Source organism: Hyaena hyaena, unplaced genomic scaffold (assembly GCF_003009895.1).
Source record: "Hyaena hyaena isolate Hyena2069 unplaced genomic scaffold, ASM300989v1 scaffold_766, whole genome shotgun sequence".
NCBI classification, from domain to species: Eukaryota; Metazoa; Chordata; class Mammalia; order Carnivora; family Hyaenidae; genus Hyaena; species Hyaena hyaena.
This window is the reverse complement of record NW_024081398.1, coordinates 20,061-91,894: the sequence shown is the minus strand read 5'-3', so window position 1 is coordinate 91,894 and position 71,834 is coordinate 20,061. Positions and strand designations below refer to the sequence as shown.

Below are 71,834 nucleotides of genomic sequence, written 5' to 3'. Positions count from 1 at the left end.
TGTCAGTTGGCTATTTCTGTGTTTTCTTTACTTGAGCATTTTTCTACCATCTTTTATTCATTTCCTAACTGGAATGCATCTGCCTTTCCAATTTTTGGATTGGATCACTTGTCTTCTTATTGAATTGTATGAGTTCATTATATTTTCCATATACTTTTTTTGGGGGGTCATGTAGGTGTTATCAAAATAATTTCACCATATTGTGGTTTACTTTTAATTTTTTAACAGTGTCTTTCGAAGAACAGAGTTTTCTTTAGCTTTGGTAAAGTCTAATCTATTGATTTCAAGTATTATAGTTCATATGTTTTGACTCTTATTTAAGAAATGTTTCCAAAACTCAATTTCACTTAAGATTTTTTCCAGTGTGATTTTTTTTAGAAGTTTTATAATATCAGCTCTTCTAGGCAGGGTATGATTCATTCCAGTTAAATTTTTATATGGTAAGAGAAGATGGCATGATTCTTTTTCTACCCAAATGCATCATTGTTGGAAAGATTAGTGAATTGAATTCCTGGCAGCCTTGTAGATTAGTTGCCTATACAAATGTAGATCCATTTGTGGACACTCTAGTTTGATCTATTTGCCTACATTTATATACTAATACCAAACTGTCTTTATAGAGATAGCTTTGGAATCAGTGCAATGCCCTCTGGATTCTGCCCCCCAGTTTCCTCAGGGACACCATCCATGGGAAGGGCTACACCTCTGAACTGGCTGGGGAATCTCCCTTGGTGTCAGTGCAGAAGCCATCCATGGGAAGTGCCTCACTGTGGAAATTTCTGGGATAATTGCTGGTGGGGACAGTGCAGCTGAAATGGTAGGAGGGAATACCACTGGGTGTCCCTTGCACTGCAGGCCTCCAGACTAAAGAAAGCACAGCAGAGCCAGGGACAGGGTCCCCATCTAGTACTGCTGTCCCCTCAGCATCTTCTACTGACAAAAGTTACTGTCGCATCGGCTGGCAAGGGAGAAGTGTTGCAGTCTCATGATGAAAGGAATTAGAGTAAGTATTAGAGCTGAAAAACAATTCCATCCATAATTTCTACAGTCTACTAGAGTTAATGTTGTGGCTACACCTGAAATGTAGAAGCTTTGGAATTACTTGGATCCATTTATCCCCACCCCATCCTTTATGCTAAAGTCTATTACATCTGTGTGCATTAAAAACTCATAGGAAAATGTAGTAATTGTTGTTTTATTCATAAGCATTCTAAAGAAATTAGGAAGAAAAAATTATTTTTTATGTTTACTCAAATATTTATAATTGCAATATTGATTTCTTTTTGATGATAGATTTTTTAATATCTATATTTGTTCATATTATCCTGAAAGGAAACAAGAAAGTTTTGGAGAGTGGACAGATCATTACTGTCTATATAACTGCAATAACTGATGAGTTTCCTGTTGACCTAATCCTCCTGGGTTGTGTGATGAGAGTCAAATGGTGATGTACACACGTGGAGGTCTGTACTGCATACGAACAACCCTGGTACTTCCTGGTACAGGAAACTGGGAGCTTATTTGGAGTGGAACAATTCTTACCCTCCCCACCTAACAGAGGGAGAGGAACATTTGCTCTCTGGTTATTCGCAGTCCTTTGGAAGATGAACACCAAGGTCAAGGTCCAAGGTCCTTTGTTTCCTCCACCTTTGAATGGAAACACATACTTCTGAGAAGGTCAATTTGTTGCTAATTATTTAGCATACTTTAGATTTCAAACCTTGTCCCTCAAGCTAGGTGCCAGGTTGATTTACTCAGAAAACCCTAGTTACGAGGGGAAATGAACATGTGTACTTCTGACACCTCACTACTTGAGTTTCTGTCCTGTATGATTTCCCTTTAGCTTGAAGACCTTCCTTCAGTATTTAAGCTAGTCTAAGTCTTTTGGGACAAATTCTCTTAGTTTCCTATTATGTAAGCTTGTCTTGATTTTACTTTCTTTCTTTCTTTTTTTTTTAATGTTTTATTTATTTCTAGGAGAGAGAGAGAGAGAGAGAGCGTGAGCAGGGGAGGGTCAGAGAGAGAGGGAGTCACAGACTGAAACAGGCTCCAGGCTCTGAGCTGGCAGTCAGCACAGAGCCCGACGCGGGGCTCGAACCCACGAACCGAGAGTACATGACCTAAGCGAAAGTCGGACGCTCAACCGACTAAGCCACCCAGGCGCGCCTTCTTGATTTTACTTTCAATCCTAGAATATTTTCTGTGGAAATACAATCCGGAACTGGTAGTTTTATCAATTTTTTTTCTCTTACCACTTTTACATTTCTGCTCCACTGTTTTCTGTCCCTGATTTCATTTTTTTTGGGGAGGTGGCTTTTAAGACATACTGTAAAATTTTTTTTTTCAGTTTGGCTCTGATGCACCAAGGTATAGGTTTCTTCGTATTTACCCTGCTTGAGATTTGTTGGGATTCTTCTTTTATTTAAAAATTTTTAATGCTTATTTATTTTTGAGAGAGACAGAGCGTGAATGGGGGAGGGGCAGAGAATGAGGGAGATGCAGAATCCAAAGTAAGCTCCATGCTCTGAGTTGTCAGCACAGAGCCTGACGCTGGGCTTGAACTCACAAACCATGTGATCATGACCTCAGCTGAAGTCAGATGCTCAACTGACTGAGCCACCCAGGCACCCCTAGATTTGTTTGGATTCTTGAGTCTGTAAATTTATGTCTTGAAGAATATCTGTGAAATTTCTGGCCATTTTTTTTTCAAATAATTTTTCTGCCTTATTCTCTAGCTCATTCCTTCTAGAGCACCAATTACATATGAGTCACACTGATCTGTGTGGTTCCCTGTATGCTTGGGGTTCTGTGTGTCTGTTTTCATTGTATTTCTGTCTCGTTCACACTGAGTCATTTTTTTTTCTTTTTCTTTTGAGAGAGAGAGTATGAGAAGGGGAGGGGCAGAGAGAGAAAATGAGACAGAGAATGCTAAGCAGGCTCCTTGATGTCAGTGAAGAGCCTGACATGGGCTTGAACTCAAGAACTGTGAGATCATGACCTGAGTCAAAGTTGGACTCTTGACCAACTGGGCCACCCAGGTACCCCCATCAAGTCATATTTTAAATCCAAAAATTACTTACAGGACCAGGAAAATATGGCCATTCTCAAGAAAGAAGACAGTCAATATAGACCTACTGAGATGTAATTCAGTGTTGAAATTTTAGGCCAAGATTTTAAACCAGCTCTGATAATTATGTCCAATAATGTATGTAAAATGTTCTTGTAATGAATGGGTCAGCATCCAACAAGTTTCCGAGGAGAAACAGAAACTATGAAAAAAGACTCCCATCCCCCCAAAATGGTAGAACTGAGAATACATTATGTAAAAAAAGAAAAAAAGACTTCAATGCATGAAATTAACATCTGAATGGAGGTAACAGAGGAAGGAAGCAGTGAACATAATTATAGAATGGTAGAAATAACTCTGGGATGGGATGCTTGCATTCTCATTCGGTTAAGTGTCTGACTCTTGATTTCAGCTCAGGTCATGATCTCACGTTTCTTGAGTTCAAATCCTGCATCATGCTCTGTGCTGACAGCTCAGAGCCTGGAGCCTGCTTCAGTTTCTGTGTCTCTCTCTCTCTGCCCCCACCTGGCTCATGCTCTGTCTCTCCTTCTTTCAAAAATGAATAAACATTAAAAAAATTTTTTTTTAAGAGTGACTTATAATTATTATGTTGTAGAGACTTCTGTTAAAATAGTTTGACAATTTGTTGGTGTTTTTAGTTTCAGCAGGCAAATAACTTGGTAGACTAAAACTCAAAATTTGTTCTCTTGGGTGGTGGTTCAAGTCTCCATTTAATTCTTTTAGACTTTGGGCTGCTTCGAGTCTTTCTCACACAGATGGGCTTCAGGGATGAGCTAGACATTTGGACAGAACATATACATGGAATGAAGCGCTCTCTCTCTCTGGTTCTTCCATTTCCAGGATTCTATTCTCACCTCCCAGCATTATGGTTAATCCCAAACTCTATCCCTTGGTTCTTTGTGCTAGGAAGCCTATTGCTTTCCTTTTCGAGTTTTAATTTTTTCATAAACAATGCTGACTGTGACCTTCATTAAAACCGAAAACTTTATCAAGGAGAAGCTTATCATGCTTCCTTCTTCCAGGTGTTGACTACATTCTGAATCTGCCTGCTGCTACCCTATTTTTGGTGCCTTCTGGTAGTTGCCTTTTGTGCTTTTTCCAGATTTTGTAGTAATTATCTTCAGGAGGGTTGATCTAATAGGGACTTACTCAGCTAGACCAGAAGCTGAATTCCTACTTGCCTTTACTTTTAAGAAAGTTTTAACCTCATAATATAAATAAAAATTTTTATGCAATAATTTTCCCCCTAATTACTACTTAATCACTGATGCAGTTGGAAAGTAATGCAGGAAGCAGGACATTACACAAGTATTTTTAGAAAAAAATTAATTAAAAAACTATAAATTATTAGAAAGTTTGAAAGGGTCAAGAGTCTGTCACTTGAATCATTGATTCAAGGACACAGGACAAAAGCTGAAATCTGTAGCCAAGGAGATGTTGATGCTGTCACTATTTTCCTGCTTTCTCTGAATATACCACTTGGGAGCAGAAACTGAATCTAATTCCTACAGTATACTCAGATTCTTACAATTTTGCTTCTCTGTACAAGCAGTATAAAATTGACCTCAGTTTTGCCTCCCATTTTCAGTACAATGAGGAAAACCCAAGGTGGGGGCTGAAGTTGAAATAGTGAAAAAAGGAGAGCTAGGGAAATAGACTGAGTCTGATGATTTCATGGTCTGCTGCCATGGTCTGTGACTCACACTTTGCCTGAGCTAATCTCTTGATGTGCTGATGTATGTTCAGATATGGGCTGATGGATTCCTCTTCGTTTTTATGTACTGAATCCAAGTTAAATTGGATTTTTCCCCCACTTTTTTCAGTACAATAAAACATAATTTACCTAGGAATCATTTTAAGAGTTTCAGTTGAGAGACAAACCCTACCCCCTCCATCCCTCAGCATAGGGCTGGTTAAAAAGGTCTGTGAAGCCAATCACACAGTGCCCCACCTTCTCTTCTATCTAGGAGGAATATTGGTTAAATTCCTTATATAGATGTATAGACCAAATCTCTCAGCCTTTTGAATTGCATCACTAAGAATGGAGGTTTAAGACATTTATCTCCATTTTTATCCTATTATTTGGACAAAGCCAGCTCATGGAGTGAGAAATCTAGCACAAAGAGGCACCTCAGTGGCTCAGTCAGTTAAGCATCTGACTCTTCATTTCAACTTAGGTCAGGATCTCACGGTTTGTGACTTCGAGCCCTGTATCAGGCTCTGAACTGCTTGGGATTCTTTCTCTCCTTCTCTCTATGCCCCTCCCCAGCTCTCTCTGTCCCTACCCAGCTCTCTCTCTCTCTCAAAAAATAATAATAAACATTAAAAAATTAAAAGAAAAATAAATATAGCACAAGGAGTAAAGCCAGGTCAAGTGAAAGAGAGAAAGGGAAAATGATTTATTCAATCAACTTTCCTTCACTCAACAAATACTTATCGAATGCCTATTATATATCAGGCAATGTTCTAGATATGTGGCTTAAACATTTAGAACAGAGGGAAAGACTTCCATGGGGTTGGAAAATAGAGATATAATCATAGACATTATATTGTTTATTAAATAGACAATAATCATAAAGTGTGAGACGTGCTAAAGAAAAGTAAATTATGGGTAAGGACATTTCTCAGAGGTTGATCTCTGAGTCAAGACTCAGCATAACCTGTAATGCAAGTTCTTGAATTGGGCCATAGCTGATCAGATTTGTCATGAACCTACCCATTATTTGCGCTAACAGATTCCCTTTCCTTCTGCTGAATCATATTGTAATTCTTTCTCTTGAAAACCAAATGTACTAACATAACACAGTCTTCTTTTTATAATGTAATTTGAAATATTTTTCTTTTTTCTTTCCATTTTTATTTCTATGATTTGTGTGCAGAGTGTGTTTTGTGTATTCTCTGGATTCTCTAGAGAAACAGAATCAGTAGAATATCCATATATCTTATAGAGACAGATCATCTAGGTGCATCAAATAGATGGACACATAGACATTTATTATAAGGATTTGGCTGAAGCCATTATGGAGGCTGAGAATTCCCATGATCTTCAGTTGGCAGATTGGAAAACCAAGGGAATAATGGTATCATTCCAGTACAACTCTGAACACCTGAGAGCCAGGAAAGCCAGTGGTGTAAATTCCAGTCCATGTGCAGATGCTAAGCCTGGAGACTGTCATGGCTCTATGGTAGTCAGGCTCCGAGAAAGAAACCTCTTCTACTCAGCCTTTTTGTTCAATTCAGACCTTCACTTGACTAGATGAGGCCCACCCACATAGGGGAGTGCAATCTGCTTCTCAGGATGCTGATTCAAATGTGAATCTCATCCAAAAAAAACTCACAGACACACCCAGAATAATATTCAACTAAATATCTGGGTACCACATGGCCCAGTCAAATTTCCATAGAAAAAAATAACCATCATATTTTGTTAGTTTTATATCACATAGTAATTTTATTTTATTTTATTTTTTTTTTACAAATAGTTTATTGTCAAATTAGTTTCCACATAACACCCAGTGCTCATCCCCACAAGTGCCCTCCTCCATGCCCATCCCCCCCTCCCCCCCACATCCATCAGTCCTCAGTTTTTGTCAGCATTCAAGAGTCTCTCATGGTTTGCCTCTCTCCCTTTCCCCCACCATTTCCGCCCTTCTTCTCCCAGTTGGTCCTCTGTTAAGTTCCTCCTAGTCCTCCTATACGTGCACACATATGATATTTGTCCTTCTCTGCCTGACTTATTTCGCTCAGCATAACACCCTCAAGGTCCATCCATGTCGCTACACATGGCCAGATTTCATTGTTTCTCATTGCCATGTAGTATTCCATGGTATAGATAAACCACATCTTCTTGATCCATTCATCTGTTGATGAACACTTAGGCTCTTTCCATGTTTTAGCTATTGTGGAGAGTGCTGCTATGAACATTGGGGTACATGTGCTCCTATGCCTCAGCATTTCACATAGTAATTTTAAAGTTTAACAGCTTCAGGGCCTGGGTGGCTTAGTCAGTTAGGTGTCCCACTTCGGCTCAGGTCATGATCTCACTATTTATGTGTTTAAGCCCTGCATGGGGCTCTGTACTGATGGCTCAGAGCCTGGAACCTGCTTCGGATTCTGTGCCTCTTCTTTCTCTTCCCCTCCCCAACTCATGCTTGCCTTCTCTCTCTCTCATAAATAAATATTTAAAAAATTAAAATTAAAAAAACTTTAACAGCTTCTTCTAACTGCTGCTTTCATTATATAAAACACAAATTCTTTCTTAGTTCAAAACTTCATAACGTTATGACTTAGAAATTTTTATTTTATAGACAGCATATAGATGGAGGGTGTTATGCTGAGTGAAATAAGTCAGGCAGAGAAGGACAAATATCATATGTTTGCATGTATAGGAAGATTAGGAGGACCTTAACTGAGGAACAAGGGGGAGAAAAAGGGGGGAAATGGTGGGGGAAAGGGAGAGAGGCAAACCATGAGAGACTCTTGAATGCTGACAAAAAACTGAGGACTGATGGATGTGGGGGGGAGGAGGGATGGGCATGGAGGAGGGCACTTGTGGGGATGAGCACTGGGTGTTATGTGGAAACTAATTTGACAATAAACTATTTGTAAAAAAAAAAAAAAGAAATTTTTATTTTAACTTTTCTTCTTCGAGATCCCGTGTTTTGAAAAGATTTTAGTTGTACCTTGGTTAGATACTATCTTCTTTTTCTTCCCTTAGTATCTTTTCCCTTCACTTTAATACAATGCAATATTGCAATTTCTTCTTCTCTTCCTCTCTCTTTGGAACAGAAAGGGAAACAATAGAAATGAATATTATTGAGAGCTTCCATCGCACAGAATCCTAAAGATGTAAATATAAAATATAAAAATCCTAAATATAAATATAAAAATTACAATTGCTTTCTGGTCTACCGCCATACCACCCTGAACGCGCCCGATCTCGTCTGATCTCGGAAGAATTGCTTTCTGATGGCAGTTGCTGGAAAATATAACTGAGACCTCTGCTTCCTAGATTCACATTGTTCATACTTGGGGTTTGTGCCTCATAGCAATGCTTCCATGGCCAAGAGAGCCGCCATGATGGTAGTGTGCACCTATGCCTCGGGAGTGAAGTCAGTGGGGGCAGGACACAGCATTTATATACAAAACTGTCCTCAAGACAGAGTGTTTCCATTTGAATTTAGTTTATAATGTGCAATTAGAGCCTGTCCGGGGCTATTGCTTTGATCGCATGCATGGATCACACTGAAGTATTTGAGACGGAATATGTTTCCTCTAAGTTTACTGAAAACCTGAGTTTAAACTCTAATAAAAAAATGGCTATTTAACCTTCTGAAAAGTACCTTCCAGTGCCCGAGGGAGGGACTAAATCCATAACTGTGTGCAAAAGTGATCCTAGAAATGTGACTAAGTGTTTTTCAGATTTCTTCCTGCTCGGGAAACCTTAGAGGTCTTTGAACAGGTGTTGTGCGGCAGCTTGGCCCGCGCCCTGTGCAGAGGTGTCTGTTCAGGAAGATGCACGGGGCGCCCCAGATGTCCCAGAAACCCCGGGATTCAGCAGCTCTTCGGAGGGACTCACGTGCACAGCTGACAATCACTAGGAGCAGCACGAGCTGTTGTCCGATCTCAGCTGGTAGCCTCTGAAAGCGATGTCACTGGAAAGACAAGGAGTCTGAGTCAGGAATGAGCTCATTCAGGAATTTCTGCTGTTGTGCAGGCTGGGAACTGCCAGTAGGAACCTCTCTTCCCAGAGCCGCTCCGGAGCCTGCGGCAGCAGCAACAGCGCCCGCGGGGGCGGACTCCGTGCCAAGTGCTCTCAGACTTCCCCGTGTGAATCACTCATGACTCACGAGGGAAGGGACAGAGGGTGGATGTTATCTCACTGAAGAGGCGGAATGATGATTCCCGGGGAACTTGCAGTGCTGGAAACTGTGTTGACCGAGTCCAGCAATAGAGGAGGGTGACTTTGATCCCCCTTTCCAGTGCCGGAGAGGGGAGCGCGCACACAGATGCAGACCGGGCACCTCGTCGGTTTTTCTCCAGCCCCAGCCATTCTCCTCTGTCTTGGGCCAGGCTATCAGAGAATTGCAGGGAAGATGGGGAGCCTGGGTGGCTCAGTCGGTTAAGCATTGACTCTTGATTTCGGGTCATTCAGCTCAGGCCATGATCTCACCGTGTGTGAGTTCGAGCCCCACGTTGGGCTCTGTGCTGAGAGTGTGGAGCTTGCTTGGATTCTCTGTCTCTCTCTCTCTCAAAATAAAGAAATAAAATTTTTTTTTTTAAAAAAAGAGAAAATTACAGGGAAGAATGAGGATCACTGGAGTCGCCAAGCCCTGGAAGGTATTACACACAAGTGTTGATCCTAATCCCTACCTGTGGGGGTGACACTGATTGGAGATCTTGTCATCTCCAAGGAGCTAGGGAAACTTGCAGTGTCACATCTGTGACCTGCATGTAAACACTCCACCCCTCCCCTCGGCCCCCAAATCTACTCCTGGAGGTCTCGGTGTTCTGCCGGCTAAGACACAGTGCTTCTCTTCTCTCACGCTATGCTCCCACACCCTCTCCTTGGTACAGAAATGTAATCTGTGGGGTTAAGGTGAACCTGGACTAACAGGGAGAACTTTGTTTCTTCTTTTGCAGTGACAGAACAAGACTTGATTTGTGACGGGGATGTGCAGGGAAAGGGCTTCTCCCTCACACAAAAGACCCTGGAAGAGACAGCCCTGGACCCCCTCCCACAGTACGGGTTTGTACATGTACGTCTCTGTCCTTAATCCGCAATGGCTTTCAGCTCCTAACGAGCCACCAGGCAACCTGGGACCAATTGCCAACTAATTGCCAATGTCAGTATTTTTTCCTGTTCTCTTTTTATCCAATTGGACCGGTGAGATTTGAGATCCACGGTGTTTCCTGCACCCTCTTTCCTCATTGTAAGGATTGGAACTGTGCCAGAAATAAAATTGTAAGGATGGCTCCCTCGAGTTTTGGAAAGTATGAATATAAACCAGCATGTTGGGACCAGAGCTAATAAGAGACTGAAGAAAAGTTCTTCAATGATGCTTTAGGGGATACTTCTCAGAATTCTCAACAGAGGAGGTAAGAATACACAGTTTGGGACATTGAGAGGTCAGTAGTAGAAAGGAATAGAATTAAGCCATTTCAGGATAGAAATGATTGTAGTGACATTAATTTAAGTCTCCTTTGATTAGAAGATTTATGAGTGTCCCTGGATTCTAATAGCTGTGTGCTAAGGGAGTTGAGTTATTTTATGTGAGGGATTATGTGAAGATAGTGCTCAGGTCCACTGATAGACAAGTACCAGTCACCAATGATAGTTTTAGAAAAGTTCTAATTATCCCATGAGGTCCAATCTGTCTGTCTCATTAATGATGGTTACAAAGAACATGTAAGGGGAGTAAGGCACACATGTGTATGGTAGCCTGGGAAAATGGGGGACAGTATAGGGCTTTGGGGAGATAAAATAGGGCTTTGGCAACTGAGCTGTGGTAGGCACACGGATGGCTTCAAACCAATGCCATAAAACATGCTTCCCAGAGCTCGTGAAACTGACTCCTTCTCTATCCACCATCCCTGGAAGACTGGTTCTTCTGGGAAATCTTCCCTGGACAGTTGAAAAAGAAAAGGCAACTACTTATGACTCCCCGTCAAGAGTGAGCAAGCGGTCGACATTCAGTTCATTCAGCTTCCATTCCCGAATGTCTCATGAAACTATTCTCCAGTGACAGTGGCAGGCCAGGAAAGTCTAGTAGGTGACAAAGGAGTAAAAGAAGCGAGTGTCTGACTGAGATGTCTTTCCTTACAGACCTTCTGCTGTCCTTAGACCTCACTACCGGAACATTGTGTGGACAGAGCATCTAAACCTCAGAGATGGGAACTGAGGAGGTAAATGAATTACGTTCCTCAGGGAAGATCCTGGCCGTGATCTTTCATTAGCCATCAAGTGATGCATAAAGGGTTTTGAAGAGGAGAATCATAGATAGAAGAACAAAACTGGGGGCGCCTGGGGGGCTCAGTCGGTTGAGCGTCCGACTTCAGCTCAGGTCGTGATCTCACGGTTCATGGGTTTGAATCCGCAATGGGCTCTGTGCTGACAGCCCAGAGCCTGGACCCTGCTTCAGATTCTGTGTCTCTCTCTTTCTCTGCCCCTCCCCTGCTCATGCTCTGTATTTGTCTCTCAAAAATAAATAAACATTAAAAAAAAGAAGAAGAACAAAACTGACACTTGTACTTCTAGCTCTCTGATGAAAGCAAGGGAAGCCAACATGAAAGCACTCAAAGCTGGCCTGGGTGAAGGCAGGGTCGCCCAGGGGTGTGGGATCAGCAGTCAGCTGGAACTGAGCTACATTAGCTAAAGAATTTCATTTTGTAGTCTGCTCCTTGTTTTTCTTGTTTTCAATTATTTGGTCATTCTGGATACGTGTTTATTACTTTATTAAATTTAAACTTTCTTTTAGTTGAGTGGAGGGGAAAGGAGCTGTCCATCCTTTAGTGAGGAGAAATCACAGGGGCTGAACGCTTTGAAAGCAAGTGTGCCCAACGCAGAGCGGAGCTCTGGTGGAAATCTAGGGAAAATGTGCAGAAATATAATGGCTCAGATCGAGGAAAGGTCTGATGGGTCGGATGGATTTCTGTTTGAAGTTTAAAATTACTTACAGGAGGGGTGCCTGGGTGGCTCAGTGGGTTAAGCATCTGACTTTGGCTCAGGCCATGATCTCATGGTTCGCGGGTTCGAGCCCCGTGGAGGGCTCTGTGCTGACAGCTAGCTCAGAGCCTGGAACCTGCTTCAGATTCTATGCCTACCTCTCTCTCTGATCCTTCCCTGCTCACATTGTCTCTATCTCTCTCTCAAAAATAAATAAGACATTAAAAAAATTAAAAAAAAAAAAAAAGGGGGCGCCTGGGTGGCTTAGTCGGTTAGGCGTCCGACTTTCGCTTAGGTCATGATCTCGCGGTTCGTGGGTTCGAGCCCCGCGTCGGGCTCTGTGCTGACTGCCAGCTCAGAGCCTGGAGCCTGTTTCAGAGTCTGTGACTCCCTCTCTCTCTGACCCTCCCCTGCTCACACTGTCTCTCTCTCTCTCTCTCTCTCCTAGAAATAAATAAAAATATTAAAAAAATAAATAAAAAAAAATAAAATTACTTACAGGAGAACTCTAAGTCAGTTTGCTCTTCCTGGCAAAGTGGTAAGCAGGTGGTAAGACCAATATCCTGCCTGACCATAAGAACCTGGTGTTGTTTTAGAGCTATTTCAGTGCACAAAGCCTTTTTCCAACACCCCTCTCTCCAGTGGGTCAAACAGGTTGTGGGATTGGGTCCATATATAAACTAATGTCAACATATTATTATCATCACTAAAAATATGCACAAATAGGAGTCGGGTTTGAACGCTGGCTCAGTAGTTTTTTTAAAATAAAATAGGGTTAAAAAAATAAAAACAGGTGGAGAAACACTTAAAGGGCATCCGAAAGGAAACTTAAGAAGAGCTAGCAACCACTTCTGAAGATGAAACAGCATATGTAACAGAAGCTGACATTTACTAACAGTTTACAATGGATGTGTGCTGTGCAAAATGCTTTCACTTCCTTAAGAAGCCTGGGAGAGAGGCACTGTTAGCATCTTTGTTACAGATGGGAAGACTGAGGCACAGATTGAAACGACAGTGTTGGGATTGTCACACAAGAACTCTTCAGACGCTCCTATTTGAAATAGGCAGTGTGAAAAATGACCTGGACTTAAGCACCATAAGAGATACTGAAATGTCACTGGAAACAGATGTAATCCTGAGTTTTTTGAAACAGTTCTGTAAATTGACATGATCGATAGGGCACTTCTTGCCTGCATTTGCCTTCCTCCTCCTATTAGTGGTTACTCTTTCATAGTGGAATGAACTACCTGCATCCTTCAGGGTAAACAATCTGCTTTTTCATTCCTGTTCTCTGTAGGTCAACCTCAGGGACCAAGTCAGCCAAGCTAATTTCTCCTCTGTCACCGAGTTCTTGCTGCTGGGGTTCTCCAACCTTGGGGAAATCCAGCTCATCCTCTTTGCTATATTTCTGTGCCTGTATCTGATCATTCTCAGCGGGAACATCACTATCATCACTGTCATACGCCTGGATCGCAGCCTCCACGTACCTATGTACTTCTTCCTGGGGATTCTTTCCATCTCTGAGATTTGCTACACTCTTGTCATCCTGCCCAAGATGCTCATAAATCTGTTGTCTCTGCTCAGAACAATCTCCTTTGTCAACTGTGCTGTTCAGATGTTTTTCTTCCTTGGTTTTGCTGTCACTAATTGCATGCTGCTTGGGGTCATGGGGTATGACCGCTATGCAGCCATCTGTCATCCACTCCGGTACCCTATCCTCATGAGCTGGCAGGTGTGTGGACAACTGGCAGCCACTTGCGCTGTGATCGGCTTTTTGTTCTCACTGACAGGCTCCCTCTTAGTCTTTGAGCTCCCTTTCTGTGGCCCCAATAAGATCAACCACTATTTCTGTGACATCTTGCCGGTTATCCAACTTGCGTGTACAGAAACCTACATCAATGAGCTGGTCATCTTCATTGGTGGAGTTGTAGCACTCATGACGCCCCTGACTTTCATCTGCATCTCTTATGGATTCATTGTCCACACCATCTTGAAGATCCCATCGGCCGACGGCAAGCGGAAAGCCTTCTCCACCTGTGCCTCCCACCTCACTGTGGTCATTGTCCACTATGGCTGTGCCTCCTCCATCTACCTGCGGCCCTCAGCCAAGTTCTCATCCAGCAAAGACAGGCTTGTGACAGTGACTTACACAGTTGTGACTCCACTGTTGAACCCCATGGTGTATAGCCTCAGGAACAAGGCCATCCAGATGGCCATTTGGAAAGTGATTAACAGAAGAGGATTTTATCCTAAAGCTCTGTGATGACATGATTTGTGTCTGCGCAACCATCTGAGGACACAGCTCTAATTATAGAGCTGATGGCACTGTCCTGTTCTGTTTACATAGAATGATATAACCTCACAGTACAAGCTTTCCCAGGATATTATTTTAATAGGCATTGTGGAGTGCAGCCGTAAATTTGCGCAGATTGTTAATCAGATACAAGTCTCAAACACTTTTATTTTGATAGTTTTATTTATTTATTTTGGGAGACAGAGTGTGAGTGGGAGAGGGGCAAAAAGAGAGGGAGAGAGAGAACCCCAAACTACATGGGGCTGGACCCCATGAACTGTGCAATCATGCATGAACCTGAGCCAGAATCGAGAGTTGAACACTCAACTGACTGAGGCACCCAGGCGCCCCTCAAATACTTCTAAAGTTGCACAAGTAAGTATTTTGATGTTTTAGAATATTTGAGACTGATTTTATTCTATTCCAGGAAAGACAGGTAACTTGGGTTAGAAAGTTCAACCATCACAGCTTCTCAATGATTCAGGAAAACCTCAGTAGGACCCTTCACAAAAATCATGGGTAATATAGAATACATGTAACTGAAAACTATTACTACAGTCATGAGCTGCCTATGTTGGAAAGCATCCAAGGCTGTCGTTTCTACTGCCCTGTCACTACGGGGTCCCACCTGTAGTGCCCTGGTCCCTGACTGACCTAGTTATAATCTCTGGAGATGCATATCTTGTATCTAATCTCTCACTTACACAGCAGCAACTCAAATATTTGAAGAAGATAGCACGTGTTTCCTTTGCAACACCTTTAACTCAGCCGGTGACTCCTTTGACCTTTACAGTAAATCACAGTTGACAGACCCCTCACAATCCCGGTCATTGTTCTCTGCGTTATTCTCAAAATATTTCCCATTTTGTTAATAGCACTCTTCAAATGGGTCACCAGGAAATGGGTGCAACACTCTAGGTTGGACAGGATAGTCATCTGCCTTGTTCTGGAAGTCAATTTTATACTACAGAGTATTTTAATCTACAGAGGAGACTTTACCCCCCTCTCATTTCTTGGTAATTTCTGTCTCATGTGTGCTCTTTCCAGATTCCTATGTCCTTTAGATTAAAGGGTTTTATGTTGTATTATCCACAGTCCTATCCTTGTGAAGCCTATTTTTGTCAGTTTGGTTTAGTTGTATTATTCAAGGCAATCTCATATTTGTTATTCTCCCCCCCCCCCAAATCTCTGCCTTTAGTCCAGAATATCTGGCTCTTTTCATTCTTTATAACATTAAGCCTACTGGTTATCTCTCTTATAACTCCATGCCATTCCTTCTTATAGATTTGAAGGCTAAACAGTATATGTACTGTGTAGAAACACAATTAACAGTGACTGCATGGATTCTGATACTGATTTATGCCCAATGTATCTATTGTTAGGTACCAATGCCAGCCAAGTGTTCGTTGTGGTGGCTCACGTGCTCACATGTTTCCCATCTTCGTCTTGGGAATCATAGGATACAAGCTCTTCTCCGACATCTGTGAGTTTTAAAGAGGAACCTCTCTTCCTTCCCTTTCTCAAAGTGCACTCTGGGAAAGAATGTCAGATTGGCGGCCCGCAGACAACATGATTTGTGACTCAGTACAAGTCCCCTGTGCTGCAACAGGGCTTGGGCAATCTTCTAAATGTCAGACGGCAGAAGCAGAAGCCTGAGGGAAGTTGGACATGACTTTCTGAAGTGGGATCAGGAACTCTTTTGAGGTTCTTGAAAAGTCCCCTCTATGGTCATAGAGGTAGGTGGCCACAGCTTCGTTCCCAGTCCGGTCTCTCTCACGTCCCCACCACGTCCCTCTTACAAGCCCTTGTTGTGGCAATGATGCCCCATAAAACTTATGCTATTTATGAACTTCTCTTAGAGCTCGTGGTGTACACTTTTTTTAAATTTCTTTTTAAATGTTTTATTTATTTCTGAGAGAGAGAGAGAGAGAGAGCGTGAGCAGGGGAGGGTCGGAGAGAGAGGGAGACACAGAATCCGAAGTGGCTCCAGGCCCTGAGCTAGCTGTCAGCACAGAGCCCAATGCAGGGCTTGAACCCACGAACCATGAGATCATGACCTGAGCTGAAGTCGGACGCTTAACTGACTGAGCCACACAGAAGCCCTGTGATGTACGCTTTATTGTCAAGAGTTCCTTTTTTTCTCCATTTTCACAAAACCCCACTAGGATATTTTTAATATAGCATATGTAGTTTTTTAGATTAAGACGGCAGAAAAGGTGCAGAGGGTAATCTTTCCCAAATCCAGAGATGACGCCAAAAATGGTCCCTTCCCTACAAGACTCTTCGTGCTCCTCAGACCATTTTTCCTCGTTCTACAGTCAGAACTTCAAGCAATCTTACCTGATTATTCCCCTCAGAGTTTCATTATAGCCAGTTGTCCCCTTTAGATGTCAGTTTATATAATAAAAGAGGAGAGGAATTGCTATTTAACTAACTTCTCCATCATTACCTTTGCAGTTAAATGTTGCTGGAGAAAATTGTGTAATAAATCAGATTATTATAATAAACTGATAATCAATATCTTCTAATGAATGCCCAACACTACTTGGTAAAATTTTCGTGTTTTTTTAATGAAAAAAAAAATCAACCTATTCTCTGCAGAAGCCATTGTACATATGCTCACTTCTAATTAAAACATCAGTGAACTGCTCCCTCCACAGCCCTCTCTCTCAGTCCTGCCAGACAGTGCTGCCCCAGGACATTGTATCATACTTTAGGAAAACACACCAGGTGGTGGATTGAAACTCCCTGTTCCTCTCATCACTGACATTGCACATGTACTTGCCCCACAATCATTCCAAGATCGCTTTTCATTCCTGTTACAGCTCAAGGCGCCCCCTTCAGTGTTTTCAAATATACTTCCTTTTCATCTTCCCTGTGTTCTCTTTACTCCCTATTTGGTTCTCCCTGAATCCCTCTCCATGTAACCAGGGCTTCCCCCACCCCGTACCTTGGGTAAAAGGGATTGAGGAACTCATATTATGTGAATAGACTCAAAATAAGGGTGTGCCTAAGTTTCTTCAGGTTGGATGCTTTCAGTACAGTTCTGCCAAAGCGCATACACCCTCCCAAGCGCAAATATAAAGAGAACTGGCGGAGATCAAAGGAAATCAGAACCCGATCCCACAAAAGACCTGTACACGTCCCCTCAATCTGTGAAGTTTTAGGCAGGAAAGGCAGCCTTAGGAAAGATCTTGGAAAATGAGGGAAGGAATCAACTGACTGACAACAATGGAATAAATTAACAAACCAGCTTTCAGACTCCATCCATGATTTACTTTTTTTTAAACTTTATTTATTTAGTGTGTGTGTGTGTGTGTGTGTGTATGAGAGAGAGAGAGAGAGAGAGAGAACGAGCAGGGGAGGGGCAGAGAGAGAGGGAGACTCCCAAGCAGGCTCCACACCTTCAGCACAGAGCCTGGCATGGATGGGGTGCAATCCCATGAATTGCCAGATCACCACCTGAGCTGAAATCAAGAGTCAGATGCTTACCCAGGCCCCCCCATGATGTACTCTTTCTTCAACTATTTACTGGGCACCTGCTATGTGGGGAAACATATAGAGGTGAGAGAAACAACATTACTGCTTTCAAAAGATTAAATCTACACTTACTCCCCCAAACTCCTCACATAGATAAGGGTAGCTCCCCTTCCCACACATTTTTAAATTAAAATATCATATGTATCTATACTAAAATCCTCATATCACATATATATGATGTCGAGTAACTTAATGAATATCAATAAAGGAAATAACTCTTGCTCCAACCAAGTTGAATTAATAGAAAATAGACTTGGACCCCACCTTAAAAACTAAATACTGGAAAAAATGCACAAAACAGCAGTTTTCAGATTTTGGAGAATAGGCAGTGTGATGTCCATTGAGAAAAGAGGAGTAAACAATTTATGAGGTGAAAGCAATGTCTAGAGTGTAAAACACAGAACCTGGACCCCAATAACAGACCCCAAAGGGAAGCCTAATTTAGTTGTTAAAAATGCTGAACATGAGAGTGGGGGATAGGAAGGAGGCCAGAGGAGCAAAGCACGATCTCTGACCAACCTCCACTGGGAGTGCCTGTTATTCTAACATCTGGGCTTGGGGATTATGCAGTTGGAGATAAATAATTCCACAGAACCCTCACGGTAGACATTACTCCGCAATCCTGGCGAAGTGAGACAAAAATTCTGGAAATTGGACCGTGATGGAACACACAGAAAGTCTGTCAGCTCAGACTCTTCATCCAGGGGAAAGGATCTTCAGAAAAAAGGTGAAGAAAGTCATGTTCAGACTGTCAAAGTTGTGAGCATTTATCATTAGTGCACCTGCACCATAAGTAAATATTAAAGATATAGCTTCAGGTGTATAAAAAAAAAAATGTTACCAGATAAAAATTTGGATCCTCATGAGGTTCAGATAGAAAAATAAAATGCTAAATATATGGGTAAAGTTTATTTTCCTTTCCTTTTTAGTCTCCTTGAAAGACGGTTACTTAAAGAAAAAAAAAAAGAATATCAGTGAACTTTAGGTCTTAGAATAAGAGAAGTAAAATATATGGTGATATATGGTGATGTAGTACAAAGAATGGATTATGAGGCTTTTCAGTATACAAGAAATTATATAATATTATTTGAATAATGACAGTGATAAGTTAGAGATGTATACTGTGTGCCTATTAACAATAAGACAGCCTTTACCTACATGTGTATATTGCATTTTTAATTCATTAAGATGCAGTACAATTAAAATTTTAGTTTTCCTGCCTTAGTGGTCACATTGTAATATTTCCTAACCTCATGTTCGTCTACGACTACACCACCCTGAACGCTCCCCAACTTGTCTGATCTTGGAAGCTAAGCAGGGTCAGGCCTGGTGAGTCCTTGGATGGGAGACCAACCTCATGTTCTGTGTCCACTGTATTGGGCAGCACAGATACAACATTTCCATTATCACAGAAAGTTGCCCTAAAGCAAACACTTGAAAGCCAAAGTGAGACAGAATGGAACTTGTAGAAAGTACTCAACTAATTTAAAAAGGTGGCAAAAATGGGATAAGAATTTAAGACCAGAGATTGTCCAGCTGGATAAAAGATCTCTATTTATATACAGTCTATAAAGTATCTACTTTAATTATGAGCCACAGGTAAGTTGAAGGTAAAAAGACAGGAAAAATATATACCATGACACCCACATGAAATAAAAGCTACAGTGACTTTATGACTATTAGCTGCAGTAAATTTTAGAAGAAGGAATGTTCCTTGAGATAAAGGGTGACATTTCAGAATAGTAAAGTGGTCAGAAAATAAAAACATAAAAATCCCAAATGTATACAATTACAAAAATTAAAAATTTATTAAGTAAAACGCTGATAAAAAACAATGAGAAATAGAATCCACTGCGATAGTTGAGGTGTTCAATATTTTAGTCTGAGGAAATGGAAGATCAAGAATACCTAAAATTAAGATATAGAAGGATAACGATATGCCATATCTATATTTATAAAATGTGTAATATCACACAACATAACATAATATATTATATAAAGAGAAAACAAAAATGTAGAAGATTTTAGCAACACTATTAACCAGTATGATAGTTAGATATATGATATATAATATGATATATATTGAACATCCCAGCCCCAAACAGACTACATATTCTTTTCAAGTGTGCAAGGTAGACGACATCCATGACCATAAACAAGTCTCAGAATATTTTGTAAGATTTAATTAACGTGCAAGGATGTTCATTGATTAAAACTAAGTTACACAAGAAAACAAGAATGAAGAGACATCTAGAACATACCAGATAATTAATACTTAAAATAACACACTTCTAAGTAGCTGATAGGCCAAAGGAGGGAAAAATAAAAGGGAGATCAGAGTTAGCTTAAACTGAATAAAATGAAAATATGACATCAAAAATTATTTTGGGAATATAGCTAGATCAGTGTTTAAGGGAACATTTATAGCATTAACTGCTTATATTACAAAAGAGATTCAAATCAGTAGGCTAAACTTTTGTCTTAAGAAACAAGAGAAAAACACATAATAAATAAAATGTAAGCAGAGGAAAGGATATTATGTATTTTCCTCACACAATAAAAGAGTAAGGAGAAAACCAACAGAAAACCAATAAAATCAAGCAATTTTATTGATTTTTTAAAAATAAAATTGATAAGGGGCGCCTGGGTGGCTTAGTCGGTTAGGCGTCCGACTTTCGCTTAGGTCATGATCTCGCGGTTCGTGGGTTCGAGCCCCGCGTCGGGCTCTGTGCTGACTGCCAGCTCAGAGCCTGGAGCCTGTTTCAGTCTGTGACTCCCTCTCTCTCTGACCCTCCCCTGCTCACGCTGTCTCTCTCTCTCTCCTAGAAATAAAAAATAAAAAAATAAAAAAAATTGATAAATCTCTAGGAAGATTGATCAGGATAAAAGAAAGAAGATACAAGTTATCAATAGTAAACAACAAAAAAAATGCTATCTTATATATGCTGTAGACATTTCAGGGAATATCATGAACAACTTTATGCTAATACATTTGACAAATCAAATGGCATATTACCTGAAAGACATACTTTCAAAGCTCACTCAAGAATAAATCAATAAAAAAACATAAACCAATAACCTGATTATCCCTATAGCTATTAAAGACATAGGTTTTAGGGTTAAAAACTTCTTACAAATAAATTTCCCACTCCAAATTCATTCACTGGTGAATTTTGTCAAATATTCTAGGGGAAAGTGATATCAATTTTATACACTCTTATGGACTGGATGTTTCTGGTCCCTCAAACTCATATTGAAGCCTCACCCTCTGAGGTGGTTGTATCTGGAGACTGGACCTTTATACAGGTCATCAAGGCTGAAGGTGGTTGTGTTCTCTTTCTTTCTCTCTGTCTCTCTCTCTCAATCTCCTCACCCGGTGAGACTGTGCTCCTCTGCAAGGCAAGAAGAGTCCTCACCAGGAACTGAATTGGCTGGGACCTTGATCAGAGATTTCTAGCCTCCAAAACTATTTAAAAATATGACTTTTCAAAAGACCCTCCTCCAAATGGGAGAATGTATTAGCAAATCATATATCTGACAATTAATTGCATTGAAGTATACAAAGCACTCTGAAAGATTAATAATAACAAGACAAAAAACTTAGTTTAAAAATTGGGGGAAATGTTTGATTAGAACTTTCACAAAGAAGTTTAAAAAATTATTTTTAATGTTTATTTATTTTTGAGAGAGAGAGAGAGAGAAACAGTGTGAGTGGGGGAGGGGCAGAGAGAGAGGGAGACCCAGAATCTGAAGCAGGCTCCAGGCTCTGAGCTGTCAGCACAGAGCCGGACGCAGGGCTCGAATCCACAAACTGTGAGATCATGACCTGGCGTCAGATGTTTAACTGACTGAGCCACTCATGTGCTCCAGCACAAAGTTTTCAAAATTGCAGGTAAGTAAATGAAAAGGTGTTCAACATTAGGTGATTGCAAGTTAAAGCCATGTGATACTATTACACCCCCTCTAGAATGACCACATGGGAAGTTTGACATTACTAACCATTGATGATGTTGTAAGCAACTGGAATTCTCACACATTGCTTGTATACTGTAGAATGGTTGGGCTACTTTGGGACATTTACTAATCTTTTCATAAACTTAAGCAGAAATGTGTCATATTACCTGGTAACAACACCATAACAACCCTCATCTCCTGAAGAGAAATTAAAGTCTACAGTCACAACAAAACTTATTTTAAATATTCTTAGTAGCTTTATTGATAACAATTCCAAACTAGAAAGAGCCTAAATGTCTGTTGACCAGTACTTAGAAAAATCAACTGTGCTTTGTCTGTACAGGGGACTAGCACTGAGTAGTTATAGGAAACCCATATGTGCAACAACAAGAAAGGATCTTCAGGGCGTCTGCGGGCATGTAGCTGGGTGGGGTCAGGAGTCAGATGCATGACTGTCTTCATTTCCCTTGCCAAAATGCCATGCTGCTCTGAGGGGCTTTCATTGGTGGGTGGGGCTGGACCTGGAAGAAATACTTCTAAATGAAATCAGTCAGACAGAGACAAATACCATATGATTACACTTGTATGTGGAGCTTAAGAGATGAAACGAGTGAACAGAGACAAACAAGCAAAAATATTCTTAAATATAGAGAACAAACTGGTGGGTTCCAGAGAGGAGATGGGGTTACGGGCCTGGGGGACATAGATAAAGGGGATTAAGGATCCACCTGTCAGGGGGGCCTGAGTGGCTCAGTTGGTTAAGCATCCAACTCATGATTTCATCTCAGGTCCTGGTCCCAGGTTTGTGAGACCCATGGCCCTGTATCGAGGTCCGTGCTGAGCATGGAGCCTGCTTGGGATTCTCTCCCTCGCCCTCTCTCTCTGCCCCTCCCTCTCCTTCTCCCTATCCCTCCCCCTCTCTCTCTGATAAATAAACTTTAAGGAAAAAATAAACATAAAAAGGTGAAATTTATTGAATGGAATTATACTTTACAAAACTGATTTTTAAAAAGCCAACTGTAAAATATGAAGTGAAAAGTAATTACTACTAAAATCTGCGGTAAGGAAACACAGACTTTGTTTGTTTGTTTGTTTGTTTTCAATGTTTAACATTTTGGAAACATAATATGCCTCCTAAACTTTACTGAGATTTTCACAAAGCTTGGGCCACTCGTTGGCTTTGAGTTTTGAATCAACAAATGAGTCAGGTAAGATGAGGTGGTGACTTTTTTGGGTGAACATGTGTCTCTGTGGAAAAATGAGGGGGAGAGAGGAAGTGAGGAGGGAAGGAGGAGGGGAAGGAGGAGGGCAGAGGGCGAGCACATCTATGAGTCTGTAAGAGGAAAGACAGAACAGAGAGAAGGGAAGAAAAGACGTGAAAAATGACCAGGTGGAAGAGACGCAATCAAAAAGTATTCACAACTCCCATCTTCATCTTCAGTGTTTTTATTCAATGTATTTATTCAATGATCCTTTCCACAACGTGTAGTAAGCACCTACCACGTGACAGACAGAGCTGAATGTACACATGACACGTTAGCAAAGTGGACACACAAAAATCTGTCCTTTCCTAGAGTTTGTACCTTATTGGGACAGAAAAATCTGCCCTCGTTTCAAATAATTTTTGGAAAATATTTAAAACTTGTCTGCTGAGCTAGAGATAGAGCCTACCACCTGGGGATACAGTTCTTTAGCCACGTTTGTGTATGCATGTGTGTGTGCACGCTCACACACACACACACACACACACACACACACACACACACGGGAGAGCAGTGTTAAAGTACTGAATATTGATAGATAAGCAAAGGCCAGAGTGTGGGGTGTGGGATGTGGAACCATCATCTCCTGACTCAGGCCTGAAGGGATTCTGTAAGAGTCTAATTACTCAAAGGTTCATTTATCCTCTCTGAAACTACTTCCTTTGCAAAATATGGTCTTCTTGAGGGCTGCCTTCACTTCCCGGTTCCTCAGACAGTAGATGATGGGGTTGAGGAGGGGGACAATGACTGTGTAGAGCACAGATACCACTTTGTTGGAATTGTAGGTGTACATGAGCTTGGGGCGGGCATAGGTGAAAAGGGTCGTGGAATAGAAGAGAATTACAACGGTCAAGTGAGAGGCGCAGGTAGAAAATGCCTTTTGGCGGCCCTGCGAAGAAGGGATCTTAAGGATGGCACAGAGAATGGTGGCATAAGATGTCACCACAACACAAAGGGGGATGGCAATGACCATGAGGGCCAAAAGGAAGTCTACTAGCTCAGCCTGTGAGGAATCTTCACAGGAGACGTTGAGGAGTGGAGAAATATCGCAAAAATAGTGGTTGATGTGAGGTTTCCCACAGTAGCGGAGTCGGGCTATGAAAACCATCTTAATCATGGCAGTTGTGAGTCCACAGAGCCAACACCCTCCAGCCAATGTACCACAAAGCTGGTTGGTCATGATTACTGGGTAGCGTAGTGGATTACAAATGGCCACATGGCGGTCAAAGGCCATAACAGCAAGGAGGATGTACTCTGTGCAGACAAAGGTCACAAAGAAGTAAAGTTGAGTCATGCAGCCATTGAAGGAAATGGTCTTGTCATGGCTGAGGAAGTCCACCAGCATCTTGGGGCTGATGACGGTGACATACCACAGCTCCAGGAAGGAGAGGTTGCTCAGAAAGAAGTACATGGGCTTGTGCAGTTGTCCATCGCTACGAATGGCCAGGATGATGAGAGCATTCTCCAGCAGAGTCAGCAGGTAGATTGCCAGGAACACAAAGAAGAGGAATAGTTGGAAGGCTGGCCGGGTTGGGAATCCCAGGAGAATGAAATATATGGTTGCAGTGTGGTTATCTACCTCCAGAACTTTGGTGATCATAACTGGCTGTGGGCACAGACAGAATCAGATTTTTCCGTGTCCTGAGCACCAGCCTGCTGCCACTGATAGAACCTGCCACAAGCAAACTCACTACAAGAGAAGTTCTCCTGCCTTTATATCTTGACTTCCTCCTAAATTATGATCACAACCAAAACTTTTGAGCAAAAATGTATTTTAGGGAGCTTATGTTTTAATTTTGTTTCAACTTAAGCCAAGAGAGAGAACTCATCCAAGTTCACACAGAAGTGAAATTGGAGAGTTCTGACTCCAAGTTAATTCTATGCCTTTCCAATATATCTCTGTTGGGCATTGGAGGATGGCCTTTCTATGGAGAAATTCCATCTGCTGCATACGGAAAGGAGGCTGGAGACTCTGGTATTCAACCCTCAGGCATAACTGCTATGACTCTATAGTATAGAGATCTTATGACTCCACTTATCAGTACAGAAAGAATTCTTGTCTGTTTTTTTCCTATTTAACAAGGTTGTAAAGCTTGAATGAAGCAAAATTTGTGCAAACACACAGGGTTAATAGCAAACATGATATGAATATTTGCCAGCTTCTTGGAGAAAAAAATCAAATGGATAATTTAAAAGATAATTTTTTCAGGGTGCCTGAGTGGCTCCGTCGGTTAAGCAACTGACTTCAGCTCAGGTCATGATCTCACGGTTTGTGGGTTCAAACCCTGCATTGGGCTCTGTGCTGACAGCTCAGAGCCTGGAGCCTGCTTCGGATTCTGTATCTCCCTCTCTCTCTGACCCTCCCCTGCTCATGCTGTCTCTCTCTCTCTCTCAGAAACAAATAAAACATTAAAACATTTAAAAAAGATAATATTTTCTTTGATCTGACCATTGTAAGGAGTGCTTGATCAGGAGTTTAGGAAAAGTACACCAAATCCCACTTTTATCTACCTCCACCTAAGTGAGTTTACTACTTAATGTTCATAATGTTAGTTCTTTTATTTCTAAGGTGGATATAATATAGTTTCATCACATCTGTAAACATCTAATGAGCTTTCGATTTTAAATTTTTTTTTAAGGTTTTTTTTATTTATTTCTAGAGAGAGAGAGAGAGCGTGAGCAGGGGAGGGTCAGAGAGAGAGGGAGTCACAGACTGAAACAGGCTCCAGGCTCCGAGCTGGCAGTCAGCACAGAGCCCGACGCGGGGCTCGAACCCACGAACCGCGAGATCATGACCTAAGCGAAAGTCGGATGCTTAACCGACTAAGCCACCCAGGCGCCCCATGAGCTTTCGATTTTAAATTACATTTCTATGGACATTTGCTGTGACCTTTCCAGGATACACTGCTAAATTCTCCCAGAACCCTGCCATAAAAATCAAAACAGATCTAGATAGTGGAAACAACAGCCATTGTTTATTATTATTATTATTATTACTACTCCTACTACTACTCCTACCATTATTAGACAGAAATAGAGAGCATGTGCCTGGTGGGGAGAGGGGAAGGAGAGAGAATCCCAAGAAGGCTCCATACTCAGTACAGAGCCCAAAGTGGGGCTTGATCCCATGACCCTGGGATCATGACCTATGCTGAAATCTAGAGTCCAACACTCAACCAACTGAGCCATCCAGGCACCCCTAAACAATAGCCATTGTTAATGAGAAAGGAGGGGACTGTAGGACTTTTCCAGGGGTATTAGATTAAAGGAGGTACAAGATGCTTGAAAATAATATCAGAAAAAATGGAGAACCCAGATGCCTTCTGCCATCACTGAGCCTTCTGCGTTCCTGCGCAGGGTACGGTCTCCTTCCAGCCAGCTGAGGATCATCCAAACCTCCAATGCAGAATGCCTTACCCTTCCCAGACTTTCTCTGTGACCTACAGCTTGATTCCTCCCTTCTGTGTTTCTCCAGAGCCTGTGTCTCTTAATTCTCTTTTTCTGAGCAACCTTGCCCATGTGCAGGATGTATGGGTGCAGCTGGGGGAGGTTCTCTGCTTTTTCTGAGGAAATGATCCCGGGGTGACAGTGGAAAATGGCTGCCCACCCCATCCACTTCCCTCCTGTGCCTTGCACCTCGCTTTAGGACCCCAAAGAAAGGCAGAACAGCCACCTCTTCAATTACTGTGTTAGAGAAGAACACAGACACAGATAAACAGAAAAGCGAACAATGTCTAATAGGTCCAATTCAACAAACAATTTTGGTTTTTTTGTTGGAATTCAGCCTTTAATCTACACACACACACACACACACACACACACACACACACACACACTCATTAAAAGGCCCCTGCTGGCCATGGCCTAGGATTTACAAGACATTGGGGGGTTGGTGGAGCTTGCAAAACAGTCAAGGTCTGTGAACCCCAAGCTACCTCAGCTACTTTCTTCTTTTCTCTGAGTTCCAAAGTTCAAACAACCTGAAACCCATTAATAAAGAGCTTAGTCCCCCACCCCCAACCCCCAAGCTGGGCTTTTCCTCAGCACCTCTGTCCTTGCAAAGGGACACATGAAATCAACATGTCTCCATCTGCTGAGGGGTAAGATTTCCATTGGGAAGCACCTCCTTCACAGTTACAGGACACCAGGCTCCAGAGCTGTGTCTTTGGGCTCATTCCCTCATGCAATTTTATATTCCAGAAATATGTAGGGAGGGAATCATACCTAGAAGTCCTTTCTTCCTGGAACACGCACCCCTCCTCCCCAGTCACCCCGCCCCAGCACTGCGACAATGAAATATATTGTCAGGATTTCAGCAACATTGTTCTTCTCAGAGGATATGGCTCAGACCTGAAGCTGGAAATCGATGTAGCCCATGGAATTTAAGACTAAGAATTAGGAGGGCGCTTGGGTGGTTCAGTCAGTTAAGTGTCCAACTTCTGTTCAGGTCTGTGGGTTCGAGCCCCTTATTGGGCTCTGCACTGACAGATAGGAGTCTGGAGCCTGCTTCAGATTCTGTCTCCCTCATTCTCTGCACCTCCCCCACCCCTTTACACTCTGTCTCTATCTCTCAAATGTAAATAAACATTTAAAAAATTATTATTTTTTTAAAATGTTTTTTTTTTTTTTTTTTATTTCTAGGAGAGAGAGAGAGAGAGACAGCGTGAGCAGGGGAGGGTCAGAGAGAGAGGGAGTCACAGACTGAAACAGGCTCCTGGCTCCGAGCTGGCAGTCAGCACAGAGCCTGACACGGGGCTCGAACCCACTAACCGCGAGATCATGACCCAAGCGAAAGTTGGACTCTTAACGGACTAAGCCACCCAGGCGCCCCTTAAAAATTATTTTCAAAAAGACTAAGAATTAGTAAATACAGTGGGGGACATTCTTACAGCAGCAGTGAGTTCTTTCCTGTGCTTCCCACAGGAATCTAAGAGTCCAGAGTCAGTATTTTCCAGTAAGAGACCACAAGATAAAGATAGGAAAAAATAAAGGGAAAAGAAGGGAATATATAGAATTATATCAAAAACATCTGACTGAGCAGTTTTACCATTTAAGTGTGAAAGTAGCTTTGTGTTTTCTAGTAGTCAAAAAAAAAAAAAGAGGGAAAGAATTGGAAGTGTAGTAATGATCACATTTGAGCCTCAAAACTCTCCACATATATAATGTGTATATATGCACATATTATGTTTTATATAAGATATATAACATGTATATTAAAGATCAATTATTGTATTTTGATAAATACAAGGAGGTAGTATGCTTTGCTAAAAGTCCAGTGCAGTTTGAATGTAGGAAGGGATCTAGGTCTCACTCAAATCCCCAGGGCTCAGTCTCTTAGTCCCGTCTTAGGCTTCCAGGTTCATTTATCAAGCCCGTCTGACAGACCGAGGAGGAAGAGAGCAAGGCCCAGACACTAACAGCCTTTGCTCCAGCAAAAATTTCTGCAGCAGATGGATCCCTGAAAGGGATTTTCGAGTCTGTGGCAGTGTTTTCATGGTCATATGATGCCTCACATTTGCATATCACTTTGTAATATCTGAAGACACATTATTTCATGTGATGCTCACAATGAGGGTGTTAGCCAGGACAAATGTCATGGCGTCCACTTGCCCCAGAGATGAATCTTACCTTCTTCCTCTTACAGTCCTATGCATGGAGAGCAGTGAAATCTTCTAAGGAGTTATAAGTCATCAACACTTAACTGCCATCACTTTTGCCAGACCTTGCCCTCATTTAAGGTGGAAGCACGCATGCTCACACATACCTGCACTCCCTCCTCCCCTCCTCCATACACATAGTCCTTCATGCCCTCCTCTACTGTTATTCTATTTTCTCTGCCACTTTCTCTTTTTCTGTTTCCTAAGTCACAGTAATCTGGACTCTGCACGAGACGAGGCACAGCGGTGGGCTGATGACGCATTAAACCGAGGTATCTTCAGGAGAACAGGCCATTGGGCAATTGTAGAGACTGGGGTCTGTTTTATCTGGAGCAGATTATTATAGTACTCTTAAAATGGCATGGCAACCTGTATTACATAATACCCTCTGAATCCTGGACATTTTTCATATGGCCTAATATACATACATGATAAAGAAATATTTGTTGAGGGGCGCCTGGGTGGCTGAGTCCGTTAAGCATCTGACTTGATTTTGCCTTGGGTCATGGTCTTATGGTTATGGGATCTAGCCTTACATCAGGCTCTGCGCTGACAGCATGGAGCCTGTTTGGGGTTCTCTCTCTCTCCCTCTGTGTCTATCTCTCATTCTCTCTCTCAAAAAGAAATATTTGTTGAAGTGAAATTAATCTATGTCTTAAATTCATTTCCAAACTATACCCTGTAGCTACACTCCCCATAATAAGCTCAAAGAAGACAAACTATTTTAAAATATCAATAAAATTAGGGGCGCCTGGGTGGCTTAGTCAGTTGGGCATCCGACTTTAGCTCAGGTAATGATCTCATGGTTTGTGGGCTCTAGCCCCACGTCGGGCTCTGTGCTGACAGCCAGATCAGAGCCTGGAGCCTTTTTCTGATTCGGTATCTCACCCTCCCCTGCTCTCTCTGACCCTCCCCTGCTCACACTGTCACTCTCTCTCTCAGAAATAAATAAAACATTAAAAAAGATTTTTTAAATCAATAAAATGAAAGCTCCCAAGAATCAGTGATTCAAATGAACATGATTTTCTATCATCCCCTTGAAATATCCGAGAGTCTTTTTTCAACCCACCATTTTCTCAGTGATGTAACTTATGACTCTTCTCCCAGGTCTGTCAGGCATGGCCACCTTGGACTGAGGAAGGAGGAGAGGTCATGTGGACCAGGAAGAGGCAGGCAGTCTCCCCAAGCTCGACGAGGTGCTGGGCAAGCCTGGTTGTCTCTGCTCAATTGAAGAAGGGCACAGAATGAGCTATTTGTTCTCTGCTTGTCTCCAAGCTCCTGGAGGAGCTGGTACCAACCCCCTCCCATCCCCAGGGGACCTCCCTGCAAACACAGCCCTCTGGAAAGTATTTGGCCTTTCCAGGACCCCAGGGGACCCCAGGGGAATACTAAGGGGAGAGTTGGCAAGCTAAATGGCACAAGAGAGACCTGAGGCATGAAGCACACTGCTTTCCTCCCCGCTAGACTCTGGGGCAGAGGAAGGTGAGGGAAACGTGTGTGTGTGTGTGTGTGTGTGCACGCGCACAGGTGCTCTTCTCTTTCTGGGAAATGGCCTCACAAATTATAAGATCCTCTGGGGGAAGAGAGAGCATAACCAAAGTCATTCAGCAGAAAATCAGAATGGCATTTACGCACTCTTATTCAGGGACCCAGGTATAAGCACATACACGTATACAAACCCCAAACACCCATAGATGTTGTGCAGACAAGCGTGAGCTCTATACATCTACAAAACTCTCATGTCTCAGTAACTCAGTAGATGCAAAACATATATGCATTTCAAAGAGATACATACACTCACGTTCATTACAGCATCATTACAGGAGTCAAGATATAAAAACAACCCAAATGCCCATCAATGGATGAACAGATAAGAAAGATGTGATACGTACACACAATGGAATTCAGCTATGAGAAAGGAGGGAATCCCACCATTTGAGAAAACATGGATGAACCTTGAGCACATTTATGCTAAGTGAGATGAGTCAGAGAAACACAAGTACTCTATGATCTCACTTACAGGTGGAATCCTAAAAAAAACAAAAGTGAAGTCATAAAAAGCAGATGACAGAATGGTCGTTACCAAGGAATGGAGAGTGAGGAAATAGAACTGATGGTGTTTAAGGATACATACTTGGAATGGATAACAAAAAAGCCTTAGTTTTCAAGGCACCTTATAATGAATACAGACAATAGACAATGTTTGTAATGTGATACACACAGCTACAAGGACAATTATATTACCTTACACAAAGGTATCAAAGTAACACATTTTACACCTTAAATTTACACAATGTTATGTGTCAAATATATTCAAGCAAAAGGAAAACATGAGTTTTTATTGCTCCTGGCTAGCTCTGTGAAGCAAATAAATTCTCAAGCCCCATGCTCCTCATCCTTAATAGGCGATATCAACATTAGCCCAGAAGTTAGTAAAACAAAATACTGTCTTTTCGTGTAATAACCATTTACACCATTCCTTGGTACAAAGAAAAAAATGCTGAACGCTTAAAGCAAAAGTGGAATTCTAAGTTCACTCGTGATTATTTCTTGTCACAGAAGAAAAGAACACTTAAGAATACTTAATTTAAGTATCATATTGAAGAAATAGGCAGAGACTACAGCTGTGAGCTGAGTGAGAAAAAGGATGGAGCTCACATATTGTAATATGTCTGACTCTGGAAAAACATTCAGGATCAATAGACCTAAATCCATTTAGCTTTGGTGAGGAGAAGTAGAGTAATTTTTAAATGTGTAAGTTAAAGTCACTGGGGAAATTCATATTTTTCTTTGTATTTTATACTTATTTCTGAAAATTGTGTATTTTCCATTTCCTCTCAAGTTATAAAAATTTGAGGCAAATAATCACATTTCATGCTTTCTATGTGGTGTTTTATGAATAAAATCATGTAAGTTATGGTTTCTTTTTATTTTTATCTATTTTTTAATGTTTTATTTATTTCTGAGAGAGAGAAAGAGAGAGAGAGAGAGAGAGAGAGAGAGGCAGCGTGAGCAGGAGAGGGTCAGAGAGAGAGGGAGACACAGAATCTGAAACAGGCTCCAGGCTCTGAGCTGTCAGCACAGAGCCCGACGCGGGGCTCGAACCCACGAACCAGGAGATCATGACCTGAGCTGAAGTTGGACTCTTAATCAACTGAGCCACCCAGTCACCCTATGGTTCCTTTTTAAATGCAAGAACATTATTAGTTAATTGTGATTAATAGTGCCCCTCTTTTAAAATGAATTAATTTTATTTAAAGAATCATAAGTAACTTGTGGGGCATCTGGGTGACCCAGTTAGTTAAGCATCTGACTTAGGCTCAGGTCATGATCTAGCGATTCATGAGTTTGAGCCCTGCATGGGGCTCTGTGTTGACAGCTTGAAGCTTGGAGCCTGCTTCGGATTCTCTCTCCCTCTCTCTCTGCCCCTCTCACACTCTGTCTCTCTCTTTCAATAAATAAATAAATAAATAAATAAATAAACAGTAAGAAATTTAAAAACAAGAATTACAATTAACTTGAACACACACTCCTTCCTTATTTTCCTTCTGTTATCACTCTCTGGTGAAAAGTTGGTTCCACTGAGCACATGTTTATAACCTAAAAAAAAAACCAAAAACGAAATGAAATAAAGTATGACAAAAATAAGAGAATACAATACTGACTTGTAGCTACCTGAATTGCAGGTGTGTTTCTGGGAAACACCCAGCCTCTTTCTGGCTAACCTGTGAATTACAACTTTAAAGAGATAGTGGGTTTTACACTTCACAGAAGAGTAAATTATGAGCTTCGGCAGGAGGAAGTGGGTCATGATCTTTCTCTGGCAACTTAGAAAAAGGGATTTCATTTGACAAATTTAGGAAACCCTAAAACTAGAAGTCATTTGAAAATTCTAAAAGAATGCAAGGCAAAAATTAGATAAATGTATTACATCGGGCATAGTAGGTTGAAAATAAAAAGAAAGCACAAATGACAGGGACTCCAACAAACGGGAATTAATTTTTATCATTTAATAAAAAATAAATATGGAGATAGGTATTTGTTCATGCTGCTTCAACTTCTGAAGCATGCTATCGAAGATCCACAATTTTGACGTATTTCTGTGTCTCCAGCCTCTGTGCTGAACTTTCTTCTTCATGTCTGTTAGCTCAAGAATGGCTGCTGGGGCTCCAGGCATCAAACCCAAGTTCAATAGAAGGAAAGAGGAAGCACCAGTGCCAGCCACATCTCTCCAGCAGAGTTGTACTTACATTTATTGGACAAAAATGAGATATATGACCACTCTCAGACAGATATAAGAAAACCTGATAAACCGGGGCACCTGGGTGGCTTAGTCAGTTAAGCGTCCAACTTTCGCTTGGGTTATGATCTTGCGGTTCGTGGGTTCAAGCCCCGCATCGGGCTCTGTGCTGACTCCCAGCTCAGAGCCTGGAGCCTATTTCAGAGTCTGTGTCTCCCTCTCTCTCTGACCCTCCCCTGCTCACGCTGTCTCTCTCTCTCTCTCTCCTAGAAATAAATAAAAATATTAAAAAAAGAAAACCTGATAAACCAAACATGTGACAAGGAGATGTAGATTCATTGCCTGGGTTGGGCATATTTTCAGCTTGAAAAAAATGGGTTGCCATAGCAAAGAAAAATGAGCTATCTTCACCAATGAACACGTGTGGGAATCTCTCACACTAGAGGAAAAACAAATTAGGAGGGCTACCACCGCCCCCGGGAAAGAGTGGGACAGTAGAGTCATACAAGTGGCATTGGTACCAGTGACATTCTCTAGCCCCTCCTTCCTTATTATGTAGGCAAATATCCAGCAGGTTGGTATCAAGTACAAAATCAAGACCAAAATCTTAGGAGGATTATGTTCTGTGTTAATATCCAAAAAAGAGTTGATACATTCTGATCATTTTTTAAAAAAAAATTTAATGTTTATTTTTTACTTATTTTGAGAGAGAAAGAGAGAGAGTCAAAGAAAGAGTGAGAGAGAGAGAGAGAGAATGAATCCCAAGCAGGCTGTCAGTGCAGAACCCATGGGGCTTGAACTCACAAATCATGAGATCGTGATCTGACCCAAAATCAAGAGTCAGTCGGTTAACCAACTGAGCCACCCAGAGGCCCCCATTCTGATCATTTTAAAAAAAAATTTAATATTTATTAATATTTGAGACAGATGAAGACAGAGTGTGTGCATGGGAGGGGCAGGCAGACAGACAGACAGACAGACACACACACACACACAGAAGCTGAAACAGGCTCTAGGCTCTGAGCTGTCAGCACAGAGCCTGATGCGGGGCTTGAACCCACAAACCATGAGATCATGACCCAAGCCAAAGTCAGATACTTAACCAACAGAGGGACCCAAGTGCCCCCATTCTGATCATTTTTAAAAGGAGTATGAACCTCACTGAGTCAACACAATGGCAGGCTGCAATAGTTTTATTTTTATTTATTTATTTTTTTAAATGTTTTATTCATTTCTAGGAGAGAGAGAGAGATAGCGTGAGCAGGGGAGGGTCAGAGAGAGAGGGAGTCACAGACTTAAACAGGCTCCAGGCTCCAAGCTGGCAGTCAGCACAGAGCCCGACGCGGGGCTCGAACCCACGAACCGCGAGATCATGACCTAAGCGAAAGTCGGTCGCTTAACCGACTAAGCCACCCAGGCGCCGCTGCAATAGTTTTAGATCGGATCATAGGAAACGTTAATACTTGCCAGTTAACTTATCACCTTCTGCACATGATTATGAAGGGTGTTCAGAGCCTAGCTTTCCACGTATGTTCTAGGGAACCTGGTCAGTTCTCCAATCACCGTTTGAGTCAGAGTGAGTTTCAGGCATGGTAAATAGGACAGCCACATCTGTTAGAAGCACATAGTCATATAATTTATGACAAAATGATAATAAAGATGAGGCTTAGCATTTATTGACTTTTTACTGTGAGTGAGCTATTAGATGCCAGAAGATGTTAGGAATCACCAAATAATCAAACTCACACCATACCGAAGGCCATGCCTGGCATCAGTTTCCCCTAAAGAAATCTAGGACAGAGACACAACATGTGGGGTTTCTCTTCCGTGGAATGAGTGCTGAAAGCAGACAAAGGGCTGGCCTCTGGGATTCAATGTCACAGGGCAGGAGTGACAACTCGAGACTCACACACCAGAGCACGGGGTCCACCTTGACTTGGAACCTTCAAGTCCCCAAAGATCCATCCTCTCTTCCAGTCATGTGTCCATGACTTCCAGGGCTCGCAGCACAAGGCACGCCAAGTTATGAAAGTAGCCTGAGGCTGTGACTTACTCCCCAGATACTTAGAATACTTTCATTATTCTCCTGGCTCAGAGGACTTTTACTCATCAGGGGTCATTAGTACCACAAGCAGTGTTGCTTAATAACATTTGTCAGGCTTTCAAGAGCCAGAGCTGGATAGTTAACCAAAAGTTAAACCTTTCAGAGTGTATATTCATATGTATCTCAAATCTTTTTGTTGTACACTTTACATATCTTACAGGTTAAAAAAAATTTAATGTTTATTTTTGAGAGAGAAAGAGAGAGAGAGAGAATCTGAAGCAGGCTCCAGGACCTGAGCTGTTAGCAAGGAGCCAGATGCGGGGCTCGAACTCACAAACTGTGAGATCATGACCTGAGCCAATGTTGGATGCTCAACTGACTGAGCCACCCAGGTGCCCCACATACCTTAGAGTTTTATTTGACTGCTATACTTCAGTAAAGCTAAGGAGGAAAAGAAAGTGAATCCAAGGTAAAATTTATCTTTAAAGAGAAAAGATTTTAACACTTTACTCATACATACATTATTTATGTAATAATCACAGCAAGCATATGAGGTAGATGAAAATATTTTCATTACAGAGACTTATTAAAGTGAAACTAGTGAAATTTCTTGGTCTTAGGAGCAGGATTATTACCATAAAATGCCATACCTTACATAACTCTATGAAAGGAAAAGAGAATATAATGAGGGGAAGGTGAACAGAGTCAGTCTCAGAGATGATTCTTTAAAAGGCAATTTAGAAATTTTATAAAAATAAAGCAACTTACACTTTTAAAAGTGTCAAATCTCTTTGCTATTGTTGTGGTTGCTGTTATTTCATTTTAGATCCTGGAAAACCTAAAATGATTATCGGTCAAGTAGTTTTCTTGAATAAAAAATCATCTTTTCTTCCTTCCCCTAAGCCTAGTTCAGAATAAGCTAAGTCGCCAGTTGTGACGATTTGTGTTTCAATAGCAAATTTTTTATTCTCCTAAATATCCCACAACTAAAGAAACATTGAACATGGTTCATATGTGCAGAAAGTAACCTTGAGTCAGGGTGTGAAAATCTCCCTAAGCAATTCAAGCAAGTTTCGAAAATCAAAGGAACTTGGAAGAATGTGTACAATCCAGCCTTTGAATCTGAGACACCTCACTCGTTCTAGAGATATCTGTATCCCACGTCTTATTCTTTTATTTTGTCTCCAAAAACAGAGAGGGAGGAAAACCATAAGAGACTCTTAAATACAGAGAACAAACTGAGGGTTGCTGGAAGGGAGGTGTGTAGAGTGGGTAATGGGCTAAATGGGTGATGGGCATCAAGGAGGGCACTTGTTGGGTATTATATGTAAATGATGAATCATTAAATTCTACTCCTGAAACCAATACTACACTGTATGTTTACTAACTTGGATTAGAAAAAAAAAAAAAAGGCATTTTCTGTTCTTGCATCATTTGCTCCAGGGGCAAAACTTAAACTATTTACCAACTGCTATAACCCAGGCACTAACTAATTAAAACACAAGCTGTCCATAGCTCTGGAGAAAATTCTGGGACCAGTCTGTATAAAAGTTTTCTAAGGCATTTTCCTTACTACTGAATCAACCTTCATTAGGTCAACCGGCTTCGTATCTCACTGGGAGTCAAAGAGGGGAGATGTAGATGAAGAGTTAGCCTTGTTCATTGGTGTACACGTGGATGAATGTCAGCACTACATTTTCCTCCTCCTTGACTTGCAATGGGTATAAGCCTGGGAGACGTACAGAATATTGATTAGGTAGGTGACTTGACTTTCAGCTTTTGGGGTGTGATTGTACTTTGGTGATTTCTTATGGAAGCAGGATTTGAGAATTTTGATCTTCGACACTGCTGCAACACAGCCCACACCACTTTGACATATCCACCAGTCAATCCCCTTTCTTATGTTTTCTCATTTATAAAATAAAAGGCTTCAATCTCCAGCTGGGGATTTCAAACTGGCTATGAAACAAGAGTTCTTAGGAAGTTGAAAATTATGCACGGCAGCGTTGCTGCCTAGACCCACCCTACCAGACCCTGTACAGATTTTCTTTTCTGGGAATTTGCAGTTTAACAATCCCCAGGAGATTCTTCTACATCTAATTCCACTTTAATATGGAAATCCTGTACGAGATCCATAACTCCCAAAATTTGTCTGCGTTGGGAGATTCCCAGACACTATTTAGCAAAACTCTGTACTAATTGATATTTATATTCCCTTTGCACCTATTTTATGGATTCCTTCAGGTGTTATTAAGACCTTGTTTCCTCCTGCCTCCTAGGCTCTGCTGCACCTCAACCTGGGACACCCCTCGGATAGTAGCACCTGCCCAGGACTGACTTCCTGAGAGCGTCCTTCACCTCCTTGTTCCTCAGGCAGTAGATGGCTGGATTGAGGAACGGTACAATGACTGTATAGAGTACAGAGATGACCTTGTTGTGGTTGAAGGTGTACATGGCCCGGGGCCTTGCATAGGTGAAGAGGGTGGAGGAGTAGTAGATAACAACCACTGCCAGGTGAGAGGCACAGGTGGAGAAGGCTTTGCGACGTCCCTGTGCAGTAGGAATCCTGAGGATGGCAGCAATTATGGCAGCATAGGATGAAACCACGGCCAACAGAGGGAGCAGAATCATTACCAGGGCCAAGAGGAAGTCTACTAGCTCTGCTTGCTCTTTGTCAGAGCAGGTGAGGTTGAGTAGTGGGGAGATATCACAAAAAAAGTGGTTGATGATGTTAGGTCCACAGTAGGAGAGTCGGGAAATGAAAAGAAGCTTCATCATGGAGCTCAAGAAGCCACTACCCCAAGAGGAAGCAGCAAGGCGAATGGCCAGGCCAGACGGCATGAGGTTAGGATAGCGGAGGGGCTCACAGATGGCTAGGTAGCGGTCATAAGCCATGACCGCTAGCAGGACACATTCGGTGCAGGCGAGGGCAATGAAGAAGTAGAGCTGGGTCATGCAGCCTATGTAGGAAACTCGACGGTCCTGGGTAAGAAATGCTCCCAAGAGCCGGGGAACTGTGACATTGATGTACCACAGTTCCAGGAAGGAGAGATGGCCAAGGAAAAAGTACATTGGCCGGTGAAGGCTTGGGGTGAGCCTGATTGTGGACACGATGAGTGCGTTCTCCAACGATGTCAACAGGTAAATTGCCAGGAAGAGGACAAAGAGCAGTAACTGGAGGGGCGGAGAGGTAGGGAAGCCCACCAAAATAAACTCTGCCACGTGGCCTCCACTCCAATTCCCCATTGTCTCTGTCCACCTGACCACCTGAAAAAGAGAACAGGAAGAACAAGAAAGCCATTCCCAACCACAAAAAACCCCACCCAAAATAAATAAATAAATAAATAAATAAATAAATAAATAAATAAAATAAAATAAAATAAAATAACAATATATTAGCTTGCGTAGTGTAAACTTGGTATCTACTTTTGGTCATGCATTTAAATAGTTGCATGGAGCCTAATTTTCACTGCATGTGAGCACTGACATTTTAAATGAAATTACTATGTCATTCCTTTATGTGATCAGTGAAATCTAAATATTTAGTGCTACGATACCCATTAATACTTGTTTCAAAAATTATATGAGCACATGTGTCTTTAAAAAAAGAACATTTTGCTTTATTTGTCTCACTGACCTCTTAATTCAAAGTCTTGTGTTATATTTTTATAATTACAAGCCTTTTATTGATTTCTCTGTATCTATCTGCATGTTTTTGGGTTTCTTGGACTCACGAGGCTGTGTTTTGAAAAGACTTTTATTAGATTTTATTCTGTAATCAGCATACATTTCACCAAGCCAATAAAAACATATGACGAATTTTAAAATATGTTAATTTTTTTGTGCCTGGTTTTATAACAACGTGGACCGCCCAGGTTCTCAGTTCTCATGTGCATCCGTGAAGCCTACTTATCATCAGAATGAGAGTAGTTTCAGCATCCACAGCGTCTTATTTTTCATTTTGGAGACATAAACACTGAGGAAACTAGTTCCCATAAATAAACGACATTGACACGCCACAGCTCTGGGAATGGAAGTTGTTTTGTTGCAATAATAACAGTACATTACTTGCAGTTTCTATTAGTTACGCGCCAGAAATTGCACAGTCATCTCTCATCGAAATGATTTTTATTGATCTAGTAGCTGACAACTCAATCGGCATCCATTCAGCTGTGTTGAAAGCAACAGACTGGAAAAGGCAGACTCACAAACGTGTTGCCCAGTACCCTTCGTTTCCTCTTCCCCCACAGACAGGGGGCACTTGCCTTAACTCCCCTGTGCGGCTCTTCCGCATGGAGAGTGGGCTATGCCTTGCCTTGTACAGAGGGAGTTTGAAAAGCAAAGTGAGAAAGGAGAAAAGAATACTTTGTCTAGTGGACTGATTCTAAGAAGAGCTGATAAGAGAATTGAGGACCAGGGACTGAGCTCTTTAGAATGATTCACAGGCGGATCTTGGAAAGCCTTTTTGCACCTCCCAAACAAAATCCCGGGTTTGGGAAATTGACTTAATGTGTCAGATACTTTTCTGAGAGCAAGTTTGCAGAAGACTGGGCAGCAGTAGCGGGGTGGGAAGGGGAACAGGCCAGGAAGTAAGCACAGCATGCCCTGGGGCTAAATGTGGTAGTGGATGGGGGAAAACTCAAACAGGTGGGCTGGAAACGTCCAAGAACCACGTTAAGGGAATTTGATGCTGCCCTAGACTGAGCAATGACCTAAAGTCTGCAAAGGGACCTGTCCTCACCTTCTCTCCACAGTAGTCAGAGCAGTGCCTAGAACATGGCAGACAACTAAGAAAATAGTAGTGGGCCGAGTTTCAGCCCTGGTCTGTATGGTCTTGAATCGTTTACTCCATTTGGATACATATTTGGTAATGTACACAAACTGAATACAAACGAGTTTTTTCGGCTGCAGCACCTGGGAAAGAAGCCGTTAGAAACAGGGTGCAGATTGGGAGGCAGCCTGGAAAATACACTGTCAGGTTTCAAGTATGTTTGAGGCCAGTTTTGCTCTGCAGCCTTAAGTTGTGCGCTGATTCCAGTGCAAGCCCGCAAGTCGGGTCTCTTGCACCCAGAGGTGCCCGGACCCTAGCTCCTGCCCGCGCCTCAATATCACTTCCCTCAACCTGGTTTCCAGGATGGAAATGAAGTGCTGTTTGCTACTCAGACTGGCCTGCTGCCACCAAGGGCTTTCTCCTCCAGCCAGAGCGATTCTGGTCCCTCATCCCTATGGGACCCCACTTCCTCCCCCTCTTTATTCCCTGCTCCAAACCTGCCTTCCCCTTCCAAGGAGGCTGTTCTACATCGACTGCTTCTGATTATGGGCACTCAGGTAGATCTGAGTTACCTGTGCGCTGTGCGCAGGTTTCTTGTGTTGTTTGTTCCTCTCCCACCCCCTGCCCGGCCCCCATTTACTCTAATTTCTGGGCTACGTCTTGTCCCCTGGTCAGTCTTGGAACAACCACGCTGCTCTGCTGCTACCTCCATATTCTCACGAGGTCAGGGCAGCATTCTACCCTGAAGACAGAACGGGACAGATGAGCCTGAAATGTCAACGTTCACATCGATAAGCTCTTTAAACGTGCCTTTCTCCTTTGAGAGCAGAAGTTCCAGAAATTAATGAATGAGGAAGATTGCTAGGATTATTCCATTGCATTTCCCCCTTAGAACCAAGAGCAGCACATTATGCATCGATCTTCTCAGGACTGGATGACACTGTACCATTCATATTCCCTTTGCTCCTCTGATCTCTTCCATGTGCCTTCCCCCATCCAGCAACTGTCCCCCAGTCCAGGTGAGCCAGAGCCCTTTAAGACACCTCTGTGCTCTACTGCTGGTGTTTTGCACATGAGTAGTCATCATTAACATCAGTTCTTCTGTGAAGACTTTGTCCAGGGGTCTCTTACTTCTCCTATTGAGACTACAACCCTATGATCAGATCTACTAACAGATTGGGGTCATTATGCATTTACCTGGATTTTCCTTGAGTTTCTTCAAGATCAGAAACTCTCACTGGTTTCTCTACCCTCATCAAGTCCAGTGCCTGGCATATAAGAGATAAAAATAAATCTCTATTGAATGAGTTAGTAGATAAATAAGGCAATAGTTTAGGAGCTTGGGAAACTGATGCTCCTTCTCTCTTTCGGAGGGAGAAGGCTCAACCGGTTTTCTCATCTGTCAAACAGGGATGCTGCCATCTCCTGCTAGTGTTCTCTGCCATACTTACTTCATTAGGCTGTGTGACAAAGACATGATCTGCCCACAGTGTGAAACATGCTTATTATTTTAAAACACATTGGCGATTCCAGAGGTCTGTGGGTTTGAAGTCATGCAGTCATCACTGGGGCCGCCCTGCTGGCTACGTGGATGCCTGGCTAAGCCCCAGCTCCCTGGTGCTGTATACAAGGACCCAGCCAGGCACCTGCCTGGTCCCCTGTGGCCCCTCTAGGGAACCACACAAACCATCGGGCAGGGCCCTGCACACAGCCATCTCCTATTTTTAGAGACCATGCTTTCTTCTGTTTTCCTTGAAATCCACTTGATTATAACTGTAACTCACTTAGTAAAGAATTTGGTGAATCAAAAGCTGAGTTCTGTCTGGAATCGTAATTACTGTCTTAGTCTGTTTCCACATGGCTCATAGAGAAGACATAATGAAATTGATAGGACAAGTCAGGCACTGAGAACCTTCCCTGGGCCAGCTTAATCCCCCAACAGCCGCAGTGAGTGCCGGCAGCTTTGTCCCTATTGACAGACGGCACAGAGAGATGAGTGATTTTTTTTCTTCAAGATCACATATCTAGGAAATTGCGGAGCTGGGGTATACCCAGGAAATCTGTCCATGGAGATATGGCAGCAGACTGAGTCACAGTCCGGCACATGCCCCCTGGGTACGAGTGACTGCCCGCTGGTGCAGCCAGAAGGACTCGGTTGTGTAAACACAGAGGTTTCTGTTGGCTCCTCTGGGCTCAGCAGTCAAATTCAATCAATGGTTTTTAAACATCATTTGAATTTGGGCTGTGAAGCTCTGGACTGAATACAATAGATAGAGCTTTGGTTCTGCTGTAGGGCAAGGAGGGGGCTACTGTCCAAACATGCAACACAGGTCTCCATCCGTCCTCCCATCGGCCTCTGCTCTCAGGATTCCCTGTTTCCAGACACAATTCCCTGTCCTTTCCAACACAGAGCTCTAGCATGTCACTAACAGAACTGAGAAACATCCCTTATACTTGTGAACATTTTCAATGTACCTCTCAGGCATCAGTTCCATAACCATAAACATTTGGGTAGGAGTCAAATAGCAGTGGACTCAATATGAGATGTTTGCAGGGCTAAGCTCTTTTTTTCAGATGGTAAGCCAATGGAACATCTAGAGACAATCCGGAGGTGTTCAGGATGATGAGGGATCCAGAAGACATAGGAAATGAATGAAGGACCCTGCACATCTAACCTGAATGAGGCCAACATTTCTCAGGGAGGGTTGCCTCCCTCCTGGCTTGCCTGCCCTCTGCATTCATTCACATGCTCTGTCTTTGGATGTTTGTCCGTAGGGCTGATTACCTGTTGCTTCTGGACAGGAGCGGTCAACCCTGGAAACCCTTCAGTAAAGCTGGTCCCTGCGTCTTCTGTGGTAGGTCAGGACAGAGGCTTGGTGGCTGAGCCCTGAAGCAGATAGGGGCAGCTGTTGCCAGCCCTTATCCACCGCATCACTGGGGACATATCCCCTTAGGACACATTGTCATGGCGACCTGAGTCTCCCCAACAACACTGGGTCCAAGTCACTCAGAGGCTATACATGATACAACGAAAGAGCGAAGTCTGCAGGGCAGAGCCCTCCAGAGCCAAGCCGAATAAAGTCCTTGAGTTCACCCAGGTACTGCTTGTGCCTATTCTCAGAGGTGCTAAAGAGGCTGTCTGTCTAAATAATGGATATATAATGATAACTCAAGTTTAAAATTCCCTGGAGGAAATAGAACAATAAAGTCATAAAGTGACAGGGTAATTTATTTTATTAATTTAATTAATTAATTAAGATAAATTAATTGACTTTTTTATAGACTATTAATTTTTTTTTGGAGAAAGTATTTGTCAAACTCCAACCACCTCTGCATCAGTATCACTTGTCTGTTGATTTGCGAGGAAGAGACGTTTCATCTCTGGTCTGTATGTCCGCAAGCTCCAATGGGGGAAGCATCTTTCCCCGCTTGTCCCTTTTTGTGTCCCTTCGTGAATAGCACTGGGCTAGGAGAGGGCACAGGGGAGACTCCCTGATAATGGGACTCAGGCTGGACAGGGGACTCATTTCAGATGCCGGGTTCCTGGCTCAAATCTGAATCTACTGCTGAAAACGATGAGTTTTTCTTGCCTCACAACTCTGGGTTCCTGGCTGCCTTTCATGCCCAGGCAGCCCCTGCATTTCTCTGTCTACTAGCGCTGTCACAAACGGGGCGGGGTACCTCCCTGGAAGTGTTCCAGCAGAGGTTCAGGATGCCGATATTGGGAAGGGAGCACACTGCAGTAGAAGTAGTTTCCCACTCTTCCCTGCAAAACAATAGGGTTACAAACAATAGTACTTTGCAAAAAGATTAGAGGATGCTGTAAGTAAGGAGGGAGCACAAGGTGAACTGACCTCTACAAACACCAGCACCCCACGTGGGATGTGTGTGACATTCCTAGGACAGTCCCTGCTGCCCAAGAACAGAGGAGAGGAAAACAAATGGCTAACTGATAGAGATCACAGTCTTGCAGTCTCCAACAGTTTGCAAATACCTTCATATATTACAAGAATAAAACTTAACGGAGGACTGTGGGGGAGAAAAGGTGAGGAGAGGGAGGGAGGCAAACCATGAGAGACTCTTGAATGCTGAGAACAAACTGAGGGCTGATGGGGGTGAGGGAGGGGAATAGGGGTGATGGGCATGGAGGAGAGCACTTGTAGGGATAAGCACTGGGTGTTATATGGAAACCAACTTGACAATAAACTATTAAAAAAAATAGAAAGAAAGAAAGAAAAAGACAATCTTATCAATAGCCTAATCTCCAGAAACCTGTAGGCTCCTTTTCATGGAGCCCCCAAACTACCCTTCCTTCCATAGTGATGTGGGGAGCAAAGGCAGAAAGAAATGGCAGGTAAAATTAAATTTCCTTATGACCTGCAGCCCATTGATAAATACTTGAGGCCAGTAAGGAGTATAACATTTCTCCAGGAACCCCCTCCCTGGTCTTCATGTTAAGGCCTTACTAGAGGGAAAACAACCTCAGCTTGACAGTAGCAAGGCCCCTGGAATCATTTGCGTCCTCTTTAGCATATGAAAGTCTTTCTGGAGGCCTCTCTTTTACCTTTACCACCCCCAGCTTCATAGTATAAACCACTTACTCCTCAGAACCCCAGTGTAGCTTTCTGCCCTAGGTCCTGTCCCCAGGCTTTAATGAAGTCACATTTTTGCATCAGAGATATCTCAAGAATTCTTTCTTGGCCATCAGTTCTGGACTCCACCACCACTCCAAAACCCAGTCAATAAGGATTGGGAGAATTACAGTTATCTCTGTATATTTTCAGGCTGAGTGATGAGAAGTGAAAATTCTTAGAAAATGAAGGAGGAACATGAAAAATCAGTGAGGCATTCACTCTTGACCCCCCAAAAGCAGGTATGTGCAGCAATATTAGAAATGCTGGCCTGGATCTTAGTTAAGTCTGTCTTTAGATTAAAAACCTAGAAGTAGTAAAAGGCAGTCATAAATAAGATAGAAATAAATTTGATAGATTTAACCAGAGGAACAGAATCTAGAGAAAGAGAGGGAGATGAACAGAAATACTATGGAATGGCATTTGGCAGACCAAAGAAGGAAAAAGACCAAATGCTGGCCAAGAAAGGAATCACGAGCATACAGTTCTGGAGGTTAAGGGGCCAGATAGTTTCACAAAGGGGACTAGGAGGGGAAAACAAGAGAAAGTACTTTTCCCAGTGAAAGGAAACAGAATGATGTGCTCTTATACTTCTTCCTATGGGTCAGGAAAAAAATAAAAACCACACAGTTGCCATGTAGTAAGCACTTACTGTATAGTGGGCACTTCTAGGAACTTTATAAATATCTCACTTAATTGTATTAACAATACAATGTACCTACAGTTTCAACTACCAAAACCCCCAAATTAAATGTCTTACATAAGACAAGATTTTTTTTTTCTCTCTCTCATGTAACAGCACAATGACCGGCAGTTGTGATCGGCAGGGTTGGAGGAAGTTTGGCTTAGCCACACTGGGTTGGTTGGCTCTACCATCCTCAAAGTAAGCCTTCTGTTGCTGGGTCCAAGACACTCGGTAAAGGACACTTTGTTTTTAACCTGCCCTGAAACATACACGGCTTCCCAGAATAGTAACAAATACAGGCTTCTTTGAAGGGATGGCTCCCAAGGCCAGGGTGTGACATTTGTTCGGACCCCCAGGACTCCTCTTTCTTGTCTCTTTCTTGTTCCTCATGGGCATCTTTAGTGATGCTAAGACACTGAGGCAGAAAAGTCTTGTCTGGGGACAGTGGCCCACAATATGGTGACACCATCTAGTTAGTGATCTCGTGTGGATCTGTGTACTGGGTGCTCCCTTAGATCTCTGTGAAAACTCAGATCCACATCATATCATAATTGTCCGGGCTTTCCACAAGAAGAGTGTGAATTTCTTGAGAAGAAAAACAAAACAAAACAAAAAACTTCCTTTGTGTTTTTGTTTTCTGCATAGCCAGTGCAGTGCCTTGAACAGAGTAAATTCTTAAAATATATAGAAGAAACAAATGAACACTTTTCACATTCAGATTGAGAATGGAAGCCACTGATATTTTATTTCTTCATTGATTTTTTATATTATAATATTATTATATTTCTTATTGACAAGAGAGAATATCTTAATGCTTTCTATCAAGGGACTTTCATAGTATAACAATTTCACAGAATCTAATTAGAAATTAGACAAAAGCCTTGGGCTGTGACCTGTCTTTTATATTGTCAAAGAAAGATATAGTCTAAAGGGGGGAAAAGGAGTTTGCATAATGGAGAAAATAAAGGAAAAACTCCTTGAGGTCATATAGGTCATAATAGTGAACGGCCCAAACTACCCAGGCTGGGTGTTCCCCACACCCACTTCCTTTCCCTGCCTCTGCGTAGCGATGACCCCAAGTCTCCCTACCCCTATACATCCAATCAGCTTTAAACACCTCTTCCTGTATGGGTGGGGTTCTTTTAACTCTATAAGCAAACGACCACCTTTGTTCGGGGCTCAGACCTCTGGAGAATGATCTCTTCTGAGCCCACCGGTTTAGAGTAAACCTCCTCCCTTCCAAGATCTCCGAGTGCCGCTTGGTTCTTCCCCCAGTGATCCAGACCAGATTTCTGCAACATGCATACTTCATGTGCACTGAAGTATGTAGCTATAGTTATTTGTTTTAATACAATAACTTTATCACTGCAGGCTAATAATACACTACAATTCATGGATATATGCACTACAATTTATGTGTCTAGATTGGTGAATATTTGAGTAATTTCCACTTTTAGTCTATTGTAAACATTGTTTCTTTGCTATATAAGACTAGAAAAGTAGATGCCCAGACGACCGGATTCTCCAAAGTAAGTCTGTAATACCAGACTGTTCTCTGAAGTGACTGAGCCGATGGACACCCTTACCAGGAATGTATAAGAGTTCCTATGGCTCCAACGACTTTATAAACACTTGTGTTGCTGTGGCTGTATTGTGGCAGCTCATTGGGATTTTAATGTGCATAATCATGCTTGCCAAGGAGAATAAGCCCGTTTCCACTTTTGGGTATTTTCTTTTATGAAGTATCTGTTCAATAGTTTTTGACCATTTTTGCTATTGATTGAATTGTTCTTTTTTGTTTGTTTGTTTGTTTGTTTGTTTTTGGTAGGGATTTTATACATAGTATGTAAGAGGCTTTTGACAATTATGAAACATTTATATTTACTCTCATTCTATGGAATTCTCTGTTTAGTCTTTATGTTTAACAATAAAACATAGGTTCAGAAAGTCATCCAAACAAATAGCGTAGTGAACTTTTTTGTCAGGCAAACACCTTTGCAATCACGACCCAAATCAAGGAAGAGAACTTTGCAGCGAGGAGTCACTCTGTGTGCCCCTCCCACCCCAGCCTCTGCCCTTCAAAAGGAATCACTATCTTAATTGTACACTAATCTTCTCCTTCAATTTCTTTTCAGTTTTAAGTGGCTTGCCTAGCCATTTGCTGACCAATTCTTCTTTAATGAAAACAATTTTTGAATTCCAATTCAATTGATCATCTCATTTTTAGTTAAGATTTTAACGTCCAGTTTAAACAATCTTTCATGTCCTAAGGATACTGTGAAGAGAATTTTTTATATCAACATTTAGAAAGTTTATTCTGCCTTTCACATTCAGGTTTGGATACCCAGAAATTGATTTTGCTGCTGTTGTGGTTTAGGGAGGCAGGTTTTCTTCTGCATCTACGGATATGCAATTTTTCTGGCATGAATGTTTGAAAGTCTATTGTTTGCAAACCTCTCTGCAAAGCCATATTTAACACAAAGCCAGTGCCCTTGTGTGTGGGTCTTTGGGGCTCTCTTCCCTGTTGGTCTGTTTGTCACTTGGGCCAATTTCACACTGTAGCTGCATGATGACTTGATACTTGGTAAAACAAATCATGTTATGGTATTCTTCAAGAAAGTCTTGGCTATTTGTAAATCCTTATAAATTTTAAATCCCCTTACAGTTTCACACAAAATAAGGACACTATTAGGATTCTCACTGGGATTTCTTTGAAACACAGATTAGCATGGGGAGAATGGACCTCTGTACCACACTGCATCTTCTAATCTGTGACATAGAGTACCTCGTCATTACACAGCTCTTTTTTTTTTTTTATAGTTTATTGTCAAGTTGATTTCCATATAACACCCAGTGCTCATCCCAACAAGCGCCCTCCTCCATGCCCATCACTGCCCTTCCCCTCTCCTCCACCCCCATCAGCCCTCACTTTGTTCTCAGCATTCAAGAGTCTCTCATGGTTTGCCTTCCTCCCTCTCCCCAACTATTTTCTCCCCTTCTCCTCTCCCATGGTCCTCCATTAAGTTTCTCCTGTTCCACTTATAAGTGAAAACATATGGTATCTGTCTTTCTCTGCCTGACTTATTTCGCTCAGCATAACACCCTCTAGTTCCTTTAGAATTCTATTAAAAACCCTTTACAGTTTTCCATGGAGAGAGGCCTTGCATGTCTTTGGTTAGATTTATTCCTAGGGCTTTGATATTTTCAAAGCTTCAAAATGTGATATGTTTTTTGAAAAGCAGATTACAATTGTTGCTAATTTATGGGAATGCAGTTTATTTGCTTATGTCTGATATCCTTACCCTTACATTGAAGGCTAATTTTAATGATTTGTCTGCTGACTAGTTTTGGATTTTCTAAGCCAGAAAACCTTATAACTCATGAGAAATGACTGTTTTCCTTCTTGTATAATTCTTCTGTCTTTTGCTTCTTTTTCACTGAACTCACTGTCTGGAATAAGATGGCAAAGCCACACTGGGACAATCTTTCTTGTCTTCTTCCTGAGTGAGCATGGATGCATTTAAATGTTTCACAGCTAAGTGAGAAGTTTGTTGAATCCTGATGCTGTGCATCTGAAACCAATGTAACATTGTGTTTCAACTGTACTCAGATACAAAAAGAAGTTTGATAGCTTCGTTAGGTCAATGAAATTTCTGTTTTTATGTTTGTTTTGAAAGATAAAGACAGAGAGTAAGTGGGGGAGGTACAGAGAGAGGGCGAGAGAGAACCCCAACGCAGGTCTCAAACCCAAGAACTGCGAGATCATGACTTCAGCTGAAACCAAGAGTCATATTCTTGACTGACTAAGCCACCCAGGTGCCCCTGGAATTTTTTTTTATTCCTATTATGATAAAAGGTTTTATTCATTCCCTGAATGGATATTAAATTTTATCCAAAATTTTTTCTTCATCAATTAAAAAATTCCATGATTAATATCCTTTATTTTGATTACATAATAAATTCTGTTGATAGATATCACATGTGCCTACCTTGAAATTCTGGGCTAAATCCAGCCTGATTTTCACTTATGAGTTCTGTGTACTGCTCCAAATGAGATTTTAAGATCCAGGTTCTAGACTGTACTGACTGAAAAACTGAGTCGGGGAGTGTTTGCTCTTTTCCTTTCCAGGCAAAGTTTTGGGTACATTTGGCACAATGTCCATTTTGGAATTTTGGCAGAGTCTCCTGGTGAAACTTAAGGATACAGAGGTTTGTTGGCTTGTTTGTTTTTAATGTAGAATATATTAATTAAAATTATATTTCTTGAGAATTAAATGGCTGGTTTCCCCAGGTCAACTTTAATATGTGTTCTATAGGATTTATTCCCACTTTGTGTAAATTCTCAAATCCATGATCATGAAATCACTCAGAAGATTCTCTCATCTCTTATGTAAGTGTGACCCGACCTAAGAAATGGCCCAATTTCATTCCCATGATTGCTTAGTTACATTTCCTGTTTTAATTTCTTCATCAGCCTCGCCAGGGAACAATATGATTGATTGTTATTTTCACTACTCCACATTTTGACTTTTTAAGCCACTGTATTTTATACTGTCATGTAATTAATTTCTGCTATTACCTATTCATTTTATTCTTTACAATCTTTTGGTGTTCGTTTATTATTCCTTTCCCAAATTCTTGAGAGGAATGCTTAGGTTGTTAATCTTCAGCCTGTGAACTTATCTAACAAGCATTTTGGAGGCCGTGTATTTCCATGTAAACACTGAAAATCTATATCCCACCAACTTTGACCTATAGTGTTTTCATTTTCCTCAATTCAAAATACTTTTCTAGGATTTGCAATATTTTTTATTTGAGTCATGAATTATTTAGAAAGTGTGTTTCTTGACTTTTAAATATATAGGTATTTTCCAGCTTTACTTCGGGTACTTATTCCTGTCTCAACAGTGAATATTAAGTAGGCAACTGGCAATGCTTCCACAGTCACCATATTAGATAGATGCAAGTTAATTGGTCCAACTTCAAGTTCAGGAATCGGAGTCTGCACTTCATCATATTTTCTATGCCATCCATGAGTGGGTAAATTTTTGGTATCTATTTGCAAGACTTTATGGCTTCCCTATATTGGATAATCAGTTCTCAGGGTGGAGCCAAAGTAGAAGAAACATTGTCATGGAGGCAGTGAGGACAGATTGAAGAGGGGACATATTCTGCCTGCCCAAGATGGTCCCAGAGAAGAAACTAGGGTCATGGCAAGAAGTAACCATAATCAGTGTGTGTTCATAATATTTTTCATCCATTTTGTCATTTATCTTTATAGCATCTCTTTAATTAAATGGAAAAGACATTTTCCCCACACTTTTCAGATACTTGGTGTACACTAAACCCAAATAAACATGTTATATCCAACATGAGAGAGCACAGGTTAGGTTAACAACAGAACTGAGGAAAGAATTCAGAATATTCTTGTGATTTGATGCTGTGTTTATCTGATTTCCTTCATTGCACATCATATGTCTCCCAAAATTGTTCCACAATACCTTTCATGGTCAAATCTTTCAACATCATGACGAGTGCTTTTCTTTTCTTTCTTTCTTCTTCTTCTTTTTTTTAATATTTGTGATTGCATAGCTTCCTTTTTAAAAAAAGTGGGGGTTATTTCTTGAACTTATCCATGGACTCTACCAGACATTGGACACACAACCTACTGCCCTGTTTGCTTGTTGAATCAATATTCCAAGATATCCTCTGTAATCAAAGTCAGTCTCTGATAGTCATTTGAAGGGTACAGTCGTGAGGAGTGTTTTTAAAAACCTTCAGTAACCATTACAGCATAGGACTTACCAAATATACACATCAATCCAGATATGCACAATAGACCATTGAAGATTTCTACATACTGTATCACCTATTAGAAACAGTTTATCTCCTGGAAGGAACAGACCATGCTTCCCAACATAGCCTAGAAAAACTCCTCAATCGCTGTATCTTTAGATATTTTTAAGTATCTCTAAGTGCTGTGATCACAGGGGTAGTCTTTGCCTTCCACAATCTTGTTTCCCCATTCCATCAGTGGTGCAGGATGACCCGAAGCTGAGTGGCAGAAACATGGTATCTTCAGGAATAGCCAGTATTAGTAGAAGTAGAAGTAGTTGAATAACTTCCTTGACAAACTAAGCAAATGTTTGTGATTGTTTACCTTAACAGACTGGTCCTGGATTCCTAAATGTCAACCTCTGGGAAAAGGCAAATGCCAGAGTCTTCTGATGTGAAATGATAAATGCCTACTGATTATGGGGAATAGAAATCATGCAGCAATAATCCAGGATTATGTATTCAAGAAACTCCTCTTTGCAAGCAGCTTTCTGAATGCATTCTTCATGTCTCTATTCCTGAGACTGAAAATGAGGGGGCTGAGGAAAGGCGTAATGACAGTGTAAGGGACAGCGATGAGTGTGTCATCTCCTCCCGAGGCTTCTGGCTTCAGATAGACAATAGCTGCAAAACCAAAGTGGACGATGACCACAGTGAGATGAGAGGCACAGGTGGAAAAGGCCTTCTGCTTGCCCTCGGCTGAAGGGATCCTGAAGACAGTGGAAAGAATGAAAACATAAGTGATGATGATGAGCAGGAAGGTGCCTGTCAAGCCAGACACTGAGATCACTGTAACAATGAGTTCTGAGAGATTGCTCTCTAGACAGGATAGCCTCACCACTGCCCGCATGTGGCAGAAAAAGTGATGGATGAGGTTGGGGTTGCAGAAAGAGCCCCCAAATATCAGTGCAGTCTCTATCAGAGAGACAAAGAAGCCTCCAGCCCAGGCAGAGACCACCAGTTTCTCACACACTGCATTGGTCATCAGCAGTGGATATCTGAGAGGGTTGCAGATGGCCAGAAAGCGATCATATCCCATCAAAGTGAGGATGATACAGTTAGTGCCACCAAGTGCCAAGAAGAAACACATCTGCAAGCCACACCCCGTGACCGAAATGCTTCTGTTCCCAGTCAGCAGATCTGCCAGCATCTTGGGGATGATGGTCAGTGTGTAGCAGGTCTCAGAGAAATAGAGGGCTCGGAGGAAGAGGTACATAGGGGTGTGGAGAGATCTGTCCACCCAAGTGAGTCCCAGGATGGCCAGGTTACCTGCGAGGGTGAGAAGGTAGAGGGCAAAGAAGGCCTCAAAGAGGAATCTCTGCACATGTGGGTACAAGGAGAAGCCAACGAGAATGAATTCTTTCAGGATTGTCTGGTTGACCTTCATTGTTGCATGTGTGAAATCTGGAAGAAACAACAGATAAATATTCAATTTTCCATTATGTTTTTATTTTTTTTATTTTTATTTTTTAAATATTTTCATTTATTTCTAGGAGAGAGAGAGAGAGACAGCATGAGCAGGGGAGGGTCAGAGAGAGAGGGAGATACAGATTCCGAAATTGGCTCCAGGCTCTGAGCTGGCAGTCAGCACAGAGTCCGACGCGGGGCTCGAACCCACAAACCGTGAGATCATGACCTAAGCAAAAGTTGGACGCTTAACCGACTAAGCCACCCAGGCGCTACTCTGCATTTGATTTAATTTCACCCTTCTCTGTCATATATTTGACACATTCCCTTAGTTATGTATTACATTGTATTTCCTCTCCCACATGTTACCATATTTAATAACTAGCATTGATAGGGTTTACATTTTGTCAAATTAATTATAATGATTTTTGGTTTGATTCTTGACAATGTAGATGAGAAGCTGTGGAATATGTATGACACCTGAAATTATTTTCCTTATTTTAGAAAAAAAGAGCCATGTCTCTAACATGGCGTGTTTTAGCTAGAATCCAAGTGTTGTGATTTGATTGTACATTCTTTGCATTAATCTTTGTTTTCTCTTACCATAAAGGGTTTACGTGTCATAGATCTCTGTATTTCACAGAGTGGTAATACGAAGCATTTTAAGAAGGTAATGATTCCCAATATATGTGCCTGGATAGCTTAGTGATCACAAAGAGGCTGAATCTATAAACAATCTCTGTTTTACCTTATTATTCAGCACTGGGCAGAATATTGAGCTAGAGATAAACAGTGTTACCAGTCTTAAGTAGATTTGGTTGAAGCTAAGATTAAGCGTCTGTCAGCAGAGTCACGCTGGTCACTGACAGTCAGAAGAAGCAGTAGGAAATGGGCTTAATCATTATTATTTTGAAAATGCTCTGAATTATAATTATAATATTTTCACATATAAATAAATATAATAATACAATTATAACCTTTTATACTGAAAGTTTGCAGCCCTGTGGACCCTACCTTAGTCATCTCTTGCATTCTGTGGTCCTCTTTGACCTGACCTGACATGACTTCCACTCTCCCTCAGCCTCTCCTGACATGTGACTCATCTTTCCCTCCACCTTTTCTCCTTTCTTGTTTCATGCTTTCCCTCCATGTATCCACACCCCAACTTTGATAAGTGAGTAATTATATCCCCAAAAGAAGTCCGGACATTACTTTGCCTTCCTGCCTAAGGCTGTATTCTGAGAGGCTGTGTCTAAGTGATCCTCGGGCTTCCTTCTGAGGCCTTTTACACAAACCTCCTTAGGATCCAAACTGACTGTGAAACTCCTAGAGATCGCCACACACACTCTCAGATTGTTGGTCCACTTTGCCCTGATAGGGCCTCGTGAAAACTCTGGATTGTGTCAGAAGACTGTCTCCCTTCCCAGAAATACAAGGTGCCATATGCCCTTCCATTGTCACTAAGCCATCGGGAAGATTTCCTGCTCAGTAGAACACTGTACTCACACAAGTTTCCAAATTCTCTCGACTCTCCCCAGGAACTCTGTAAGTAGAGCACTTAGACGGATTGTGGAACTAAAAGATTAACTAAGTACCCAAAGTGGGAGAGAAAATTGGCAAAACTAGTAGTTTTGGTACCTGGGATCCATGGTGCAGAATCCGAGCTCTTCCTAACAGACGATTTGCAAGGCAGCCTGATTCCACACCATGTGCCTCATTCCCTCCTACACAGCCAGAGAAGTTGTGTTCCCATCCATCATTCAATTCAGAAGCATTTTGAAAATGCAAAGAAGCAGCAATACATATTCCCAGACAGCTCCTTCCTTCCCTAATCTCACCTCACTCGTGCGCTACAGGCCTACGTGGTGACACGTCAGTAGTAGGGTATGCATTTCAGAATCTCTCCCTATTCTGGCATATTTTGAATGTGTGTGTGTCTGTGTGTGTGTGTGTGTGTGTGTGTGTGTTCAGGTGTGAGAGTATTATACCCCAGTCTACCCTCAATTATGTCTGATGCTCTCCCCAAAACAACTTGTATCAAATTTAATTTACAATATTATAGAAGAAATACACACCCTTTCCAGAGTCACAGAGAAATGATAATTTGGAGAAAATGCAGGGATTAATTAATCATGAGGAAAATAGATTCCAATCACCCTAGAAGAATGTCCTACCTTGTGTATTTTACCAGCGCCCCAAAGCCAGTTCAGTGTTAGGGTTATATTCTTCCACGACGGTCTTCACACTGAGGGAAGCATGCTTTGTTCTTCACTCAGAAGACACAGAGATCCACTTAGTGTAAATGCCATTGGTCTAAGAGCCTGCGTTTTTAACTTTATCACTTTTAGTTTACTGACCTTAGCAAAGTCCTTGCACCTTCTGGATCTAAATTTTCCCAGCTCAGAAGTGGGGAAAAGGGCCTTGGTTTGATGCAAATTTCAGCTTTCTGGGGCCCTAGCATTTCCCACATGAGCTGTGAGGCTGGGCCACACGGGCCATGGTCTGATTCTACCACTCGCTGAACCACAGTGGCTAAGAACCTTTTCCTCCACCAGTTTGGAGATATTGTCTGATCACCATTAGGGCTTGTGGCTCCTCAGCTCTAGAGGTTTGGCTCTGGTTAGGAGGTCCTAAGGGATTCGTCTCTTCTTTCATCACGGGGAGCAAGAGAACTTTCTCCCTCACCTTTGTAATTTTCTCTCATTAGTTCCAGGGCTGTTTTGTAACATGTGACCAGGAAAACTCTGTGTGGAACCTCTGGGGATGTAAAACTTGCAGAGTTCATATCCAGTCCTTGCTAATTCCTAAGTTTTGTTTGGCAGGGAAGGGAGTTACCTGCATCACTAATGCTCTCCCCCTCCCTCACTCTCTGTTCTGCTCATGACCAGCTTCCCTCTGGGTATTTAGGGCTTACAATGTTTGAAGACAGTACTCTGAAGGAACTCAGAGAATTACAAGGAAAGGTCTCTTCTTACAAGGAATTTGTACCTTGGTGGGGGGAAGATGATGAAGGCAATCTGATTCACCTATCCAACGTTTAGAATGTGGTAAAATAACAAAACAAACCCAAAACAAAACAAATAAAAAAACATTAGCCATCCTGGTGTTGGTGGAGATTTGAAGTAGCAGAACTCATAGACTAACGTTGGGAATGTAAAAATTATGAATTGTTTTAATATTTAGTCAAGTATTTTGCCAATTTCTTAGCATGTTCAATCCATTCAACTTCAGGGAATGTGGTCTATATTCACATTTCTCGGCACCACCCTCTAAATACAACCAAAAAGCATGGAAATATCTCAACAATCCTAATATGACTCTGGAAGAGGAATCATGGAAGATGGATTGGCCAGGGACCTCAGCTTGAAGAACAGCACCACAGAGGGTTTCCAAGGGTCTCTTCTCATCCCCATGAAGTCCTGCTTCAGGAGTGGAGAGCCCTGCAGCCTGCAGTGGGAAATTATAAAAAAAAAAAGGAAAAAAAAAAAAAAAAAAAAAAAAAGCACAGGGTGCTATCTCTGGCAAGGGACCAAGAAAGGGGTAACAAGCACAGCATGGACTTGGTACGAGACCCACAGCCAATGGCACTGGAAACCCTATTGGCTGTACCTGCAGGGTCAGCCCCCACCTCACCCCAGCCAGCCAGGCCTCATCTGCCCACAGCAGCATCACCGGCTGGGCCCAGGGGCATAGGTAACCTATCCTAAATGTCACACCACATTAGCTCATATCCTGGGCCTCAAGACAAACCACAAGAATTTTTAAAAGTTTTTTTTAATCTTAATTCTAGTTCATTAACATACAGTGTTAATTCATCAATCCATCACCAGGTGCTCATCACAACACGTGCACTCCTTAGTCTATTTATCTGTAAGAATGTAAAGGGAGGGAAATTATACAGAGGACCTTCTGGTTCTCTAACCATGTTGGATTCACTTTGTAAATCAAAAACAGGAAGACAATAGGAAAGTCTCTCAATACATAGAAATTAAATAATGTTAAGCTATCCATGGTCATAAGGGAGATCTCATTAGAAATGAAATAATTAATAAACTGAACCAAAATGAAATGACAACATATCCAAATGTGTGGGATGTAGCTAGAGATCCTGAAGTGGTATTTATGGCACATTAGAGAAGAGGGGGGGTTTCTAAGAGACAATTTAAATTCCTATCTCAAGTAACTAGAAAAAAAGTAACAAAATTGGGCCCCAATTTGATGCATAGGTTTATCACAATCCTTTCAATATCCCAAAAAGGTTATTGTTTTCTGCAAACATATTCTAACTTATATGTAAAGGAACAAGTCCTGAATATGAATAGCAATCTTAACAAAGAAGAATAAAGTAGAAATCACTCCAGCCAATATTAAAATTTATCTCATACTTATATTCATCAAGGAGCACGATATTAACAGAATTTATTAGAGTCTGGCTCTACTTTGTGGTTTTCTGACAGCTTTTATCCTTTAAATCCCTCCCTCTTCCCTTCTGCCACACGGCTGGGCAAGCAGTTGAGAAAGCCTGGTGCCTTGCCCTTGGGTGTCTGGAGGCGGATGAAACCACACAGTTCTGCATGGAAAGCTTGTCCAGCATTCGCTCCCGAGCCATCACGGAAATGACCAGCCCATCTCCTTCCGCTGGACACAGTCATTGCTGTCAGCCTGGGTAGTGTTTTTACATTGAGAGCGGTCCCTATATTTCTTTATATATATTCTTTATTAAAATTAAAATCACCCCATATATCCAGTTCCGTGTTTTATATATTGATATTTTCACTCCTTTCCTTACAGCTTACTAAAAAAAAAAATTCAATGAAATTTAGATGCAACATTATTTTGCTGTGTTACATCTTCCATTTTAAAATATATTCTTATTTTTCTCTGCGAACTCCTTTGATATATGTGCACAAGTTTATTTATTTATTCATTTGTTTGTTTATTTATATGTTTTTGATTGATCTCCTTAGCATACTTCTCTGCAACAAAAATGTTTATAAATTGATTTTTTAAAAATGTTTTTAACATGCTTTATGTCCAAGATTGATTGTAAAAATTAAAGATTTCAATGTAAATTGAAAAATGTAAATCAGTGGGTGATTTCTACAACCGTTATAAAACTTCCTGTTCTCTGAACTCATAAACAGAGATATAGTGTGTGAATGGTGTTGCTTGTGGCTCCTTCACTCAATCTAATGCTTCTGAAATTTTCCATGTTGTTTCATGTTTATTCCTTTTCATTCTGGGTGTTATTTCATTGCATGAATATTCCACAACTTGTTTATGTTTTCACATGCTCATGGTCATTTGGGCAGCTTCAAGTTTTTCATAAGTATGAATTAAGCAGCTAAAACATATTTATACAAATCTTTGTGTGACAATATGCTCACTAGCTCTCTGTTTAGATTTGTAGAAATTGGCATTTCTTGCTTTGTTGAAGATTAGTTGGCCATACATATGTGGCTCCATCACTCTATTCTGTCCAATTGATATGTGTGTCTATTTTTGTGCTCGTACCATACTGTCTTGATGACTACAGCTTTGTAATTTAGTTTGAAATCCGAAATTTTGATGCCTCCCTTTTGATTTTCATTTTTCAAGGTTTCTTTGGCTATTCAGAGTTTTTCCTGGTTCCATTCATATTTTAAAATTGTTTCTTCTAGTTCTCTGAAAAATGCTGGTGTTATTTTGATAGGGATTGCATTGAATGTATAGATTGTTTTGGGCGATATAGGCATTTTCACAGTATTTGTTCTTCCAATCCATGAGCGTGGGATGCTTTTCCATTTCTTTGTGTCTTTTTCAATTTCTTTCATAAGCTTTCTATTATTTTCAGTGCACAGATCTTTTACTCCTTTGGTTTCGTTTATTCCTATACATCTTATGGTTTTTGGGTCAGTTGTAAATGAGATATAGATTCCATGGTTTCTCTTTCTGTTGCTTTATTATTGGCTTATAGGAATGCAGAGATTTCTGTACATTGATTTAATATCCTGTGACTTTGCAGATTCACGTATCAGTTCTAGAAAATTTTTGGTGGAGTCTCTTGGGCTTTCCAGGTTGAAAATCATATCATCCACCAATAGTGAAAGTTTGACTTCTTCCTTGCCAACGTTTGTGTCCTTCACTTCCTTTTGTTTGATTGCTGAGGCTAAGACTTCCAGTACTATGTTCAATAGTAATGGTGAGAATGGACATCTCCATCTTGTTCCTGATTGTAGGGGAAGGCACTCATTGTTTTCCCATCATTGAGGATGATAGCAGTTGTGGGTTTTTTGTATATGGCCTTTATGATTTTGAGGTATATTTCTTCTATCCCTACTTTGTTAAGGGTTTTGGGAAAACTGCATGGCAACGTGAAGAAGAATGAAACTGGATCACTTAAAAAAAATTTTTAATGTTTATTTTTGAGTGAGAAAGAGAGACCAAGCACAAGCAGGGGAGGGGCAGAGAGCGGGAGGCACAGAATCTAAAGCGGGATCCAGGTTCTGAGCTGTCAGCACAGAACCTGATGCAAGGCTTGAACTCACAAACTGCGAAATCATGACCTGAGCAGAAGTCAGACACTTAACTGACTGAGACTGCCAGGTGCCCCAGAAACTGGATCACTTCTGTCCCTGTACAGAAACATAGGTTCAAACTGGATGAAAGACCAAATGTGAGACAGGACACCATCAGAATCCTAGAGGAGAACACAGGCAGCAACCTCTCTGACCATGACCAGAACAATATCTTACTAGACACATCACCAAATGCAAGGGAAACAAAAGCAAACATGAACTACTGGGACTTCACTGAGATAAAAAGCTTCTGCACGGTGAAGGAAACCATCAACAAAACTAAAAGGAAGTCCATGGAATGAGAGACGATATTTGAAAACAACATATCTGTTAAAGGGTTAGTATCCAAAATCTAAAAAGAATGTATCAGGGGCGCCTGGGTGGCTTAGTCGGTTAAGCGTCTGACTTTCGCTTAGGTCATGATCTCGCGGTTCCTGGGTTCGAGCCCCGCGTCAGGCTCTGTGCTGACTGCCGGCTCAGAGCCTGGGGTCTGAGAGACTCCCTCTCTCTCTGACCCTCCCCTGCTCACACTGTCTCTCTCTCTCTCCTAGAAATAAATAAAAATATAAGAAAATAAATAAAAAAAATAAAAAGAATGTATCAAACTCAATGCTGAAAACGCAAATAATCCAGTGAAGAGACGGCAGAAGACATGAACTGACCCCTTTCCAAAGAAGACATCCAATGGCCAACAGACACATGAAAAGTTGCTCAACCTTACTCATCATCACGGAAATACAAATCAAAACCACAGTGAGATACCACCTCACACCTGTCAGAATGGCCAAAATTAACCACACAAGAAATAACAGGTGTTGGTAAGGATGCAGAGAAGGGGATCCCTCCTGTACTGTTTGTGGGAATGCAAACTGGTACATCCACTCTGGACTACAGTATGGAGGTTCCTCAAAAACTAAAAATAGAACTACCCTTTGATCCAGCAATTGCATTATGAGGCATTTAGCAAAAGGATGCAAAGATACAGATTTGAAAGGTACGTGCACCCCAGTGTGTATAGGGGCATTATCAATAATAGCCAAACTCTGGAGAGAGCCCAAATGTGCATCTACTGATGAATGGATAGAGAAGATGTGTATGTATACAATTGAATATTACTCAGTCATCAAAAAGAATGAAATCTAGCCATTTAGAACAACGTGAATGGAGCTAGAATGTATTATTCTGAGTGAAACGAGTCAATCAGAGAAAGACAAATACCACGTGATGTCACTCATATGTGGAAGTTAAGAATCAAAACAGATGAACTTATGGAAGGGATGGAAAGAGGAGAGAGGGAAACAAACCACAAGTGACTCTTTAAAAAATTACTTATTTAAATTCAACTTAGGTAACTTGTAGTATCGATTTCAGGAGTAGAACCCTGTGATTCATCCTTTACATATAACACCCAGTGCTCATTCCAGCAAGTGCCCTCCTTAATTCCCATCACTCATTTAGTACATCTCCCCTACCTACCTTCCAGCAACCCTAAGTTTGTTCCCTGTATTTAAGAGTCTCTTATGGCTTGTCTCCCTCTCTGTTTTTATCTTACTTTTCCCTCCCCTTCCCTACATTCATCTGTTTTGTTTCTTAAATTCCACATACAAGTGAAATCGTATGAGATTTGTCTTTCCCTGACTGACTTACTTTGCTTAGGGTAATACATTCTACTTCTATTCAAGTTGTTGCAAATGGTAAGACTTCATTCTTTTTGCAAGAATATATATGTGTATGGTGTATATATATATACACACGAGGAGAGACTCTTAATGATACAGAACAAACTGAAGGTTGCCTGGGGTAGGTGGGTGGCAAATGGTCTAAATGGCTGATGGGTATTAAGGAGGGCACTTGTGATGAGTCCTGGGTGTATATGTAAGAGGTAAATCACTGAATTCTACTCATGAAACCAATATAGCATTGTATGTTAACTAACTAAAACTAAATAAAAATGCTAAAAAATATTTTGTAAGTTAAAAATTATAAAAATATTGTCGGTTAAGTGTCCGACTTCGACTCAGGTCATGATCTCACAGTTTGTGGATTCAAGCCCTGCGTCGAGCTCTGTGCTAACAGCTCAGAGCTAGGAGCCTGCTTCAGATTCTGTGTCTCCCTCTCTCTCTGACCCTCCCCTGCTCACACACACACACACACACTCTCTCTCTCTCAGAAAGCAAAATGAAGAAATCCTCAGATCAATAAAATGAACATAGTTGCTAGCCAGCATGCGGTGTAAAGAATACTAAGAAAAGGCTCCAGACAAATGAATCCCATGGTAACTTGGATACACACGAGAGAATGAAGAAACCTGAAACTGAATGTAAGGGTAAATATAAAAGATCACATACACACGTATAATCTTAATTTCTTTAAAAAGGTGTATGTCTGTTTAAAAACGATAACAATGTTTTGATGGATTTAAGTAAATGGAGCTATGTCATTGCAACTTTTCTATATTTGACTGGAAATCATTCAATATTAAGTTTACAGAGAATGTGTTAAAATAAAAATGCATGCTATATTTTCTAGATCAGCAGATAAAACAATAACACAAGGAAAATTGCTAGAAAGCAAATAGTTGTACTAATGCATTGTTAATATCCACATCTTGCTCAGTTTTTGGACCCTTCTAACTGATGCAGGTCACCATGAATGACAGGGTAGCTAATTGAAAGGTTCCTGAGTCCACCTGTTACTGTACTGCTTGGATCGTACCATCTTGTTTAGTTTTTGACAGCGATTTTATACATACTGTGTAAGAGCCTTTTGCCAATCGTGTATGGTGCTTATATTTAGTCTCATTCTATGGGATTCATTGTTTAGTTTTTGTGTTTAACAATAAAACATGGATTCAGAAAGTCATCCAAACAAATAGCATGGCGAACTTTTCTGTTAGGCAAACACCTTTGCAATCACGACCCAGATCAAGGAAGAGAATTTTGCCAGCGAGGAGTCACTCTGTGTGCCCCTCCCCATCCCAGGCTCCTCCCTCCAAAAGTAATTACTACCTTAAATTGTACATTAATGCTTTCCGTCAATTTCTTTTCAGTTTTATGTGGCTTGCCTAACCCTTTGCCGAATAATGCTTTTGTAACTAACAGAATTTCTCAAATTTAGTTTACTCAATGTTCTCATCTTTAGTTAAGATTTTTTTTTTAATTTTTATTTTTATTTTTTTTTTTACAAATAGTTTATTGTCAAATTAGTTTCAACATAACACTCAGTGCTCATCCCCAAAGTGCCCTCCTCCATGCCCATCCCCCCCTCCCCCCCACATCCATCAGTCCTCAGTTTTTGTCAGCATTCAAGGGTCTCTCATGGTTTGCCTCCCTCCCTTTCCCCCACCATTTCTGCCCTTCTTCTCCCCCTTGTTCCTCCGTCAAGTTCCTCCTAATCCTCCTATACGTGCAAACATGTGATATTTGTCCTTCTCTGCCTGACTTATTTCGCTCAGCATAACACCCTCAAGGTCCATCCATGTTGCTACACATGGCCAGATTTCATTGTTTCTCATTGCCATGTAGTATTCCATGGTATAGATAAACCACATCTTCTTGATCCATTCATCTGTTGATGGACACTTAGGCTCTTTCCATGTTTTAGCTATTGTGGAGAGTGCTGCTATGAACATTGGGGTACATGTGCTCCTATGCCTCAGCATTTCTGTATCCCTTGGGTAAATTCCTAGCAGTGCTATTGCTGGGTCATAGGGGAGTTCTATTGTTAGTTTCCTGAGGAACCTCCACACTGTTTTCCAGAGGGGCTGTACCAGTTTACATTCCCACCAACAGTGTAGGAGGGTGCCCGTTTCTCCACATCCTCGCCAGCATCTAGAGTTCTCTGATTTGCTCATTTTAGCCACTCTGACTGGCGTGAGGTGGTATCTCAGTGTGGTTTTGATTTGTATTTCCCTGATGAGGAGGGATGCTGAGCATCGTTTCATGTGTCTGTTGGCCATCTGGATGTCCTCTTTGGAGAAGTGTCTGTTCATGTCTTCTGCCCATTTCTTCACTGGGTTGTTTGTTTTTCGGGCGTGTAGTTTGGTGAGTTCCTTATAGATTCTGGATATTAACCCTTTATCTGATATGTCATTTGCAACTATCTTTTCCCATTCCGTTGGTTGCCTATTAATTTTCTGGGTTGTTTCCTTAACTGTTGGGACCTCATCAAGATTAAAAAGTCCATATAAATTCTAAATCTCTTTAACAGTTTTCACACACAATAAAGGACACTGTTAAGATTCTCACTGGGATTTCTTTGAAACATAGGTTAGCATGGGGAGAATGGACCTCTGTACTGCACTGCGTCTTCTAATCCGTGACATAGAGTACCTCGTCGTTACACAGGTGTTTTAGAATTATATTAATAAAGCTTTCCAGTTTTCCATGGAGAGGGCTTGCATGTCTTTGCTTAAATTTATTCCTAGGGCTTTGATATTTTCAAAGCTTCAAAATGTGATATGTTTTTTTGAAAACCAGATTCCAACTGTTGCTAATTTATGGGGATGCAGTTTATTTGCTTATGTACCACGTCCTTAGCCTTATATTGAAGGTTAATTCTAATGATTTATCTGCTGATTGACTTTGGATTTTCTAACCTAGAAAACCTTATGATTCGTAAGAAATGACTGTTTTTCTTGTTGTATAATCCTTCTGTCTTTTGCTTCTTTTTCACTGAACTGACTGTCTGGAATAAGATGGCAAAGACACAAGAGGGAATCCTTCTTGTCTTCTTCCTGAGTGAGCATGGATGCATTTAAATGTTTCACAGCTATGTTAGAAGTTTGATTGTCTAGTCTGAATGCTATGCTCTCAAAACCAACATAATATAGTATGTCAACTGTACTCAGACACAAAAAGAAGGTTGATAGACTAATTAGTTGAAGGAGATTTTAATCCTTATATTTAATTATTTATTTTGAGATAGGAAGATAGAGTGTGAGAAGTGCAGGGGCAGAGAGAGAGCGGGAGGGAGAGAGAGAGACCCACGAAGGCTCTGTTTTGTCAGCACACAGCCTGATACGGGGCTTGAACCCTCAAACCTTGAGACCATGACCTGAGCTGGACACTTAAATGACTGAGTCACTCAGGCACCACAGGAATTCCCTTTTGATTCCTATTATGCTAAAAGGTTTTATTCATTCCCTAAATGGATATTAAATTTTATCCAATATTTTCTTAATTAATTAAAATGATTACATGATTAATATCCTTTATTTTGATAATGTGATTAACTCTACAGATCTATTTCAAATGTGCCAACCTTGCATTTCTGGATTGAATCCAACTTGAGTTTTACTTACAAGTTCTGCGTCTATGTTCCTGTGTGAAATTTCAAATCCAGTTTCCAAATGCTACTGGCCCAAAAACTGAGTTGGGGGTATTAACTCTTCTTTGCCAGGGAAGGGTTTTGGTACATTTGGCATAGCAACTATATTAAAATTTTGGCAGAATCTCCTGGTGAAGCTTAAAGGTTCCAAAGGTTCTTTGTTTGTCTGTTGTTAATGTAGAATAGATTGATTAAATTCTATTTCTTGAGACTTAGACAGCTAGTTTCCCCAGGTCAACTTTAATATGTGTTCTCTAGGCCTTTTCCTACTTTGTGTAAGTTCTCAAATCCATGATCATGAAATCATTCATAGGATTCTCTCATCTCTTATGTGGGTGTGACCTGAGAAATGCCCCAATTGCATTCCCATGATTCCTTAGTTACATTTCCTGTCGTAATTTCTTCATCAGTCTCAGCAAGAAACAATACGATATATTGTTATTTTCAACAATCCACCTTTTGACTTTCGGAACCATGGTATTGTATACTATTATTTAATTAATTTCTGTGATTATCTTTAATTTTATTCTTATAATCATTTTGTGTTCAATTTTTATTCCTTTACCAAATTCTTGAGAGGAATGCTGAGGCTTCAGCCTCTGAATTTTTCTAATAAACATTTTGGAGGCCATGTATTTCCCTGTAAACACTGAAAACCTACATCCCACCAACTTTGCCCTGTAGTGTTTTCATTTTCTCCAATTCAAACCATTGTTCTAGGATTCACAAGATTTTTATTTGATTCATGCTTTTTATTTAAAGGTATTTTCCAGTTCCCCTTCATTTGCTTATTTCTATCTCAACAATGAATATTAAGTAGGCAGGTAGTAATGCCTCCTCAGTCACTATATCAGGTAGGTACATGTTAGTTAGTCCAATTTCAAGTTCAGGAGCTTGAGTCTATGTTTCATCATATTTTCTATGCCCTCCATGATTGAATAAATTGTTGGCATCTATTTGGAAAGCTTTATGGGCTCCTTAGATTGGATAGTCAGTTCTCAAGGGTGGAACCAAAGTAGAAGAAACATTGTCATAGAGGCAGTGAGGACACATTGAAGAGGGACATATTCTGCCTGCCCAAGATGGTTCCAGAGAAGAAACAAGTCATGGCAAAAGGTAACCATAATCAGTGTGTGTTCATATTTTTTCATCCATTTTGTCGTTTATCTTTATAGCATCTCTGTAAATGATGGGGAACGGACATTGTCCCCACACATGATATATACTGGATGCACACGAAATCCCATCACAAAGGTTACATTCAACAAGAGAGAGCACAGATTCGGATAACAGTGGAACTGAGGAAAGATTCAGAAAATTCCTGAGATTTGATTCTGTGTTTATCTGGTTTCCTTCATTGCACATCATCTGTCTGCCAAAATTGTTCCACAGTACGTTTCATTGTCAAAGCGTTCATTATCATGACATGTACTTTTTTAGACATTTGCTTTGAATATCTTCCTTTTAAGGAAGATGGGAATTGTTTTCAGCTCTCGCTCAGGGACTCTGCCCATCACGTAGACTTGACTGCCTTGTTTGCTTGTTGGATCAATATTCCAAGATATCCTGTTTATTCAGAGTGAGAATTTGACAGTCACTTGAAGGATACAGTCATGAACAGTGTGTTTAAAAACTTTTAGTATCCAGTATCGCATAGGCCTTACCAAATATACACATCAATCCAGATATGCACAGTAGGCCATTGATGGTATCTACATAGTGTGTCACCTATTGGCCTGGGAGGCACAGCCCAATGCCTTACAACATTGCTTAAAATATTCCCCATTATATCTTTAGATATTTTTTTAAATTTTTATTTATTTACTTTGAGGGAGAAAGGGATACAGAGCAAGGAGGCAAGGAGCAAAGAAGGAGGGGAAGAGAATCCCAAGCAGGTTCTGCAATATCATCATGGATCCCAACACTGGGCTCAAACTCACAAACTGTGAGATCATGACCTGAGCTGAAACAAAGAGTTAGATGCTTAATGACTAAGCCATCCAGGTGCCCCTGATTTTTAGATATTTTTAAGCATCTCTTAGTGTTGTGGTCAGAGGGGTTGTTTTTCCCTTCCCATATCTTGTGTTTTCCATTCCATCATGGCACAGGATGATCAGAGGCTGACTGGAAGAAGTGCAGTATTTGGAAGACAGTCATTAGAAGCAGAAGGAGTTGAACAACTCTCGTAACAATGAACTAAATGTTTGTGATGGTTGAGCTCCTAGACTGTCTCTGGTTTCCAACGTGCCACCCTCTAGTATGAGGCCAATGTAAAGGCTTCTCCTTATGTCACAAAATAAGTGCCTACTGACAGGGAACAGACAATAGTGTAGCAATAATCCAGGATATGGATTCAGAAACTCCTCTTTGCAAGCAGCTTTCTGAATGCATTCTTCATGTCTCTATTCCTGAGTCTGAAAATGAGGGGGCTGAGGAAAGGCGTAATGACAGTGTAAGGGACAGCGATGAGTGTGTCATCTCCTCCCGAGGCTTCTGGCTTCAGATAGACAATAGCTGCAAAACCAAAGTGGACTATGACCACAGTGAGATGAGAGGTGCAGGTGGAAAAGGCCTTCTGCTTGCCCTCGGCTGAAGGGATCCTGAAGACAGTGGAAAGAATGAAAACATAAGTGATGATGATGAGCAGGAAGGTGCCCGTCAAGCCGGACACTGAGATCACTGTAACAATGATTTCTGTGAGGTCACTGTCCAGACAGGACAGCCTCACCACTGCCCGCATGTGGCAGAAGAAGTGATGGATGAGGTTGGGGTTGCAGAAAGAGCCCCTGAATATCAGTGCAGTTTCTGTCACAGAGACAAGTAAGCCTCCAGCCCAGGCAGAGACCACCAGATGCCCACACACCGCATTGGTCATCAGCAGTGGATATCTGAGAGGGTTGCAGATGGCCAGAAAGCGATCATATCCCATTGAAGTGAGGATGAAACAGTTGGTGCCACCAAGTGCCAAGAAGAAACACATCTGCAAGCCACACCCCGTGACCGAAATGCTTCTGTTCCCAGTCAGCAGATCTGCCAGCATCTTGGGGATGATGGTCAGTGTGTAGCAGGTCTCAGAGAAAGAGAGGGCGCGGAGGAAGAGGTACATAGGGGTGTGGAGAGATCTGTCCACCCAAGTGAGCCCCAGGATGGCCAGGTTACCTGCGAGGGTGAGAAGGTAGAGGGCAAAGAAGGCCACAAAGAGGAATCTCTGCACATGTGGGTACAAGGAGAAGCCAACGAGAATGAATTCTTTCAGATTTGTCTGGTTGACCTTCATTGTTTCTTGTGTGAAATCTGGAAGAAACAACAAATAAGTATTCAATTCTACATTATTCTTCAGAAACAGTGGTGTGAATAAGGTGATTAGAGTTACAATTACCAATTGATTCTTGAAATTTTGTGATAACATACCATGCATATATGACTTACGTGTTCTTTTAATTTTTAATTCATTTGTTACACCTTTTTCAGTAACTAATTCCTCCTGATCATTTAGTCAATGGCAGAAGAATTTTTATGGCTTAATTTTTAAGAAGAGTATATTGGCTGGTATTATCATAAATGGAAAACTACTCTAATTGATGTCTAGATAAAGGAAATTCAGGTGCATTAGGTTAGCCAGATTTGGATCAGACGCTGCATATTAAAAGAATGATCATGTAGCTAATATATGCTTAGCGTCATGGTCTGACTAAGCAACTTCCACATATATGTAAATATGTAATGAGTGAAGATTCATATTATGTTTGTTAGTAACTGGGGACCAAATTTAGACAAGGGTTTATAATTGTAAGGTAGCCCAAAGTCATTGTCTCTTCTTGAAGGAGATATTTGGGTCCTGAAGTATTAAAAGAAAGTAATGAATGTGCTCCCTTCCCTGTGCTCTGAGGAGAGGGAAGATCAGATACTCCAGGACCCTCCAGATTAATAGTGATTCATTAGAGAATGTGGATGGTATGATAAACAGACTCTTTCTGCAAGCTCAGTACAGGTGGAGCTGCCCATTCCTTCAATGCCCAGACCAGCATCTCAAAAGCATAAATCTTAGAGAATCTAATCAAAAGCATAATTGCTAGAGCAAATTCTTTGATATTCTCCTTTTGATTTACTCTCATCCTCCTCTGACATAAGTTTGATACATTCCCTCAGCTTTGTATTATACTGTGCTTCCTCTACCACAGGTTACAATATTTAATAACTAGAATTGAAAGGGCCTATATTTTGTCAAATTAATTCTAATGCTTTTTGGTTTGATTCTTGACAACATGGCAGAGAAGCTGTGGAATGTGTATGACACCTGAGATTATTTTCCTTATTTTAGTAAAAAGAAAGCTATGTCTAAAACGTGGCATATTTGTAGCTAGAATATAACTGTTTTGATTTAATTGCACATACTTTGCTTGTGTCCATGTCTTCTCCTTCTGTAAATAGTCTATGTATCATAGATCTCTGTATTTCGCAGACTGGTAATATGGAGCATTGTAAGAAGGTAATGATTCCCATATATGTGCCTGGATAGCTTAGTGATCTCAAAGAGGCTGAATCTATTAATGGGTTCTGTTTTACTTTATTATTCAGAATTGGGCAGAATGTTGAGCTAGAGATAAAGTGTTTCCAGTCTTTAGTAGATTTGGTTGAAGCTAAGATTAACATCTGTCAGCAGAGTCAAGCTGGTCACTGATAGTCAGAAAAAGCAGTAGGAAAATGGGCTGAATCATTATTATTTTGAAAATGCTCTGGATTATAATTAGATAATTTTCACATATAAACATATATATAAATCTAAATAAAATAATGATATAATTATAACATTTATAATGAAAGTTTGCAGCCCTGTGGACCCTACCTTAGTCATCTCTTGCATTCTGTGGTCCTCTTTGACCTGACCTGACATGACTTCCACTCTCCCTCAGCCTCTCCTGACATGTGACTCATCTTTCCCTCCACCTTTTCTCCTTTCTTGTTTCATGCTTTCCCTCCATGTATCCACACCCCAACTTTGATAAGTGAGTAATTATATCCCCAAAAGAAGTCCGGACATTACTTTGCCTTCCTGCCTAAGGCTGTATTCTGAGAGGCTGTGTCTAAGTGATCCTCGGGCTTCCTTCTGAGGCCTTTTACACAAACCTCCTTAGGATCCAAACTGACTGTGAAACTCCTAGAGATCGCCACACACACTCTCAGATTGTTGGTCCACTTTGCCCTGATAGGGCCTCGTGAAAACTCTGGATTGTGTCAGAAGACTGTCTCCCTTCTCAGAATTACAAGGTGCCATATGCCCTTCCATTGTCACTAAGCCATCTGGAAGATTTCCTGCTCAGTAGAACACTGTACTCACACAAGTTTCCAAATTCTCTCGACTCTCCCCAGGAACTCTGTAAGTAGAGCACTTAGACGGATTGTGGAACTAAAAGATTAACTAAGTACCCAAAGTGGGTGAGAGGGAGAGAAAATTGGCAAAACTAGTAGTTTTGGTACCTGGGATCCATGGTGCAGAATCCTAGTTCTTCCTAACAGACGATTTGCATGGCAGCCTGATTCTACACCATTTGCCTCATTCCTTCTTATACAGCCAGAGAAGTTGTGTTCCCATCCTTCATTTAATTCAGATGCATTTTGAAAATGCAAAGAAGCAGCAATACATATTCCCAGACAGCTCCTTCCTTCCCTAATCTCACCTCACTCGTGCGCTACAGGCCTACGTGGTGACACTTCAGTAGTAGTGTATGAATTTCAGAATCTCCCCCTGTTCTGGCATACTCTGAATGTGTGAGTGTTTATGGGTGTGAGAGTATTATACCCCAGTATACCCTCAATTATTTCTGTAGCTGTCCCCAAGTCAACTTGTAACAAATTTAATTTGCAATATGGATCCACTGATAAGAAATACACATCCTTTCCTGAATCACAAGGAAATGGTAATTTGGAAAAAGTCCAGGGACAGTTAATCATGAGGAAAACAGAGTCCAATCACCTAGAAGAATGTCCTACCTTGTGTGTTTTACCAGAGCCCCAAGGCCAGTTCAGTGTTAGGGTTATATTCTTCCACGATGGTCTTCACACTGAGGGAAGCATGCTTTGTTCTTCACTCAGAAGACACAGAGATCCACTTAGTATAAATGCTATTGGTCTAAGAGGCTGCGTTTTTAACTTTATCACTTTTAGTTTACTGAACTTAGCAAAGTCCTTGCACCTCTAGATCTAAATTTTCCCAGCTCAGAAGTGGGGAAAAGGGCCCTGGTTTGGTGCAAACTTCAGGTTTCTGGGACCCTAGCATTCACATGAGCTGTGAGGCTGGGCCACATGGGCCATGGTCTGATTCTACCACTCACTGAACCACAGTGGCTAAGAACCTTTTCTTCCACCAGTTTGGAGATATTGTCTGATCACCATTAGGGCTTGTGGTTCCTCAGCTTTAGAGGTTTTGCTCTGGTTAGGAGGCCCTAAGGGATTTGTCTCTTCTTTCATCACGGGGAGCAAGAGAACTTTCTCCCTCACCTTAGTAATTTTCTCTCATTAGTTCCAGGGCTGTTTTCTAACATGTGACCAGGAAAACTCAGCTTGAAACCTCTGGGGATGTAAAACTTGCAGATCTCATATCCAGTCCTTGCTAATTCCTAAGTTTTGTTTGTCAGGGAAGGGCATTCTTCCTGTATTGCTAATGCTCTCTCCTCCCCCTCATTCTGGTTTGCTCATTACCAGCTTCCCCCTGTGTATTTAGGGCTTACAATGTTGAAAACTTGCTGGGAGCCACACTGCTATCTTTGGATTGCAGTCACAGCAAGGAAATGGCAGTGTTTGCACAGCTCCTGGCATGAGAAATGAAAACTGATATCTCTGCTACTACTGGCTCTTGTTGGAAATAAGCCTGCTGGTATTGACCAGGTCTCACAATATTCCATATCAGACCAATATTCTGAACACAGATACCGCATAAGGAAAAACATATTCCCGCCTTTATAAAAGAGATTTTAGATGAAAGCTTTGTGGATGATTGTCAAAAGGCTCTTCCTATGGGCCTTGCAGATCCAAGACTTAGATAATAAAGGGGGTTAAGAACACAAGAGTTACAATTGAGCCTGGCCCCGAGACAAAGAGCCTAATTTAGAGTCATGGAATAGATAAGGGCAGAACTTAAGTTAATACTTACATTTTCTTCTAACTGGTGATGTTTGGCAGTACCTTTTCCTAAGGCCTATCTTCTGCAAACACCCTCTCTTACAGGTGGCTGGGATGAGGATAGATAAGAGTAGCTAAAACATAACCCACAAACAAAAGGCTGACACATTTAGGGCCTCCATGGTGTTCACACATTCAGCATCAAATAGGTTTCCACAAACAACTTATTAACCAGCTCAAATACATTGGTCCTCTTGAGAGCCAGACGGAATGACTCTTAGCCTAGCTTAACCTATGACCTAAATTAGCGTTATTAACTTAGAACAAATACGTACCCTGTCTTTTACTAAGAATATCCTGTTAATTCTTTAGTTATACAATTTACTTAACCTCACTATAATTGGAATAGTTCTGCAAGAATATTTTTGTAAAACCTGCTTCTGTACACTTTCCAAAGCATCTTATCACAAAGGGTTATCCATTGTAAAAATTCCTTTTTCTGATGTCATGCTATCATTTAACCTATAAAGACACCAAACCGACAGGACAGAGATGCCGGCCTGGTGATCAGAATCTCGGGGCTCTCTCACTCTCTCCCTTGCCGACACCATCCATCCTTCAGGGACCCCTGGACCTGTTGGAGCCGGCCTCCAGCAAAGACTGAAGGATCTCAGAGAATTATAAGGAATGGTTTCTTCTTACAAGGAATTTATACCTTAGTGGGAGAAAGATGGTGGAGCCAATCTGATTCCACTTCC

The 71,834-nt window shown here is 41.3% G+C and overlaps 5 protein-coding genes across 5 annotated transcripts; 1 reads left to right on the top strand and 4 right to left on the bottom strand.

Moving 5' to 3' along the window:
- Nucleotides 1–8,164: 8,164 nt before the first annotated feature.
- LOC120221206 (olfactory receptor 10R2-like) lies at nucleotides 8,165–14,016 on the top strand. The gene is made up of 4 exons (XM_039218478.1): nucleotides 8,165–8,199; nucleotides 8,805–8,917; nucleotides 9,731–9,846; nucleotides 13,051–14,016. Exons 1-4 carry the CDS (start codon nucleotides 8,165–8,167, stop codon nucleotides 14,014–14,016), a joined length of 1,230 nt encoding a protein of 409 aa, XP_039074409.1.
- Nucleotides 14,017–23,436: 9,420 nt separating this feature from the next.
- On the bottom strand, nucleotides 23,437–29,585 carry LOC120221205 (olfactory receptor 6Y1-like). Its single transcript, XM_039218477.1, has 2 exons — nucleotides 29,529–29,585; nucleotides 23,437–24,408 (listed from the first exon to the last, which is right to left on the bottom strand). The coding sequence occupies exons 1-2, from the start codon at nucleotides 29,577–29,579 to the stop codon at nucleotides 23,437–23,439; spliced, it is 1,023 nt and encodes a 340-aa protein (XP_039074408.1). The 5' UTR covers nucleotides 29,580–29,585.
- Nucleotides 29,586–37,035: 7,450 nt separating this feature from the next.
- LOC120221204 (olfactory receptor 6P1) lies at nucleotides 37,036–37,989 on the bottom strand. The gene has a single exon (XM_039218476.1). The coding sequence runs from the start codon at nucleotides 37,987–37,989 to the stop codon at nucleotides 37,036–37,038; it is 954 nt and encodes a 317-aa protein (XP_039074407.1).
- Nucleotides 37,990–51,119: 13,130 nt separating this feature from the next.
- Nucleotides 51,120–52,052, bottom strand: LOC120221203 (olfactory receptor 10X1-like). Its single transcript, XM_039218475.1, has one exon. The coding sequence runs from the start codon at nucleotides 52,050–52,052 to the stop codon at nucleotides 51,120–51,122; it is 933 nt and encodes a 310-aa protein (XP_039074406.1).
- A 14,258-nt stretch (nucleotides 52,053–66,310) lies between these two features.
- On the bottom strand, nucleotides 66,311–67,234 carry LOC120221202 (olfactory receptor 10X1-like). The gene has a single exon (XM_039218474.1). It carries the CDS (start codon nucleotides 67,232–67,234, stop codon nucleotides 66,311–66,313), a length of 924 nt encoding a protein of 307 aa, XP_039074405.1.
- Nucleotides 67,235–71,834: the final 4,600 nt, after the last annotated feature.

Coding starts and splice junctions, on each gene's coding strand:
- LOC120221202 (XM_039218474.1), bottom strand. CDS start 67,234: ATGAAGGTCAACCAGACAAATCTGAAAGAATTCATTCTCGTTGGCTTC.
- LOC120221206 (XM_039218478.1), top strand. CDS start 8,165: ATGATGGTAGTGTGCACCTATGCCTCGGGAGTGAA. Junction 8,200..8,804: donor ACCTATGCCTCGGGAGTGAA/GTCAGTGGGGGC, acceptor GCTGTTGTGCAG/GCTGGGAACTGCCAGTAGGA. Junction 9,847..13,050: donor CACAGTACGGGTTTGTACAT/GTACGTCTCTGT, acceptor TGTTCTCTGTAG/GTCAACCTCAGGGACCAAGT.
- LOC120221203 (XM_039218475.1), bottom strand. CDS start 52,052: ATGAAGGTCAACCAGACAATCCTGAAAGAATTCATTCTCGTTGGCTTC.
- LOC120221204 (XM_039218476.1), bottom strand. CDS start 37,989: ATGGGGAATTGGAGTGGAGGCCACGTGGCAGAGTTTATTTTGGTGGGC.
- LOC120221205 (XM_039218477.1), bottom strand. CDS start 29,579: ATGCCTGACAGACCTGGGAGAAGAGTCATAAGTTACATCACTGAGAAA. Junction 24,409..29,528: donor GTTACATCACTGAGAAAATG/GTGGGTTGAAAA, acceptor CTGTGCCCACAG/CCAGTTATGATCACCAAAGT.